Source organism: Triticum aestivum, chromosome 2A, assembly GCF_018294505.1.
Source record: "Triticum aestivum cultivar Chinese Spring chromosome 2A, IWGSC CS RefSeq v2.1, whole genome shotgun sequence".
Lineage (NCBI taxonomy): Eukaryota > Viridiplantae > Streptophyta > Magnoliopsida > Poales > Poaceae > Triticum > Triticum aestivum.
In genome coordinates, this window is record NC_057797.1 from 682,465,992 (window position 1) to 682,538,080 (window position 72,089).

Sequence of the window (72,089 nt, forward strand, 5' to 3'; positions counted from 1 at the left end):
ACGAGGTAGGGGGGCGCGCCCAGGGGGGTAGGGCGCCCCCCCACCCTCGTGGGCTGGGTGTGGCCCCCCTGGTGAAGTTCTTGCTCTCAATATTTTTATTTATTTGGAAAACATCTTCCGTCAAGTTTTAGGACTTTTGGAGCTGTGCAGAATAGGTCTCTAATATTTGCTCCTTTTCCAGCCTAGAATCCCAGCTGCCGGCATTCTCCCTCTTTATGTAAACCTTGTAAAATAAGAGAGAATAGGCATAAGTATTGTGACATAATGTGTAATAACAGCCCATAATGCAATAAATATTGATATAAAAGCATGATGCAAACTGGACGTATCAACTCCCCCAAGCTTAGACCTTGCTTGTCCTCAAGCGAAAAGCCGAAATCGAAAAATATGTCCACATGTTTAGAGATAGAGGTGTCGATAAAAATAAAATACGAACATGAGGGCATCATGATTATTCTTAGAACAACAACTCATATAATTCTTTGTCATATAATCTCTAATGCTAGAGTAATAATTCAATCACAATATCAAGTATGAATCGTAAACTTCATTGAAACTTAACAAACTACAATCTCAGTCATTGAAGCAATTGCAATTTATCATAACATAGGAAACAGTCAATGTATAAGAGCTTTCCAGCAAGTCCACATACTCAACTATCATATAATCTTTCACAATTGCTGACACTCACGCAATACTTATGGGTATGGAGTTTTAATCGGACACAGAGAAAGATAGAGGCTTATAGTTTTGCCTCCCAACGTTTTACCTCAAGGGTAATGTCAACAGTAATAGTTCATGAAAACTCACATCCAATTAGCCATATATACCAGGATCTTTCCAACATACTGTGCTTGCCAAAGGATAAAAGGTAAAAAGGAAGGGTGAAGATCACCATGACTCTTATGCAATGTAGGAGATAAAAGTAAAAGATAGGCCCTTCGCAGAGGGAAGCGGAGGTTGTCATGCGCTTTTATGGTTGGATGCACAAAATCTTAATGCGAAAGAACATCACTTTATATTGCCACTTGTGATATGGACCTTTATTATGCAGTCTGTCGCTTTTATTACTTCCATATCACACGATCGTATAAAGCTTATTTCCTTCACACCAATCAATCATACATATTTAGAGAGCAATTTTTATTGCTTGCATCGATGACAACTTACTTGATGTATCTTACTCAATCCATAGGTAGATATGGTGGACTCTTATGGCAAGACTGGTTTAAGGATATTTGGAAGCACAAGTAGTATCTCTACTTGGTGCAATGAATTTGGCTAGCATGAGGGGGAAAGGAAAGCTCATCATGTTGGAAGATCCAAGACAATATAATTCATCTCAGATGTAAGAAAACATAACCCATTATGTTGTCTTCCTTGTCCAATGTCAACTCTTTAGCATGTCATATTTTAATGAGTGCTCACAATCATGAAAGATGTCCAAGATAGTATATTTATATGTGAAGACCTCTCTTTCTTTATTACTTCCTATTAATTGCAATGATGACCAAAATTGTGTTTGTCAACCCTCAATAACTTTTATTCATCATACTCTTTCTATGTGAGCTCATTACTCTCCATAAGACTCACATGATCTCTTTGTTTCTTTTTACTTCTTTCTCTTTTCTTTTATTCCCTTAGGATCATGGCAAAATAATCAAGCCCTTGACTCAACACTAATCTTTATTATATAGCTCACAGACTCGATTACATAGAAGGATAATAAAGCAAAACTCACAGCTAGATTATACTAAGAACTTTTATTCTACTAGATCAAGATATTACCAAAAGGATCGAACTAAGAAAAACGGTAAAGATAAAAGTGATGGTGATACGATACCAGGGCACTTCCCCAAGCTTGGCAGTTGCCAAGTGGAGTGCCCATACCCATGTGATTATGTCTCTCTTTTCGGGGATGGTGATGTGATGTTCTTGGAGATGATGCCCCTCAAGATACGATTCTCCTCCTCAAGCTTGTTGACTTGCTGCTTGAGGTCCATTATTTCCTTTCGGAGTTTTCCTGTAACAGCCAAAGCTCCTTGCACCCAAGGGTGCTGCATAGCTGCGGGAGAACCAGTGACACTCCTTTTCATATTCTCATCAGATAGAAATCTAACATTGGAAGGGATAACCGAGTTTGGAATAGCTGAGCTCTACAATTCTCCCATTGTGAATCCAGCTTGGAGGCGGGAAGTGACTTCTTGATCCTCTTCCATGGCATCTATCCTCTTCAAATCAGCCTCCATCTCTTCCTCCGTTGCTGGCCCAAAGGGGTCAACATGATTGTTTGTCGTTGATCTCGGTGCCGGATGGGACACCCGGCTCTCCCCGACTGACTCTTGCGAAGACATCCTGCTCTAATCTGCAGCAGCAATAGCTCGAAACACAAACAAGAGATATTTGCATGATACGGGGGTCAAAACCTTTGGGAGATTATATAATGAATTTTTACCGACCAAAATACATGTCGTGTACGAAAACGGAGTCCGGAGAGCACACGAGGTGCCCACGAGGTAGGGGGGCGCGCCCTCCACCCTCGTGTCCTTCCCGGACTGCTACTTTTTTTTCTATTTTTCTAAATATTCCAAAATAGAGAAATATTGCCTTGAAAACTGTTTTGGAGTCGGTTTACTTACCGTACCACATACCTATTCCTTTTTGGAGTCTGAAGCGTTCCGGAAGGTGTCCCTTATGTATTCCTCTGGGGTAACGGTTTCAATAACATTGGTTTAAACATTTATGGGATTACCTGAGATATAATGTTTGATTCTTTGACCATTCACCACCTTCGGATTGGTGCCTTCAAAGTTGTTGATTTTTATGGCACCGGAACGGTAGACCTCCTCGATAACATAAGGACCTTACCATTTAGAGAGAAGTTTTCCTGCAAAAAATCTTAAACGAGAGTTGTATAGAAATACATAATCACCTACATTAAACTCACGCTTTTGTATCCTTTTGTCATGCCATCTTTTAACTTTTTCTTTAAACAACTTGGCATTTTCATAGGCTTGGGTTCTCCATTCATCAAGTGACACTACTAGGGAAAAGCCTAGCAGCAGCGCGGGTTTTGGGCCTATTAGCAGCGCGGGGGCCGGCGCTACAGCTAACGTATAGCAGCAGCGCGGGTGCCACCCGCGCTACTACTACGTCCATTAGTAGTAGCGTGGGTAAAAACCCACGCTACTACTAACCCGCAGAATTTTTTTTCGAATTTTTTGCGTGAATTTTCAAACTTTTGAATTATTTTAACCTCTAATCTCTAATCACCCTCATCGCTGCTCAATTTAATCTCTAATCACCCCTCATCATTCCAAATCATCTAACTTCCCGGACGATCACCCATCCTCTCACTACTCCAGCCTGAGCACGCTTAACTTCCGGGTTCTATTCTCCCTCGATTCCAAGTCTGCACTTGTTGTTTTCCTGACAATAGTAAGATGTCAATCCTATTAACCCTCGGGAGTTTAGCTTGAGCATGAAGTCACACATTTCGCTGTTTGAGTTTAAAACTATTGTTCTAAAAAACAATAATTATTTAGTAACACTAATATTTCTTGAATAAGGAGTTTGACCACATTTTGACCAAAGTTTGACCACAGTTTGACCAGATTTGACCAAAATTCCAAAAAACGGAAATAATTATTTAGTAACACTAATATTCTTGAATAATTATTTAGTAACACTAATACTTCTTGAATAAGTAGTTTGACCACAGTTTGACCAGATTTGACCAAAATTTAAAAAAACTGAAATTTGAGCATAACTTTTTTTCCTTTTAGAATTTGAGGATTCTAAAAATTTTCAAACAGGCCATAGGCGGTCTCCATCGTATGCGAATTTTCGTGCTGAACATTTTGATATATTATACGTTTTTTTCTGACATCGTATGCAAAAGTTATAGCCGTTTTACATTTTCCCTACACTTTTTGCAAAACATGTCCAAATTTAAGTTTTAAATTTTCCTAACTAGTAGATGTAGTAACATAACTACATCTTGAAGGATTTTAATTTTTGAAACATTTTGATATATTATACGTTTTTTTTCTAGCATCGTATGCAAAAGTTATAGCCGTTTTACATTTTCCCTACACTTTTTGCAAAACATGTCCAAATTTAAGTTTTTAAATTTTCCTAACTAGTAGATGTAGTAACATAACTACATCTCGAAGGATTTTAATTTTTGAAGTTTTTATCATTTTCTTTTGCTTTTTACAAAACCGAAAAGGCGATCCACATGGGGGGGGGGGGTAGAGTTTCAAAATGGGACCTTTAGTAGTAGCGAGGGATTTTACCCCTCGCTACTACTATGGCATGTCCCGGAGGGGCACGGTTGAGACCTCTTAGTAGTAACGAGGGGTAAAAACTTAGTAGTAGCGCGGGTTTTTATAACCCTCGCTACTACTATGGCATGGCCCAGGGGCACGGTAGAGACCGCTTAGTAGTAGCGAGGGGTAAAAACCAGCGCTACTGCTATCAACTTAGTAGTAGCGAGGGTTAAAAACCCGCGCTACTACTATGGCATGTCCCGGGGGGCACGGTAGAGACCGCTTAGTAGTAGTGAGGGTAAAAAAACCAGCGCTACTACTATCAACTTAGTAGTAGCGAGGGTCAAAAACCCGCGCTACTGCTACTTAGCAGCAGCGCCTGATTTAAAAGCACGCTGCTGGTAAGATTCTGTGTATAGGCTTTTCCCTAGTAGTGTGAGCTAATATCAAATAAACTCTCCTCACCGGCAAGTTTAAAATCATAATTAAGTTCTTTAATAGCCCAATAAGCCTTGTGTTCTAGTTCGAGAGGTAAGTGACATGCTTTTCCATAGACCATTTTATACGGAGACATACCCATAGGATTTCTATATGCAGTTCTATAGGCCCATAATGCATCATCAAGTTCCTTAGACCAATTCTTTCTAGACCTATTAACAGTCTTTTGCAAAATTAATTTGAGTTCTCTATTACTCAATTCTACTTGACCACTAGACTGAGGATGATAAGGAGATGCAATTCTATGATTAACATCATATTTAGAAAGCATTTTACGGAAAGCACCATGAATAAAATGTGAACCACCATCAGTCATTATTTTCTAGGGACTCCAAACCTTGGAAAAATAACTTCTTTAAGCATTTTAATAGAAGTGTTATGATCAACACTACTAGTTGGAATAGCTTCTACCCACTTAGTAACGTAATCAACAACAACTAAAATATGTGTATAACCATTAGAGGAAGGAAAAGGTCCCATATAGTCAAAGCCCCAAACATCAAATGGTTCAATAACAAGTGAATAATCCATAGGCATTTCTTGACGTCTACTAATATTACCAATTCTTTGACAGTCATCACAAGATAAGACAAACTTACAGGCATCCTTGAAGAGAGTAGGCCGATAAAAACCAGATTGCAGTAGCTTATGTGCAGTCCTATCTCCAGCATGGTGTCCCCCATAAGCTTCGGAGTGACACTTGCGTAGGATCTGTTCCTGTTCATGCTCAGGTACACAACATCTAATAACACCATCTACTCCTTCTTTATAAAGATGTGGGTCATCCCAAAAGTAATGCCTCAAATCATAGAAGAACTTTTTCTTTTGCTGGTATGTGAAACTAGGTGGTATAAACTTAGCAACAATGTAATTAGCATAATCGACATACCATGGAGAAGTATAAGAGACATTTATGACATTTAATTGCTCAGGAAAGCTATCATCAATAGGTAGTGGCTCATCAAGCACATTTTCTAATCTAGACAAGTTGTCTGCAACGGGGTTCTCAGCTCCTTTTCTATCAACAATATGCAAATCAAATTCTTGTAGCAAGAGAACCCATCTAATAAGTCTAGGTTCAGCATCTTTCTTTTCCATAAGATATTTAATAGTAGCATGATCTGTATGAATAGTTACTTTAGAATCAACAATATAAGGTCTAAACTTATCACAAGCAAATACAACTGCTAAGAATTCCTTTTCAGTGGTAGCATAATTTCTTTGAGCATTGTCTAGAGTTTTACTAGCATATTGAATAACATTTAGTTTCTTATCAACTCTTTGTCCTAGAACAACACCTACAGCATAATCACTAGCATCACACATAATTTCAAAGGGTAAATTCCAATCAGGTGGCTGAACAATAGGTGCAGAGATCAATGCTTTCTTAAGTATTTCCAGTGCTTCTACACAATCATCATCAAAGACAAATGGTATATCTTTTTGTAATAAATTAGTCAGAGGCCGAGAAATTTTTGAGAAGTCCTTAATGAACCTCCTATAAAAACCGGCATGACCAAGGAAACTTCTTATACCTTTGATGTCCTTGGGACATGGCATCTTTTCAATAGCATCAACCTTGGCTTTATCAACTTCAATACCTCTTTCAGAAACTTTATGCCCCAAGACAATACCTTCATTAACCATAAAGTGGCACTTTTCCCAATTCAAGACAAGATTAGTTTCTTCACATCTCTGCAAAACTCGATCAAGGTTGCTCAAGCAATCATCAAAAGAAGATCCATAGACGGAAAAGTCGTCCATGAAAACCTCACAAATCTTTTCACAAAAGTTAGAGAATATAGCCATCATGCATCTTTGAAAGGTAGCAGGTGCATTATATAAACCAAAAGGCATACGTCTATAAGCAAAAGAACCAAAAGGGCATGTAAAAGTAGTTTTTGATTGATCTTTAGCTGTCACAGGTATTTGAGAGAAACCAGAATAACCATCTAGAAAGCAAAAATGTGTATGTTTGTACAATCTTTCTAGCATTTGATCGATAAAAGGTAAGGGGTAATGATCTTTTTTAGTAGCCTTATTTAATTTGCAGAAATCAATTACCATCCTATAACCTATAATAATTCTTTGAGGAATCAATTCATCTTTATCATTAGGAACAACAGTAATACCTACCTTCTTAGGGACACAATGGACAGGGCTTACCCATTGACTATCAGCAACGGGATAAATTATACCTGCCTCAAGGATCTTTAGTATCTGCTTTCTTACTGGTACCTCTTGAGCACTGCGTTGGTTTTCCCCGAAGAGGAAGGGATGATGCAGCAAAGTAGCGTAAGTATTTCCCTTAGTTTTTGAGAACCAAGGTATCAATCCAGTAGCAGGCTACGCGCGAGTCCCTCGCACCTCCACAAAACAAATAAATCCTCGCAACCAACGCAAATAGGGGTTGTCAATCCCTATAGGGCCACTTACGAGAGTGAGATCTGATAGATATGATAAGATAATATTTTTGCTATTTTTATGATAAAGATGCAAAGTAAAATAAAGGCAAAGTAAATAGCAAAGGAAATAACTAGGTAGTAGGACATTAATATGATAAAGATAGACCCGGGGACCATAGGTTTCACTAGTGGCTTCTCTCAGAGCATAAGTATTCTACGGTGGGTGAACAAATTACTGTTGAGCAATTGACAGAATTGAGCACAGTTATGAGAATATCTAGGTATGATCATGTATATAGGCATCACGTCCGAGACAAGTAGACCGACTCCTGCCTGCATCTACTACTATTACTCCACTCATCGACCGCTATCCAGCATGCATCTAGAGTATTAAGTTAAAAACAGAGTAATGCCTTAAGCAAGATGACATGATGTAGAGGGATAGACTTATGCAATATGAAGAAAACCCCATCTTGTTATCCTCGGTGGCAACAATACAATACGTGCCTTGCTGCCCTTACTGTCACCGGGAAAGGACACTGCAAGATTGAACCCAAAGCTAAGCACTTCTCCCATTGCAAGAAAGATCAATCTAGTAGGCCAAACCAAACTGATAATTCGAAGAGACTTGCAAAGATAACCAATCATACATAAAAGAATTCAGAGAAGATTCAAATATTATTCATAGATAGACTTGATCATAAACCCACAATTCATCGGTCTCAACAAACACACCGCAAAAAGAAGATTACATCGAATAGATCTCCACAAGAGAGGGGGAGAACATTGTATTGAGATCCAAAAAGAGAGAAGAAGCTATCTAGCTACTAACTATGGACCCGTAGGTCTGAGGTAAACTACTCACACTTCATCGGAGAGGCTATGGTGTTGATGTAGAAGCCCTCCGTGATCGATGCCCCATCCGGCGGAGCTCCGGAACAAGCCCCAAGATGGGATCTCGTGGATACAGAAAGTTGCGGCGGTGGAATTAGGTTTTTGGCTCCGTATCTGATCATTTGGGGGTACGTAGGTATATATAGGAGGAAGGAGTACATCGGTGGAGCAACAGGGGGCCCACAAGGTTGAGGGCGCGCCTGGTGGTGGTGGGCGCGCTCCCCTACCTCGTGCCCTCCTGTTTCCTTTCTTGATGTAGGGTCCAAGTCTCCCGGATCATAATCTTCCTAAAAATCACGTTCCCGAAGGTTTCGTTCCGTTTGGACTCCGTTTGATATTCCTTTTCTTCGAAACCCTAAAACAGGCAAAAAACAGCAATTTTGGGCTGGGCCTCCTGTTAATAGGTTAGTCCCAAAAATAATATAAAAGTGGATAATAAAGCCCAATAATGTTCAAAACAGTAAATAATATAGCATGGAGCAATCAAAAATTATAGATACGTTGGAGATGTATCACTTACCACTTCTTTCATTTTAGGATTCAGTCGGCGTTGATGAGCACCAACTGGTTTAACATCTTCTTCCAAATTAATTTTATGTTGACATAGAGTGGGAGTAATGCCCTTAAGATCATCAAGAGTATACCCAATAGCAGCATGGTGCTTCTTCAGAGTTTTCAATAATCTCTCTTCTTCATGTTCTGAAAGGTTAGCACTAATAATAACAGGATATATCTTTTTCTCATCAAGATAAGCATATTTAGGAGTATCAGGTAACGGTTTAAGGTCAAACACGGGATCACCCTTGGGTGGAGGAGGATCCCCTAGGATTTCAACAGGTAAATTGTTTTTAAGAATAGGTTCCTGTTTAAAAATACTTCATCTAATTCCCTTCTTTCATTCATAAACATGTCATTTTCATGGTCTAGCAAATATTGTTCTAAAGGATCACTAGGAGGTACGGCAATAGAAGCAAGACCGATAATTTCTTACTAGGTAATTCTTCTTCACGGTGTTGTCTACTAAATTTAGAAAAATTAAATTCATGAATCATATCATCTAAACCGATAGTAACAACATCTCTTTTGCGATATATGGTAGCATTAACAGTATTTAAGAAGGGTCTACCAAATATAATGGGACAAAAGCTATCTTGTGGGGAACCAAGAACAAGAAAATCAGCAGGATATTTAGTTTTCCCACACAAGACTTCAACATCTCTAACAATTCCCATTGGTGAAATAGTATCTCCATTGGCAAGTTTAATTGTGACATCAATATCTTCCATCTCAGCAGGTGCAATATCATGCATAACTTCTTTGTATAAGGAATAAGGTATTGCACTAGCACTAGCACCCATATCACATAAGCCATGATAACAATGATCTCCTATTTTAACAGAAATAACAGGCATGCCTACCACAGGTCTAGGTTTATCTTTATCACAGGGTTTAGCAATTCTAGAAGTTTCATTACAGAAATAAATAACATGCCCATCTATATTATCAGACAAGAGATCTTTAACAATAGCAATATTAGGTTCAACTTTAACTTGCTCAGGAGGTGTATATGTTTTAATTTTGCTTTTATGAACCACAGTTGAAGCTTTAGCATGATCCTTTATCCTAATAGGGAAAGGTGGGTTCTCAACATAAGAAGTCGGAACAATAGGATCATTATAAGTAATAGTCTTTTCTTCAACTTTAATAGGTGCAACTACTTTTACTTCTATGGGAGGATGATATTTAAACCACTTATCCTTGGGGAGATCAACATAAGCAGCAAAATATTCACAGAAAGAAGCTACTATCTCAGAGTCAAGTCCATATTTAGTGCTAAATTTACGAAAAATATCGGTATCCATAAAAGATTTAACACAATCATAAGTGTCATACCTGACTCCTTACCATTGTCGAGGTCCCAATCTTCAGAGTTGCATTTAATTCTTTCCAATAAATCCCATTTGAATTCAATAGTCTTCATCATAAAAGAGCCAGCACAAGAAGTATCAAGCATGGTGCGATTGTTACCAGAAAGCCGAGCATAAAAATTTTGAATAATCATTTCTCTTGAGAGCTCATGATTGGGGCATGAATATAACATTGATTTAAGCCTCCCCCAAGCTTGAGCGATGCTTTCTCCTTCGCGAGGCCAAAAATTATATATATAATTGCAATCATGATGAACAAGATGCATAGGATAAAACTTCTGATGAAATTCCAATTTCAATCGTTTGTAATTCCAAGACCTCATATCATCACATAGCCTATACCATGTCGATGCATCTCCCCTCAAAGATAAAGGGAAGACCTTCTTCTTAACAACATCTCCGGGTACACCTGCAAGCTTAAATAATCCACAAACTTCATCTACATATATCAAATGTTCATCAGGATGTTTTGTTCCATCTCCTAAAAAAGGATTAGCTAGCAGTTTTTCTATCATACCTGAAGGAACTTCAAAGCAAGCATTTTCATTTTCATTTTCATTTTCAGTAGGTTCAGTAGGTTGAGGAGCAACTCTTTGCTCTACTGGTCGGGGTGAAGATACCCCGAACAAGCCCCTCAGAGGATTACCTTTCATGGTAACAAGTGACAGTAAATTTCAGCACACTATATAAATTTTTCCTTACCAAATTCCACCTACCAAAGGTGCTTCACTCCCTGGCAACGGCGCCAGAAAAGAGTCTTGATGACCCACAACTATAGGGGATCTATTGTAGTCCTTTCAATAAGTAAGAGTGTCGAACCCAACGAGGAGCAGAAGGAAATGATAAGCGGTTTCCAGCAAGGTATTCTCTGCAAGTACTGAAATAAGTGGTAACAGATAGTTTTGTGATAAGATAATTTGTAACGAGCAACAAGTAACAAAAGTAAATAAAGTGCAGCAAGGTGGCCCAATCCTTTTTGTAGCAAAGGACAAGCCTGGACAAACTCTTCTATGATGTAAAGCGCTCCCGAGGACACATGGGAATATCGTCAAGCTAGTTTTCATCACGTTCATATGATTCGCGTTCGGTACTTTGATAATTTGGTATGTGGGTGGACCGGTGCTTGGATACTATCCTTACTTGGACAAGCATCCCACTTATGATTAACCTCTATTGCAATCATCTGCAACCACAACAAAAGTATTAAGGTAAACCTAACCATAGCATGAAACATATGGATCCAAATCAGCCCCTTATGAAGCAACACATAAACTAGGGTTTAAGCTTCTGTCACTCTAGCAACCCATCATCTACTTATTACTTCCCAATGCCTTCCTCTAGGCCCAAATAATGGTGAAGTGGCATGTAGTCAACGTTCACATAACACCACTAGAGGAGAGACAACATACATCTCATCAAAATATCAAACGAATACCAAATTCACATGACTACTAATAGCAAGACTTCTCCCATGTCCTCAGGAACAAAAGTAACTACTCACAAAGCATAAACATGTTCATAATCAGAGGGGTATTAATATGCATATAGGATCTGAACATATGATCTTCCACCAATTGAACCAACTAGCATCAACTACAAGGAGTAATTAACACTACTAGCAACCTACTAGCACCAATCCCAGACTTGGAGACAAGAATTGGATACAAGAGATGAACTAGGGTTTTGAGATGAGATGGTGCTGATGAAGATGTTGATGGAGATTGCCCTCTCCCGATGAGAGGAGTGTTGGTGATGACGATGGCGATGATTTCTCCCTCCGGGAGGGAAGTTTCCCCGGCAGAACAGCTCCGCCAGAGCCCTAGATTGGTTCCACCAATGTTCCGCCTCGTGGCGGCGGAGTTTCGTCCGAGAAGATGGCTTGTGATTTTTCCCCATCGGAAGACTCCATATAGCAGAAGATTGCCACCGGAGGGCCACCAGGGGGCTCACGAGGTAGGGGGCGCGCCCAGGGGGTAGGGCGCGCCCCCACCCTCATGGGTAGGGTGTGGCTCCCCCTGGTGAAGTTCTTGCTCTCAATATTTTTATATATTTGGAAAACATATTCCGTGAAGTTTCAGGACTTTTGGAGCTGTGCAGAATAGGTCTCTAATATTTTCTCCTTTTCCAGCCCAGAATCCTAGCTGTCGGCATTCTCCCTCTTTATGTAAACCTTGTAAAATAAGAGAGAATAGGCATAAGTATTGTGGCATAATGTGTAATAACAACCCATAATGCAATAAATATTGATATAAAAGCATGATGCAAAATGGACGTATCATTTGGCACATACAAATTTACTTGGAACGGTAGGTAGATACCGCATATAGGAAGGTATTGTGGACTCATATGGAATAACTTTTGGGGTTTACGGAGTTGGATGCACAAGCAGTATTCCCGCTTAGTACAAGTGAAGGCTAGAAAAAGACTGGGAAGCGACCAGCTAGAGAGCAACAACAATCATGAACATGCATTAAAATTAATCAACATTGATATAATTCACCATGAACATAAATATCGTGGAGGCTATGTTGATTTTGTTTCAACTACATGCGTGAATATGTGCCTAGTCAAGCCACTCGAAACCTTCAAATGAGGATACCACCCTATCATACCACATCACCACCATTTTAATAGCATGTTGGCACGCAAGGTAAACCATTATAAACTCCTAGAAAATTAAGCATGGCATAGGAAACTATAATCTCTAATTGTCATTGCAAACATGTTTCATTCATAATAGGCTGAATCAAGAACGATGAACTAATCATATTTACAAAAACAAGAGAGGTCGGGTTCATACCAGCTTTTCTCATCTCAATCAGTTCATCATATATCATCATTATTGCCTTTCACTTGCATGACCGAATGGTGTGGATAACAATAATAGTGCACGTTTGCCACTCAACATTTTCATTATGGTCTTATCCTCTTGACCCCCAAAGAAAAAAGAAAAGAAACAAAACTATTTACACGGGAAAGCTCCCAACAAGCAAAAGAAGAACGATAAATCTTTTTGGGTTTTTTCTCTTTAATTACTACTACTACAAGCATGGAAAGTAAACTAGCTAAAAGCTTCAACTAATTTTTTGTTTTTTTCTTAAGGTTTTTCAAACACGCAAGAAGAATGCCAGAAAAGAAAATAAACTAGCATGGTTGATACAATGAAAAAGTATGAGCACCAACAACTGGCATGAGTATGTGAACGTGAATGTAATGTCGGTGGGAAATACGTACTCCCTCAAGCTTAGGCTTTTGGCCTAAGGTGGTCTATGCCCACAGATCAAAGCTGCCTTCTCCGGTGTACTGAGGAGGGTCCTCAGGTTGCCACTGGTTGGTGATCTCCTCCGGATCCCACTGATAAACAGACTGACGGTGAGGATCAGATAGTGGTTCCGGCTCTGGAGCTGATGTCAGGCTCTGGTATGCCTGAACGACCTCCGACAAAACAAGGTACGTGCCTGAAAATATGTTGAACAAAGAGGGAGTAGGCAAGGTAATAGTCTCAAAGTAATTCTTATCAAATATCAGTCTATAGTTAAGCATCTTCTTCTTCTTCTTAAAAATAAAATTATGTCCTACCATGCTCTTATAATCTAGAAAAACATGAGGCATCAACTTTTCCTCTTTCTCATAATGCCTAATAGGTATGTTAAATTGTGTAGCAAGGCGCGAGGCGAAGATGCCTCCCAAGACGGGACCTTTGTACGGTTTAGATTTAACCGTTTAGCAACAATGGCGCCTAAACTAAAAGTGGTATCACGAAACAAAGCATGGCGCAAAATAAAAATATTAGGGGCACTAAGATTTCCACAGTTCCCGCGACCAATTAAGCATCTACTGGCAAATATTGCGAAGTAATGTAGGACAGGAAAATGTATGCTAGTAATTCTTGCATCGAAAACCTTCATCGTTTCCCCTACAACAATCATATCAATGAATCCTTCCACATCATTACGATGTGGTTCCTCTATGCTGCCCTCAAAGGGTATCCTACAAACCCGGCAAAAATCATAAAGTGACATCTCCTTATGCTCATCATATAAATAGATTTCCACCGAAGGTGGCGATCTCCTAGCATGGAAATGAAAATTTTGCACAAAAATATTGGTGAGTAGGAGATACTGTCCATGTCGGTCGTGGACGAAGTCGGTGAGGCCTGCATTCTCAGCCAAACAATAAAAATCTTCATAAATCTCGGCTTCTCTCAAGAACTCATCACAAGGCCATTCACATGGCCGAACCTCCGCAGTATGAGGGAGATTATACTTGGGCTTCTTATTTTCTTCACTTTGCTTATCCTTCGAGCTTCGGCTCGATGAGCCCCTCAAAAATCTCTTCATCTTTTTCTGAAAATTTTAGTAACTTAAAATAAAAGTGAACCAAACTCAACAAAATTGATAGCAACTACTAATACAAGTGTCTAGAGGCTATATCATGCATTAAAACTACTTTCGACCACATAAATTTGACATGCAAGCTCAAGAATAGGGTCACCTAAGAAGCAAAAATTTGCTATAAATAAAGCACTAGAACAAAAACTAATTGGGCCATTGGAGGAGTCACATACCGAAGAACAATCCCCCAAAGCAGTTTTGTGAATGGAGCTTTGAGCAAGGAGATCGAAAATGGCAGCAAGATGAGCTAAAACACGGGTTTGAGCTGGTGGATCATTTTTTTCTAGAGGAAGACGAAGTGTGTGGGTGCAAGAATAATTGGAGGGGACCCACATGGGGTCCATGAGGCAGGAGTGCGCCTAGGGGGGTGGGCGCGCCCTCCACCCTCGTGGGCATATGGTAGGCCCCCTGGTGTGTTCTTAGTGCCAATAATTCTCAAATATTCTGGAAAAAATCATATTAAATTTTCAGGGCATTTGGAGAACTTTTACTTTCAGGGTATTTTTTATTGCAAGGATAATTCAGAAAACAAAGAGAAAATACTATTTTTTACTTTATTCAATATAAATAACAGAAAGTAAAAAGAGCGTACAGAAGGTTGTGCTTTCTAACTTCATCCATCTCATGCTCATCAAAACGAATCCACTAACAAGGTTGATCAAGTCTTGTTAACAAACTCATTCCGAATCGCATGAAACCGGAGAATTTTCGAGTAACACTAGGTTACCTCAATGGGGATATGCACATCCTCAATAATAAGAATATCATATTTCTTCTTCACGGTAGGAAGAGGAAATTCAAAACCTCCTATAATAATCGTTGAATTTTTTTTCCAATAGAATTGATACTATGGACTTGAGGTTGTTTCCTCAGAAAGTGTACCGTATGCTCATTACCATTAACATGAAAAGTGACATTGCCTTTGTTGCAATCAATAACAGCCCCTGCAGTATTCAAGAAGGGTCTTCCAAGGATAATCGACATACTATCGTCCTCGGGAATATCAAGAATAACAAAGTCCGTTAAAATAGTAACGTTTGCAACCACAACAGGCACATTCTCACAAATACCGACAGGTATAGCAGTTGATTTATCAGCCATTTGCAAAGATATTTCAGTAGGTGTCAACTTATTCAAATCAAGTCTATGATATAAAGAGAGAGGCATAACACTAACACCGACTCCAAGGTCACATAAAGCAGTTTGAACATAGTTTCTTTTAATGGAGCATGGTATAGTTGGTACTCCTGGATCTCCTAGTTTCTTTGGTATTCCACCTTTAAAAGTGTAATTAGCAAGTATGGTGGAAGTTTCAGCTTCCACTATCTTTCTTTTATTAGTAACAATATCTTTCATTTACTTAGCATAAGGGTTCATTTTAAGCATATCATTCAAACGCATACGCAAAAAGATATGTCTAATCATTTCAGCAAAGCGCTCAAAATCTTCATCATCCTTTTTCTTGGATGGTTTAGGAGGAAAAGGCATGGGTTTCTGAACCCATGGTTCTCTTTCTTTACCGTGCTTCCTAGCAACGAAGTCTCTCTTATCATCATGTTGATTCTTTGATTGTGGGTTATCAAGATCAACAGCAGGTTCAATCTCTACATCATTGTTATTGCTAGGTTGAGCATCAACATGAACATCATCATTATCATTATCACTAGGTTCATGTTCATTACCAGATTGTGTTTCAGCATCATAAATAGAAATATCATTGGGATTCTCAGGTGTGTCTACAACAGGTTCACTAGAAACATGCAAAGTCCTATCATTTTTCTTTTTCTTCCTTTTAGAAGAACTAGGTGCATCAACATTAGTTCTCTGAGAATCTTGCTCAATTCTCTTAGGATGGCCCTTGGGATACAAAGGTTCCTGAGTCATTTTACCCTCTCTAGTCATAACTCTAACAACATTATCATTTTTCTTATTATTTAATTCATTGAGCAAATCATTTTGAGCCTTAAGTACTTGTTCTACTTGAGTGGTGACCATAGAAGCATGTTTACTAATAAGTTTAAGTTCACCTTTAACTCTAGACATATAATAACTCAAGTGTTCAATCATATAGCCATTGCGTTTCAATTATCTACCAACATAAGCATTGAAGTTTTCTTGTTTAACAATAAAATTATCAAACTCATCCAAGCATTGGCTAGCAGACTTATAACGACGAATATCACCTTCATCAAATCTATAGAGAGAATTTACCTTTACTACCTGTATCGGGTTATCAAGACCATGTATCTCTTCAATAGGTGGTAAATTCTTAACATCTTCAGCTTTAATACCTTTTTCTTTCATAGATTTCTTTGCCTCTTGTGTATGTTCAGGACTGAGAAATAGAATACCCCTTTTCTTCAGAGTTGGTTCAGGAAGTGTCCAATTATTTTTCATTAGTCAACATATTATTCAATAGCAATTCAGCTTGATCAACAGTTCTTTCTCTGAAAACACAACCAGCACAACTATCCAGCTAGTCTCTGGAAGCATCAGTTAGTCCATTATAAAAGATATCAAGTATTTCATTTTTCTTGAGAGGATGATCAGGCAAAGCATTAAGTAATCGGAGAAGCCTCCCCCAAGCTTGTGGGAGACTCTCTTCTTCAATTTGCACAAAATTATATTTCCCTTAAGGCAGCTTATTTCTTATGAGCGGGGAAATATTTAGCAGAGAAGTAATAAATCATATCCTGGGGACTACGCACACAACCAGGATCAAGAGAATTAAACCATGTTTTAGCATCACCCTTTAATGAGAACGTATATAACTTAAGGATGAAGTAATAGCGAGTTTTCTCATCATTAGTGAAAAGGGTGGCTATATCATTTAATTTAGTAAGATGTGCCACAACAGTTTCAGATTCATAGCCATAAAAGGATCAGGTTCAACCAAAGTAATTAACTCAGGATCAACAGAGATCATAATCCTTATCAGTAATAATGATAGTTGAAGTAGCAAAAGCAGGGTCATGTTTCATTCTAGCATTCAAATATTTTTCTTTCATCTTAGCTAATAATTTCTTAAGATCATATCTATCATTGCAAGCAAGAAAGTCTCTAGCAGTTTCTTCATCCATAACATAGCCCTCAGGCACAACATGTAATTCATATCTAGGGGGAGAATCTTCATCATCACTTTCATCAATATTATCAGTTTCAATAATTTCACTCTCTCTAACCCTAGCAAGTTGTTCATCAAGAAATTCACCTAGTGGCACAATATTATCAAGCATAGAAGTAGTTTCATCATAAGTATCATGCAAAGCAGAAGTGGCATCATCAATAACATGCGACATATCAGAATGAATAGCAAGAGTAGGTGTCGCAAGTTTACTCAAAACAGAAGATGAATCAAGTGCAGAGCTAGATGGCAGTTCCTTACCTCCCCTCGTAGTTGAGGGAAAAATCTTGGTTCTTTCATCTTTCAAGTTTCTCAAAGTGATCAGCAGATATAAATCCCAAGTGACTCAAAGAATAGAGCTATGCTCCCCGGCAACGGCACTCGAAAATAGTCTTGATAACCCACAAGTATAGGGGATCGCAACAGTTTTCGAGGGTAGAGTATTCAACCCAAATTTAATGATTTGACACAAGGGAAGCCAAAGAATATTCTCAAGTATGAGCAGCTGAGTTGTCAATTCAACCACACCTGGAAAACTTAATATCTGCAGCAAAGTGTTTAGTAGTAAAGTAATATGATAGTAGCGGTAACTTTAGCAAAAGTAACAGTAGCAGTTTTGTAGTAATTGTAACAGTGGCAACGGAAAAGTAACTAAGCAAAGATCAATATGTGAAAAGATTGTAGGCAATGGATCAGTGATGGATAATTATGTCGGGTGTGATTCCTCATGCAATAGTTATTGTTGGGGAATGTAGTAATTTCAAAAAAAATCCTACATACTCAGGATCATGGTGATGCATAGCAACGAAAGGGGATAGTGTATATACATACCCTCGTATACCAAAAGCGGAAGCGTTAGCACAACGCGGTTGATGTAGTCGTACATCTTCACGATCCGACCGATCCAAGTATCGAACGTACGACACCTCCGAGTTCAGCACACGTTAAGCTCGATGACGTCGCGCGAACTCCGATCCAGCAGAGCTTCACGGGAGAGATCCGTCAGCACGGCGGCGTGATGACGGTGATGATATTGCTACCGACGCAGGGCTTCGCCTAAGCACCGCTACGATATAACCAAGGTGGAATATAGTGGAGGGGGGCACCGCACACGGCTGGAATAGATCAACAGATCAACTTGTGTGTCCTAGGGTGCCCCTGCCCCCGTACATAAAGGAGCAAGGGGGAAGGCCGGCCGGCCCCTGTAGGGCGCGCCAGGAGGAGTCCTCATCCTAGTAGGAGTAGGACTCCCCTTTCCTACTCCTACTAGGAGGAGGAAACGAAGGAGGAGAAGGAGAAGGAAGGAGAGGGAGGAAAAGGAGGAGGGGGGGGGCTAGTCCAATTTGGTTTGGGCTAGGGGGGGCGCACGCCCTGCCTCCTCTCTTCCACCACTTGGCCCATGAGGCCCATTACTTCCTCCTCGTATTCCCGTAACTCCCTGGTACCTCCGAAAAATACCTGAATCACTCGGAACCTTTCCGATGTCCGAATATAGTCATCCAATATATCGATCTTTACGTCTCGACCATTTCGAGACTCCTCGCCATGTCCCCGATGTCATCCGGGACTCCGAACTACCTTCGGTACATCAAATCACATAAACTCATAATACCGATCGTCACAGAACTTTAAGCGTGCGGACCCTACGGGTTTGAGAACTATGTAGACATGACCGAGACACGTTTCCGGTCAATAACCAATAGAGGAACCTGGATGCTCATATTGGCACCCACATATTCTACGAAGATCTTTATCGGTTAAACTGCATAACAACATATGTTATTCCATTTGTCATCGGTATGTTACTTGCCTGAGATTCGATCGTCGGTATCTCAATACCTAGTTCAATCTCGTTACCGGCAAGTCTCTTTTCTCATTCTGTAATGCATCATCCCGCAACTAACTCATTAGTCACAATGCTTGCAAGGCTTATAGTGATGTGCATTACCGGGAGGGCCCAGAGATACCTCTGGGACAATCAGAGTGACAAATCCTAATCTCGGAATACGCCAACTCAACAAGTACCTTTGGAGACACCTGTAGAGCACCTTTATAATCACCCAGTTACGTTGTGACGTTTGGTAGCACACAAAGTGTTCCTCCGGCAAACGGGAGTTGCATAATCTCATAGTCATAGGAACATGTATAAGTCATGAAGAAAGAAATAACAACATACTAAACGATCCAGTGCTAAGCTAACGGAATGGGTCAAGTCAATCACATCATTCTCTAATGATGTGATCCCGTTAATCAAATGACAACTCATGTCTATGGCTAGGAAACTTAACCATCTTTGATCCAACGAGCTAGTCAAGTAGATGCATACTAGTGACATTTTGTTTGTCTATGTGTTCACACATGTATCAAGTTTCCGGTTAATACAATTCTATCATGAATAATAAACATTTATCATGGAATAAGGAAATAAATAATAACTTTATTATTGCTTCTAGGGCATATTTCCTTCAGTTCCCACTTGCACTAGAGTCAATAATCTAGTTCACATCGCCATGTGATGTAACACCAATAGTTATCACCATGTGATTAACACCCACAGATCACATCGTCATGTGACCAACACCCAAAGGGTTTACTAGAGTCAATAATCTAGTTCACATCGCTATGTGATTAACACCCAAAGAGTACTAAGGTGTGATCATGTTTTGCTTGAGAGAGAAGTTTAGTCAACGGGTCTGCCACATTCAGATCCGTATGTATTTTGCAAATTTCTATGTCAACAATGCTCTGCACGGAGCTACTCTAGCTAATTGCTCCCACTTTCAATATGCATCCAGATTGAGACTTAGAGTCATCTGGATCAGTGTCAAAATTTGCATCGACGTAACCCTTTATGACGAACCTTTTGTCACCTCCATAACCGAGAAACATATCCTTATTCCACTAAGGATAATTTTGACGGATGTCCAGTGATCTACTCCTAGATCACTATTGTACTCCCTTGCCAAAATCAGTGTAGGGTATACAATAGATCTGGTACACAGCATGGCATATTTTATAGAACCTATGGCTGAGGCATAGGGAATGACTTTTATTCTCTCTATTTTCTGTCGTGGTCGGGCTTTGAGTCGTACTAAATTTCACACCTTGCAACATAGGCAAAAACTCTTTCTTTGACTATTCCATTTTGAACTACTTCAAAATCTTATCAAGGTATGTACTTATTGAAAAACTTATCAAGCGTCTTGATCTATCTCTATAGATCTTTGATGCTCAATATGTAAGCAGCTTCACCAAGATCTTTCTTTGAAAAAACTCCTGTCAAATACTCCTTTATGCTTTTTAGAAAATTCTACATTATTTCCAATCAACAATATGTCATTCACATATATTTATCAGAAATGTTGTAGTGCTCCCACTCTTTGGTCAACTCATCAAAGCGTATATTCCAACTCCGAGATGCTTGCACCAGTCCATAGATGGATCACAGGAGCTTGCATACTTTTTTAGCACCTTTAGGATCGACAAAAACCTTCTGGTTGCATCATATACAACTCTTCTTTAAGAAATCCATTAAGGAATGTAGTTTTGACATCCATTTTCCAGATTTCATAAAATGTGGCAATTTGCTAACATGATCCGGGCAGACTTAAGCATTGCTACGAATGAGAAAATCTCATCGTAGTCAACACCTTGAACTTTGTCAAAACCATTTTCGACAAGTCTAGCTTTGTAGATAGTAACGCTACTATCAGCGTCTGTCTTCCTCTTAAAGATCCATTTATTATCTATGGCTTGCTGATCATCGGGCAAGTCAACCAAAGTCCACACTTTGTTCTCATACATGGATTCCATCTCAGATTTCATGGCATCAAGCCATTTCGTGGAATCTGGGCCCATCATCCCTTCCTCATAGTTCGTAGGTTCGTCATGGTCAAGCAACATGACCTCCAGAACAGGATTACCGTACCACTCTGGTGCAGATCTCACTCTGGTTGACCAACGAGGTTCGGTAGTAACTTGATTTGAAGTTACATGATCGTCATCATTAGCTTCCTCACTAATTGATGTAGGAGTCACAGTAACGGATTTCTGTGATGAACTACTTTCCAATAAGGGAGCAGGTACAATTACCTCATCAAGTTCTACTTTCCTCCCACTCACTTCTTTCGAGAGAAACTCCTTCTCTAGAAAGGATCCATTCTCAGCAACAAATATCTTGCCTTCGGATTTGTGATAGAAGGTGTACCCAACAGTTACTTTTGGGTATCCTATGAAGACGCACTCCTCCGACTTGGGTTTGAGCTTATCAAGATGAAACTTTTTCACATAAGCATCGCAACCCCAAACTTTAAGAAACGACAGCTTAGGTTTCTTGCTAAACCACTGTTCAATCGGTGTCGTCTCAACGGATTTAGATGATGCCCTTTTTAATGTGAATGCAGCTATCTCTAATGCATAACCCCAAAACGATAGTGGTAAATCGGTAAGAGGCATCATAGATTGCACTATATCAAATAAAGTACGCTTATGACATTCGGACACACCATTACGCTGTGGTGTTCCAGGTGGCATGAGTTTGTGAAACTATTCCACATTGTTTTAATTGAAGACCAATCTCGTAACTCAAATATTCCCCTCTACGATTAGATCGTAGAAACTTTATTTTCTTGTTACGATGATTTTCCACTTCACTCTGAACTTCTTTGAACTTTTCAAATGTTTCAGACTTATGTTTCTTCAAGTAGATATACCCATATCTGCTCAAATCATCGGTGGAGGTCAGAAAATAACGATACCCGCCGCGAGCCTCAACACTCATCGGACCTCATACATCAGTATGTATTATATCCAATAAGTCAGTTGCTCGCTCCATTGTTCCGAAGAACGGAGTCTTAGTCATCTTGCCCATGAGGCATGGTTCGCAAGCATCAAGTGATTCATAATCAAGTGATTCCAAAAGCCCATCAGCATGGACTTTCTTCATGCGCTTTACACCAATATGACCTAAACGGCAGTGCCACAAATAAGTTGCACTATCATTATTAATTTTGCATCTTTTGGCTTCAATATTATGAATATGTGTATCATTACGATCGAGATTTAGTAAACCATTTACATTGAATGTATGACCATAGAAGGTTTTATTCATGTAAACTGAACAACAATTATTCTGACTTAAATGAATAACTGTATTGCAATAAACATGATCAAATCATATTCATGCTCATCGCAAACACCAAATAACATTTATTTTAGGTTCAACACTAATCCCGAAAGTATAGGGAGTGTGCGATAATGATCATATCATTCTTGAAACTACTTCCAACACACATCGTCACTTCACCATTAACTAGTCTCTGTTCATTCTGCAACTCCCGTTTGAAGTTACTACTCTTAGCAACTGAATTAGTATCAAATACCGAGGGGTTGCTATAAACACTAGTAAAGTGCACATCAATAACATGTATATCCAATATACCTTTGTTCACGTTGCCATCCTTCTTATCCGCCAAACACTTGGGGTAGTTCTGCTTCCAGTGACTAGTCTCTTTGTAGTAAATGCATTTAGTCTCAGGCTCAGGTCCAGAATTGGGCTTCTTCACTTGAGCAGCAACTTGCTTGCCATTCTTCTTGAAGTTCCCCTTCTTCCCTTTGCCTTTTTCTTGAATCTAGTGGTCTTGTTAACCATCAACACTTGATGTTTTTCTTGATTTCTACCTTCGCCAATTTCAGCATTACGAAGAGCTCGGGAATTACTTTCGTCACCCCTTGCATATTATAGTTCATCACGAAGTTCTAGTAACTTGGTGATAGTGACTAGAGAACTTTGTCAATTACTATCTTATCTGGAAGATTAACTCTAACTTGATTCAAGCAATTGTAGTACCCAGACAATCTGAGTATATGCTCACTTGTTGAGCTATTCTCCTCCATCTTTGTAGGCAAAGTACTGTCAGAGGTCTCATACGTCTCGACACGGGTACGAGTATGAAATACCAATTTCAACTCTTGGAACATCTTACATGCTCCGTGGCGTTCAAAACATTTTTGAAGTCCCGGTTCTAAGCCGTAAAACATGGTGCACTAAACTATCAAATAGTCATCATACCGAGCTTTGTAAAACGTTCATAACGTTTGCTTTTGCTCCTGCAATCGGTCTGTCACCTAGCGATGCATCAAGGATATAATTCTTCTGTCCAGCAATGAGGATAAACCTCAGATCACGGAGCTAGTCCGCATCATTGCTACTAACATTTTTCAACATAGTTTTTCTGTAGGAACATATCAAAAATAAACGGGGAGCAACATCGCGATCTATTGATCTACAACATAGTTATGCAAATACTATCAGGACTAAGTTCATGATAAATTAAAGTTCAATTAATCATATTACTTAAGAACTCCCACTTAGATAGGCATCCCTCTAGTCATCTAAATGATCACGTGATCCAAATCAACTAAACCATGTCCGATCGTCACGTGAGGTGGAGTAGTTTTCAATGGTGAACATCACTATGTTGATCATATCTACTATATGATTCATGCTTGACCTTTTGGTCTCCAGTGTTCCGAGGCCATATCTGCATATGCTAGGCTCGTCAAGTTTAACCCGAGTATTCTGTGTGTGCAAAACTGGCTTGCACCCGTTGTAGATGAAAGTAGAGCTTATCACACCCGATCATCACGCGGTGTCTCGGCACGACGAACTTTGGCAACGGTGCATACTCAGGGAGAACACTTTTACCTTGAAATTTAGTGAGAGATCATCTTATAATGCTACCGCCGAACTAAGCAAAATAAGATGTATAAAAGATAAACATCACATGCAATCAAAATATGTGACATGATATGGCCATCATCATCTTGTGCTTTTGATCTTCATCTCCAAAGTACTATCATGATCTCCATTATTATCGGCATGACACCATGATCTCCATCATCTTGATCTTTTATCAACGTGTCGTCACATGGTCATCTCACCAGCTATTGCTTTTGTAACTATTGCTATCGCATAGCGATAAAGTAAAGCAATTACATGGCACTTGCATCTTATGCAATAAAGAGACAACCATAAAGCTCATGCCAGTTGTCAATAACTTTAACAAAACATGATCATCTTATACAATAATTTATATCTCATCACGTCTTGACCATATCACATCACAACATGCCCTGCAAAAACAAGTTAGACGTCCTCTACTTTGTTGTTGCAAATTTTACATGGCTGCTACGGGCTGAGCAAGAACCGTTCTTACCTATGCATCAAAACCAGAACGATAGTTCGTCAAGTTAGTGCTGTTTTAACCTTCTCAAGGATTGGGCGTAGCCACACTCGGTTCAACTAAAGTTGGAGAAACTGACACCCGCCAGCCACCTATGTGCAAAGCAAGTCGGTAGAACCAGTCTCGCGTAAGCGTACGCGAATGTCGGTCCGGGCCGCTTCATCCAACAATACCGCCGAACCAAAGTATGACATGCTGGCAAGCAATATGACTTGTATCGCCCACAACTCACTTGTGTTCTATTCGTGCATATAACATCTACACATAAAACCTGGCTCAGATGCCACTGTTGGGGAACATAGTAATTTCAAAAAAATTCCTACGCACACTCAGGATCATGGTGATGCATAGCAACGAAAGGGGAGAGTGTATACACGTACCCTCGTAGACCGAAAGCGGAAGCGTTAGCACAACGCGGTTGATGTAGTCGTACGTCTTCACGATCCGATTGATCCATGTACCGAACATACGGCACCTCCGAGTTCAGCACACGTTAAGTTCGATGATGCCCCACGAACTCCGATCCAGCAGAGCTTCACGGGAGAGTTCCGTCAGCACGATGGCGTGATGACGGTGATCATGTTGCTACCCACGCAGGGCTTCGCCTAAGCACCGCTACGATATAACCGAGGTGGAATATGGTGAAGGGGGCACCGCACATGGCTGGAATAGATCAACATATCAACTTGTGTGTCCTACGGTGCCCCTGCCCCCGTATATAAAGGAGCAAGGGGGAAGGCCGGCCGACACCTGTAGGGCGCGCCTGGAGGAGGAGTCCTCCACCTAGTAGGAGTAGGACTCCCCTTTCCTACTCCTACTAGGAGGAGGAAACAAAGGAGGAGAAGGAGAAGGAAGGAGAGGGAGGAAAAGGAGGAAAGGGGGGCCGGCCCCCTAGTCCAATTCGGTTTGGGCTAGGGGGGCGCCATGCCTCCTCTCTTCCACCGCTTGGTCCATGAGGCCCATTACATCTTCCTCGTATTCCCGTAACTCCTCGGTACCCCGAAAATACCCGAATCACTCGGAACCTTTCCGATTTCCGAATATAGTCGTCCAATATATCGATCTTTATGTCTCAACCATTTCGAGACTCTTCGTCATGTCCCCGATCTCATCAGGGACTCCGAACTACCTTCGGTACATCAAATCACATAAACTCATAATACCGATCGTCACAGAACTTTAAGCGTGCGGACCCTACGGGTTCGAGAACTATGTAGACATGACCGAGACACGTTTCCGGTCAATAACCAATATCGGAAACTAGATGCTCATATTGGCTCCCACATATTCTACGAAGATCTTTATCGGTTAAACCACATAACAACATACGTTGTTCCCTTTGTCATCGGTATGTTAGTTGCCCGATATTCGATCATCGGTATCTCAATACCTAGTTCAATCTCGTTACCAGCAAGTCTCTTTACTCGTTCTGTAATGCATCATCCCGCAACTAACTCATTAGTCACAATGCTTGCAAGGCTTATAGTGATGTGCATTGCCGAGAGGGCCCAGAGATACCTCTCCGACAATCGGAGTGACAAATCCTAATCTCGAAATACGCCAACTCAACAAGTACCTTTGGAGACACCTGTAGAGCACCTTTATAATCACCCATTTACGTTGTGACGTTTGGTAGCACATAAAGTGTTCCTCCGGTAAACGAGAGTTGCATAATCTCATAGTCATAGGAACATGTATAAGTCATGAAGAAAGCAATAACAACATACTAAATGATCCAGTATTAAGCTAACGGAATGGGTCAAATCAATCACATCATTCTCTAATGATGTGATCCCATTAATCAAATGACAACACATGTCTATGGCTAGGAAACTTAACCATCTTTGATTCAACGAGCTAGTCAAGTAGAGGCATACTAGTGACATTTTGTTTGTCTATGTATTCACACATGTATCAAGTTTCCGATTAATACAATTCTAGCATGAATAATAAACATTTATCATGGAATAAGGAAATAAATAATAACTTTATTATTGCCTCTAGGGCATATTTCCTTCAGTCTCCCACTTGCACTAGAGTCAATAATCTAGTTCACATCGCTATGTGATGTAACACCAATAGTTATCACCATGTGATTAACACCCATAGTTCACATCGTCATGTGACCAACACCCGAAGGGTTTACTAGAGTCAATAATCTAGTTCACATCTCTATGTGATTAACACCCAAAGAGTACTAAGGTGTGATCATGTTTTGCTTGTGAGAGAAGTTTAGTCAACGGGTCTGCCACATTCAAATCCGTATGTATTTTGCAAATTTCTATGTCAACAATGCTCTGCGCGGAGCTACTCTAGCTAATTGCTCCCACTTTCAATATGCATCCAGATTGAGACTTAGAGTCATCTGGATCAGTGTCAAAATTTGCATCGACTTAACCCTTTACGATGAACCTTTTGTCACCTCCATAATCGAGAAACATATCCTTATTCCACTAAGGATAATTTTGACCGATGTCCAGTGATCTACTCCTAGATCACTATTGTACTCCCTTGCCAAAATCAGTGTAGGTATACAATAGATCTGGTACACAGCATGGCATATTTTATAGAACCTATGGCTGAGGCATAGGGAATGACTTTCATTCTCTCTCTATTTTCTGTCGTGGTCGGGCTTTGAGTCTTACTCAATTTCACACCTTGCCACACAGGCAAGAACTCTTTCTTTGACTGTTCCATTCTGAACTACTTCAAAATCTTGTCAAGGTATGTACTTATTGAAAAACTTATCAAGCGTCTTGATCTATCTCTATAGATCTTTGATGCTCAATTTGTAAGCAGCTTCACCGAGGTCTTTCTTTGAAAAAACTCCTTTCAAATACTCCTTTATGCTTTCCAGAAAATTCTACATTATTTCCGATCAACATTATGTCATTCACATATATTTATTAGAAATGATGTAGTGCTTTACCATAAGTCTGTATAAAACTATATGCTTTGATCAACTCATCAAAGCATATATTCCAACTCCGAGATGCTAGCACCAGTCCATAGATGGATCGTTGGAGCTTGAAAATTTTGATAGCACCTTTAGGATCGACAAAAACCTTCTGGTTGCATCATATACAACTCTTCTTTAAGAAATCCATTAAGGAATGTAGTTTTGACATCCATTTGACAGATTTCATAAAATGTGGCAATTTGCTAACATGATTCGGAGACTTAAGCATTGATACGAATGAGAAAATCTCATCATAGTGAACACCTTGAACTTTGTCAAAACCATTTTCGACAAGTCTAGCTTTCTAGATAGTAACACTACTATCAGCGTCCGTCTTCCTCTTGAAGATCCATTTATTATCTATGGCTTGCTGATCATCGGGCAAGTCAACCAAAGTCCACACTTTGTTCTCATACATGGATCCCATCTCAGATTTCATGGTATCAAGCCATTTCGTGGAATCTGGGCTCATCATCGCTTCCTCACGGTTTGTAGGTTCATCATGGTCAAGCAACATGACCTCCAGAACAGGATTACCGTACCACTCTGGTGCGTATCTCACTCTGGTTGACCTACGAGGTTCGGTAGTAACTTGATCTGAAGTTACATGATCATCATCATTAGCTTCCTCACTAATTGGTGTAGGAGTCACAGGAATAGATTTCTGTGATGAACTACTTTCCAATAAGGGAGCAGGTACAGTTACCTCATCAAGTTCTGCTTTCGTCCCACTCACTTCTTTCGAGAGAAACTCCTTATCTAGAAAGGATCCATTGCCAGCAACAAATATCTTGCCTTCCGATTTGTGATAGAAGGTGTACCCAACAGTTACTTTTGGGTATCCTATGAAGACGCGCTTCTCCGACTTCGGTTTGAGCTTATCAACATGAAACTTTTTCACATAAGCATCGCAACCCCAAACTTTAAAAAATGACAGCTTAGGTTTCTTGCTAAACCACAGTTCATACAGTGTCATCTCAACGGTTTTAGATGGTGCCCTTTTTAATGTGAATGCAGCTGTCTCTAATGCATAACCCCAAAACGATAGTGGTAAATCGGTAAGGGGCATCATAGATTGCACTATATCAAATAAAGTACAGTTATGACGTTCGGACACACCATTACGCTGTGGTGTTCCAGGTGGCATAAGTTTGTGAAACTATTCCACATTGTTTTAATTGAAGACCAAACTCGTAACTCAAATATTCGCCTCTGCGATCAGATCATAGAAACTTTATTTTCTTGTTACGATGATTTTCCACTTCACTCTGAAATTCTTTGAACTTTTCAAATGTTTCAGACTTATGTTTCTTCAAGTAGATATACCCATATCTGCTCAAATCATCTGTGAAGGTCAGAAAATAACGATACCCGCCGCGAGCCTCAACACTCATCGGACCTCATATATCAGTATGTATTATATCCAATAAGTTAGTTTCTCGCTCCATTGTTCCGAAGAACGGAGTCTTAGTCATCTTGCCCATGAGGCATGGTTCGCAAGCATCAAGTGATTCATAATAAAGTGATTCCAAAAGCCCATCAGCATGGACTTTCTTCATGCGCTTTACACCAATATGACCTAAACGGCAGTGCCACAAATAAGTTGCATTATCATTATTAACTTTGCATCTTTTGGCTTCAATATTATGAATATGTGTATCATTATGATCGAGATTTAGTAAACCATTTACATTGGATGTATGACCATAGAAGGTTTTATTCTTGTAAACAGAACAACAATTATTCTCTGACTTAAATGAATAACCGTATTGTAATAAATATGATTAAATCATATTCATGCTCAACGCAAACACCAAATAACATTTATTTTAGGTTAAACACTAATCCCGAAATTATAGGGAATGTGCGATAATGATCATATCATTCTGTGAACTACTTCCAACACACATCATTACTTCACCCTTAACTAGTCTCTGTTCATTCTGCAACTCCCGTTTCAAGTTACTACTCTTAGCAACTGAACTAGTATCAAATACCGAGGGGTTGCTATAAACACTAGTAAAATACACATCAATAACATGTATATCCAATATACCTCTGTTCACTTTGCCATCCTTCTTATCCGCCAAATACTTGGGGCAGTTCCGCTTCCAGTGACTAGTCCCTTTGCAGTAAAAGCACTTAGTCTCAGGCTTAGGTCCAGACTTCGGCTTCTTCACTTGAACAGCAACTTGCTTGTCGTTCTTCTTGAAGTTCCCCTTCTTCCCTTTGCCCTTTTCTTGAAACTAATGGTCTTGTTAACCATCAACACTTGATGTTTTTCTTGATTTCTACCTTCGCCAATTTCAGCATTGCGAAGAGCTCGGGAATTACTTTCGTCATCCCTTGCATATTATAGTTCATCACGAAGTTCTAGTAACTTGGTGATAATGACTAGAGAACTTTGTCAATTACTATCTTATCTGGAAGATTAACTCCAACTTGATTCAAGCAATTGTAGTACCTAGACAATCTGAGTATATGCTCACTGGTTGAGCTATTCTCCTCCATCTTTGTAGGCAAAGTACTGTCAGAGGTCTCATACGTCTCGACACGGGCATGAGTATGAAATACCAATTTCAACTCTAGGAACATCTTACATGCTCCGTGGCGTTCAAAACATTTTTGAAGTCCTGGTTCTAAGCCGTAAAGCATGGTGCACTAAACTATCAAGTAGTCATCATACCGAGCTTTGTCAAACATTCATAACGTTTGCTTTTTCTCCTGCAATCGGTCTGTCACCTAGCGGTGCATAAGGACATAATTCTTCTGTGCAGCAATGAGGATAAACCTCTGATTACAGAGCTAGTCCACATCATTGCTACTAACATTTTTCAACATAGTTTTTCTCTAGGAACATATCAAAAATAAACGGGGAGCAACATTGCGAGCTATTGATCTACAACATAGTTATGCAAATACTATCACGACTAAGTTCATGATAAATTAAAGTTCAATTAATCATATTACTTAAGAACTCCCACTTAGATAGGCATCCCTCTAGTCATCTAAATGATCACGTGATCCAAATCATCTAAATCATCACGTGAGATGGAGTAGTTTTCAATGGTCAACATCACTATGTTGTTCATATCTACTATATGATTCACGCTCGACCTTTCTGTCTCCAGTGTTCTGAGGCCATATCTGCATATGCTAGGCTTGTCAAGTTTAACCCGAGTATTCTGCGTGTGCAAAACTGGCTTGCACCCGTTGTAGATGAACGTAGAGCTTATCACACCCGATCATCATGTGGTGTCTCGGCACGACGAACTTTGGCAACGGTGCATACTCAGGGAGAACACTTTTACCTTGAAATTTAGTGAGAGGTCATCTTATAATGCTACCGCCGAACTAAGCAAAATAAGATGTATAAAAGATTAATATCACATGCAATCAAAATATGTGACATGATATGGCCATCATCATCTTGTGCTTTTGATCTCCATCTCTAAAGTACTAGCATGATCTCCATTGTTACCGGCATGACACCATGATCTCCATCATCTTGATCTTTTATCAACGTGTCATCACATGGTCGTCAAACCAGCTATTGCTTTTGCAACTATTGCTATTGCATAGCGATAAAGTAAAGCAATTACATGGCACTTGCATCTTATGCAATAAAGAGACAACCATAAGGCTCCTGCCAGTTGCCGATAACTTTTACAAAACATGATCATCTTATACAACAATTTATATCTCATCACGTCTTGACCATATCACATCACAACATGCCCTGCAAAAACAAGTTAGACGTCCTCTACTTTGTTGTTGCAAATTTTACGTGGCTGCTATGGGCTGAGCAAGAACCGTTCTTACCTAAGCATCAAAACCACAATGATAGTTCGTCAAGTTAGTGTTGTTTTAACCTTCTCAAGGACCAGGCGTAGCCACACTCAGTTCAACTAAAGTTGGATAAACTGACACCCGCCAGCCACCTATGTGCAAAGCACGTCGGTAGAACCAGTCTCGCGTAATGTCGGTCCGGGCCGCTTCATCCAACAATACCGCCGAACCAAAGTATGACATGCTAGTAAGCAGTATGACTTGTATCGCCCACAACTCACTTGTGTTCTACTCGTGCATATAACATCTATGCATAAAACCTGGCTCGGATGCCACTGTTGGGGAACGCAGTAATTTCGAAAAAATTCCTACGCACACTCAGGATCATGGTGATAGATAGCAACGAAAGGGGAGAGTGTGTCCACATACCCTCGTAGACCGAAAGCAGAAGTGTTAGCACAACGCGGTTGATGTAGTCATACATCTTCACGATCCGACAGATCCAAGTACAGAACATACGACACCTTTGAGTTCAGCACACGTTCAGCTCGATGACGTCCCGTGAACTCCGATCCAGCAGAGCTTCACGGGAGAGTTCAGTCAGCACGAGGGCGTGATGACGGTGATGATGTTGGTACCGACGCAGGGCTTCGCCTAAGCACCGCTACGATATAACCAAGGTGGAATATGGTGGAGGGGGGCACCGCACACGGCTGGAATAGATCAACAGATCAACTTGTGTGTCCTAGGGTGCCCCCTGCCCCGTATATAAGGGAGGAAGGGGGAAGGCCGGCCGACCCCTGTAGGGCGCGCCAGGAGGATGAGTATTCCTCCTAGTAGGAGTAGGACTCCCCTTTCCTACTCCTACTAGGAGGAGGAAAGGAAGGAGGAGAAGGAGAAGGAAGGAGAGGGAGGAAAGGAGGAAAGGGGGCCGGCCCCCTAGTCCAATTCGGTTTGGGCTAGGGGGGCCGCGCGCCCTGCCTCCTCTCTTCCACCACTTGGCCCATGAGGCCCATTACTCCTTTCTCGTATTCCCGTAACTCCTCGGTACCCCGAAAAATACCCGAATCACTCGGAACCTTTCCGATGTCCGAATATAGTCATCCAATATATCGATCTTTGCGTCTCGACCATTTCGAGACTCCTCGTCATGTCCCCGATCTCATCCGGGACTCCTTACTACCTTTGGTACATCAAATCACATAAATTCATAATACCGATCGTCACAGAACTTTGAGCGTGCGGACCCTACGGGTTCGAGAACTATGTAGACATGACCGAGACATGTTTCCGGTCAATAACCAATAGCGAAACCTGGATGCTCATATTGGCTTCCACATATTCTACGAAGATCTTTATCGGTTAAACCGCATAACAACATACGTTGTTCCCTTTGTCATCGGTATGTTACTTGCCCGAGATTCGATCGTCGGTATCTCAATACCTAGTTCAATATCGTTACCGGCAAGTCTCTTTACTCGTTCTGTAATGCATCATCCCGCAACTAACTCATTAGTCACAATGCTTGCAAGGCTTATAGTGATGTGCATTACCGATAGGTCCCAGAGATACCTCTCCGACAATCGGAGTGACAAATCCTAATCTCAAAATACGCCAACTCAACAAGTACCTTTAAAGACACCTGTAGAGCACCTTTATAATCACTCAGTTACGTCGTGACGTTTGGTAGCACACAAAGTGTTCCTCCGGTAAACGGGAGTTGCATAATCTCATAGTCATAGGAACATGTATAAGTCATGAAAAAAAGAAATAGCAACATACTAAACGATCAAGTGCTAAGCTAATGGAATGGGTCAAGTCAATCACATCATTCTCTAATGATGTGATCCCGTTAATCAAATGACAACTCATGTCTATGGCTAGGAAACTTAACCATCTTTGATTCAACGAGCTAGTCAAGTAGAGGCATACTAGTGACATTCTGTTTGTCTATGTATTCACACATGTATCACGTTTCCGGTTAATACAATTCTGGCATGAATAATAAACATTTATCATGAAATAAGGAAATAAATAATAGCTTTATTATAGCAAAATGGTAAAGTTTATACTCTCCCACCACCAACAAGCATCAATCTATGGCTTGCCTGAAACAACGGGTGCCTCAAACTAACAACAATCCTGGGGGAGTTTTGTTTGCAATTATTTTGATTTGGTTTGAGCATGGGACTAGGCATCCCGGTGACCAGCTATTTTTTTGTAAGTGAGGAGCGGAGTCTACTCCTCTTGAGAATAACCCGCCTAGCATGGAAGATACAGACATACCTAGTTGATACATTAGCTATTCGAGCATACAAAACAGAATTTTTATTTGAAGGTTTACAGTTTAGCACATACAAATTTACTTGGAACAGCAGGTAGATACCGCATATATAAAGGTATTGTGGACTCATATGAATTAACTTTTGGGGTTTATGGAGTTGGATGCACAAGCAGTATTCCCGCTTAGTACAAGTGAAGGCTAGAAAAAGACTGGTAAGCGACCAGCTAGAGAGCGACAACAATCATGAACATGCATTAAAATTAATCAACACTGAATGCAAGCATGAGTAAGATATAATTCACCATGAACATAAATATCGTGGAGGCTATGTTGATTTTGTTTCAACTACATACGTGAACATGTGCCAAGTCAAGCCACTCGAATCGTTCAAAGGAGGATACCACCCTATCAATACCACATCACCACCATTTTAATAGCACGTCGGCACGCAAGGTAAACCATTATAAACTCCTGGCAAATTAAGCACGGCATGGGCAACTATAATCTCTAATTGTCATTGCAAACATGTTTCATTCATAATAAGCTGAACCAAAAACGATAAATTAATCATATTTACAAAAACAAAAGAGGTCGGGTTCATACCAGTTCTTTCTCATCTCAGTCAGTTCATCATATATCGTCATTATTGTCTTTCACTTGCACGATCGAATGGTGTGGATAATAATAATAATGCATATGTATAGGATTTGAATCTGTATTTATACCGTTGTATCTCTCTTTCCCCTCATATATTTATACATCTTGAAAGACAAGTAGAGGTCGGTCCATCTTGTATCTATATATGTGCACCATGCACACGATCAATCATCGTTGATGCATGCAATCCCCTTCTTTCCAAGTAACAAGCTTCACCAGGGATGTCGAATGTGATGCCTCATCGGCAAGCGAGGAGAAGCTAAAAGTCAAGCTAGCCCCGTCCGGGTGTCGATCATACTTGGTCTGCATGCATGTACATGCACATGCACATGTACTGCGTCGGCAAGCCAGCTGGCCGTGAGAACGGACGAGACCGGTAAGCCGATTATTTTTTTGAGAGACGACCGGTCAGCCGATTAGCCGAAGGCAGCCAGTCCAGTCTTTTTTTTTTCTCGAGGGGTCAGTTCAGGAAGTCAGTTTCCAGATTCGGCCTGCGGTCCAGCCAGCCCAGCAGCAGCCCACAAAGTCCCGAAGCCCAAGAAAAAAAAAACCTGTTGGACGAGTCGCTCGCATCCAGCCTGCCCAGCAGCGTGGAACGGAACCACGACCGCACATGCTGCCTCCCCAGCTCTCCCGTCAACCGCCGCCTCCGCCTGTGCTGCACAGCTACACCGCCGCAGCGCCGACATCCCCCGCCTGACCCCTCTGCTCGGGTACTCCACCTTCCCCTGCCGGCCCGCCCAGTCCGACTCCGCGGCTCCGCGCGACCGTTCTTCTGTCGTGCTCTGCCGCCGTTCCCTCCGGCAGTCCGGCCTCGGGCCTCCGCCCCGTCCAGCCTCCTGCCGCGGTGCGCGGGCCTCTCCCTGTGTCACTGGGTAACTCCTGATCCTTTGTATTTTTGTTACTTATCAATTTGTTGAACTGATATCGGTTTAGGAACCCAGTGTGTGGCATCTCGTCTCATCTCCTGATCCTTTGTATTGCTGCAATCCATATTTTTTGTCCGTTTAGACCATATGGATTTGGAGCATACTATCAACTTGTTGATAAGAATCAAATGAAAGTGAATCTTTGGGGTTGATATTTTTCCCCAACACAGAAACAAGGCATGCATACATGTGAAAAAGTTCATTTTACACAGTGCAAAACATTTTATTTAAAGGAAAAAACACACTACAAACCAATGGAAGACCACAGTTGATAAAACGTTACACGGTTACTATTTGATAGACAATTACACTAACAAAATGCATGCATGTTCCACAGCTCCACATCACAAGTAGTTAGAGCTGCACATGCATGTAGATATTATTACATAAGTGACTCCCAAGAGATTTAATGGCTGTATTGCATGCAGATGCAGGTGATACTCATAGCACTATAGTACTTGATGGAGCTTAACTAGGGCACTGGAAGTCGTCGGGCACTGTCTTGCCACATTGGTTGACGAGCACCTCGATGGCGATGGGCAGCACGAGGTTGATGTTGAGCGCCTTGAGCTTGATGGTGGTGCAGAGGCATAGGGCTGCGTCGAGGTCAGCCACACCGGATAACAGCGGGCAACATTTGTCGCTGGCACTGCTGCCGATTAGTGCGTGCACCAGCCCGTTGAGTGCGTCCACGCACCCCAACAGTTTCAGCGTGTCGATGGGGCACTTGCCCGTTGATGACGATGGCGGTGGCGTCGCTGGGACTGGGGCCGGGGCCACAGGGGATGGTGGCGTTGGTGGTGTAATTGGTGTCGGCGATGGCGGAGTAACCGGTGTAATAGGTGGTGTAATTGGTGTCGGCGATGGCGGAGTAACCGGTGTAACAGGGGTGGGCGGCATTACTGGTGGGGATGGCGGCATCACCGGTGTCGGCGATGGTGGAGTCGCAGGGCATTGGAAGTCGCTGGGCACTGTCTTGCCGCATTGGTTCACGAGCACTTGGATGGCAATTGGCAGCACGAGGTTGATGTTGAGCGCCTTGAGCTCGATGGTGGTGCAGAGGCAGAGCGCGGCGTCGAGGCCGGCCACACCGGACAAGAGTGGGCAACATGTGTCGCTGGCACTGCTGCCGATCACCGTGTGCACCAGTCCATTGAGTGCGTCCACACACCCTAGCAACTTCAGTGTGTCAACTGGGCATTTGCCCATCGGCGGTGATGGTGGAGTAACCGGAGTCGGTGGTGGAGTGATAGGAGATGGTGGTGTAGGCGAAGGAGTGATAGGAGTCGGCGGTGTTGCAGGCGGTGATGGAGATGGCGGGGTTTTCGGTGTAGGCGAAGGAGTAACAGGGGTCGGTGGTGGGGTGACAGGCGACGGTGGCGTTTTCGGTGTAGGAGAAGGAGTAACAGGGGTCGGTGGTGGGGTGACAGGGGATGGCGGCGTTTTTGGTGTAGGCGAAGGAGTAACAGGGGTCGGTGGTGGGGTGACAGGCGATGGCGGCGTCATAGGGCATTGGAAATCGCTAGGCACTGTCTTGCCGCACTGGTTAACAAGCACCTGAATGGCGATCGGCAGCACGAGGTTGATGTTGAGCGCCTTGAGCTCGATGGTGGTGCAGAGGCAGAGTGCGGCGTCAACACCGGACACGCCGGCCAGTAGAGGGCAACAAGTGTCGCTTGCACTGCTACCTATCACAGCATGCACCAACCCGTTGAGCGCATCCACACATCCCAGTAGCTTCAGCGTGTCCACTGGGCACTTGCCTGATGGCGGTGACGGTGTCGGGGATGGAACAGGTGATGGCGGGGTTACCGGGGTTGGTGTAGGAGGGATTGGGGAGGGTGGCGTTGGCGTGTATGGCGGTGTGGGCACAGGGGTTGGCGTGTGCGGCGGTGTGGGCATAGGGGTTGGCGTGTGCGGCGGTGTTGGCGCGGGGGTTGGGGTGTGCGGCGGCGTGGGCGTGTGAGGCGGTGTTGGCGCCGGGGTTGGAGTGTGTGGTGGCATGGGCGTGTGAGGCGGTGTTGGCGTGGGGGTAGGCGTGTGTGGCGGGGTAGGCATGGGGGTTGGGGTGTGAGGTGGTGTTGGCTTTGGGGTAGGCGTGTGCGGTGGTGTAGGCTTGGGAGAGTGTGGCGGCGGAGGGCAGGGCACGGACGGCGGAGGCGTCAGCTTACGCGGCGGTGGCGGCGGAGGCTTTGGTTTGGGGCAGGATGGGCAAGCCGCGGACGGCGGGAGCTGCACGGCTAGGGAGAGCAGCGCCACCAGCAGGAGCGGGGCAATCCGGGCCATGCTCTTGGAGCTTGAGGCCTCAGAGTACGTGGTAGCCACCGCTCGATCTATCCAATTTTCCAATTTCTTGCTCTTGGCTAACCCAATACGTTAGCTGGTTTGAGGAAGAAGAAGAAAGTGGGCGTGCTTATATAGGCGAGCGTGAGGTGGTGGAGCAACGAGACGGGCTGCTCCTGCGCTGTCTTGGTCGACATGACCACGTTCCCTGGAATATCGGGCGTGAATTAATAATGAGATGTGCATGTGAAGAGAAGATCGTGTGGTATATACATATGTGGAATAAATCGACATATGTTAGTACGTACTCCACTTGCTCTTAGCCTCTGGTTTGACGAGTGAAAGTAGTTGGCAGGACTAAACATGCTCTTAGCCTCTGGTAATCAATTTTGAGATGGAGACATATACATGGATAGCGACATGTATATGCTCTTATACTATACGTAGCCTCAAATGGGCAAGTTCATGATTGCGGCTTGAAATCTTAATCCATGCAAAAAATCTTAATCGGGAGAATTAGATCACGTACGCACGTATGATTGCCACCATGAGAGTTGCATTACGTACGTAGGCACGTGCATCCGGACGTGGAACGAAAAAATATATATGCATGCACCAAAGCTATGAAATCTTAGCCAGCTGTAGAAGATATCATCCCTAGCCAGATATTCTACTCCACGGATTACGTTTGACAATACAACTTGCATGTGTGCTAGTTCCATCCACAGATAAACCCATGGATTACATTTTACAGAAACTAGCTAGCTCGGCATGATATGATTGCTGGAGGCCAGCAGCAGAGCTGCTCACAGTACGTGCAACTTGCTAACTAATCCTGCAACCAGCCTAGCTAAGCGCTAGGCAACGACTACCGCTGTCGTTGGCAACACCGAAACCACGAGCAAGGTTCCCAACATGTACACTCAGGAAGGAATACTCCAAACCACATTGGCCAGGACATAGCTTTTCACCCAGGAGAGTGAATGAATTGACTTGTTCAAATCTTAGCCAGCTATGGCAGATATTTCTGGCCGACACAGATAATGTTTGACAAGACAATTCCATCCACATATTGATCTTCGATCCATGGATCACATTTTACAGACACTAGCAAGGCATGATGATTGCTAGAGGCCAGCAGAGTTGCCCGTATACCTGCAACTTGCCTACTAATCCTGCAAGCAGCCTAGCTACGCTAGCGGTAGCCCGTGTAGATGCAAGCTGCAGATGCTTTGTCCCCGTTCAAATCAAGATGCCGCCATACACGGGAAGGCTTGGCGCCTTCCCGTGCCGACCTAGGCGTAGCTATCTGCCCGTCTGTCAACCTTCACACCCTGCAGCTAGCCGGATGGATCGGTCCTTGGATCGTAGCATGGAGGCCACTACATGCCAGGGATCGATCAGGAAACTAGCGGGCGCCCTGTTCGGGAGGGCTCATGAGTACCCTGCCGGGGACTTCTTGTTATGGAAAATATTTGGCGCATCAGCACCATCGATGCCGATGCATTGACACGAAATTTTAAATATAAATTTGATTTTATATAGTGAAGTGAAAGAAAAGGTGAATACATCTGCTTCAAACAGGAAATCCATGCGAAATAAAGGAGGGGGGCATCAGCTTTGTTGCTGAAGTGATGAGCAAATTTTTGGATTGAGTTTGGTTAAGAATAATATCATCGCAAGTGTGCTAGCAGAACTAGTCGTACATTGAGAACATAGTGCATGAAAAAGTCACACAAAAATCCAAGAGAAATTAAGTGCATAGATACATTCGGTATCAATCACATCATAAAGTTCATATCTGAAGTTAAAAGATCACTCATGAAATGAAAAGTACAAATGAATTGTGAATGGCAGTCACTTCAAATTGGGCTGTGAATTTGGCCCATTAAATCTACCGATGCTGAATTTGTCTTTTTTTCGTTTCTCGACTTAAATGTATATTGGTTTGGGTTTGGAATTTTGTGCACGGCAGATACATGTATTATTAGTTGTTGTGAATTCATTTCGCAATATGTAGTAACTTTTAAAAATGCCAAACTATGTGGTGCACCGAGGTACTCCTACGTGGAGTACTGGATACGTCCTCCTCATGCATGCAAGTTTGCGACAAGGAATAAACTAGTGTATCTATCATTTGTTGCATACAAAGCAAAACAAATACTAACAATGAGATGATAGCTCATAAAGTGTTGGCCGCAAAGATAGCAGAGGTGCCCAGATATTCCCGGAAAATCTTATCGTCCCACGCCGATGCAGGTTCTCCAGGACACGGTTTCAGATGCTTGCTCTTTCATACCGCCATAATGAGATAGACCTTGAAGCTTCACAGTAAAATGAATTGGGCGATCTGAGGGAAATAGTAGACATAGTTGGGCTCTGTGTGAAGGTGCAAGTTTCTCTCGGCCTATGCCCCCCCCCCCCCCTCCCAAGGTCATGAAGCCGCACGGGAGACAATTAAATAATATTCCCTCCTGTCCATATTCAGCTAGATACATCTGTTTGAGCGATAAATAATACTATGAAATATTTACTCATGGGTGGGGCAAGCTCTTCTGCTTTGGTTTACGGTTTCTCTTGGCTATATGGTTCATCTTGAGGGGAGGGGGGAGGGGGGATCGAACTTTAAAAAATTGTGAACGGTCTTATCAATACACAAATGTTTAACTCCCCACGAATTTCAAAAGATTTCCCCGGCCCCTTTTAATCAGTGGACTATAATTCTCAATGTGACCACTCACTAAACTAGCTCAGATCGATCATGAAACATGGTGAACGGACGAGTTTGGTGTGGTGAGGCAAGCAGGGGAGGTCACATGTTTCCCTTTTTTCCCATGTTACAAGGAGAAATATAACAAGACACGTTGTATGTTGGTGTCTTTTTCTCCTTCACTCGCGATGCATGACTAAACTTTCTGCGCATGCCATACAAGATTTTCTAGATATTTATGAAGTTAAATGGCTTTACACTCATTAGACACAACGTTTATTCCCCTACTGAATTTTGCAAAGTTTTCATTAGAAGAATGTGTAGATTTTTTTTATTCTGTTCATCATACGACTCATTCTTTTTTTTTATTGACTAGAAGTGCGGGAATGTTTTGCATTATATTTCACTTAGATTAGATTGTATGAAACATTAATATTTGAAGTAATAATATGAGAACTAAAACTGAAAATACATATAATTTATTGGGTCTGATTATTGTATACTTGTAAAACATTATAAATAGCATTATAAAATAAAAATTTGTATGCATGTTTCTATGTTCAGATGAGTTTTTCCATATGTTTAATTGCATGTTGAGGCGTGCTTTTCCCATGCATGTTGCATGATGAGATGACATGCCTATATGTTGAGAGAAATAGATTAATAGGGCTAACTATTTAGATATAAAAGATTTATGGCTAAATCAATGTCATCTGGTTAGGTTTTCAAGGTTGCTTGATTGCATGCATGCACATAGTTGAAATATACTCCCTCCGTTCCTAAATATTTGTCTTTTTATAGATTTCAACAAATGACTACATACGGAGCAAAATGAGTGAATCTACACTCTAATATATGTCTATATACATCTGTATGTGGTAGTTCATTTAAAATCTCTAAAAAGATAAATATTTAGTAACGGAGAGAGTATGATTGCAGTCGGAGCCTCACCTGCTGTTTCGGGGTCAAGGAAAATTGGAAAGAAATGGCCAAAACTTGTATATGTGTCAGCTAGTGGCTGGAAACAGTACCTGTGAAACTTCTCTCGATCGGGTATGCACGGCCCGCCCCATGTTCAGCCTGCTTCTGGCGTGCAAGAATAGCAATGGCGGGGTGCTACTGTATTGCACGCGGCCGGCCGGCCGGCCTGACACGCAACGCCATGCACGGGTGTGTGCGTACGAGTGGACCAGCCAGCAGGGAGGAGTTCGATATTTCTCGTTCACTGTCCGGGGTATGCACACATTCACGCATACTTGCATGCATGCATCACGCATCACGATGTGATGCTTCAACGGCCGGCCAGCTGCACCCATTTGCCTGCCATGCATGCATGGATTTTGTCCGATCTGCTACATGCCCAAAGAACCCGCTGTGCGTGTGCAAGTGCGCGCGAGGATTGCCATGTGCCGTGTGCAAATGCCAAACTTCTATGCCGACTACAATGTATTAGGAAATTTCTACGATGCCCGTATCTTTTTCACGAGGATACACAAACCGGACCGCAAGGGCGACCATGTTTTTGCCATCTAACACAGTTCTGCATCGTCCGCAAGCCAGTACAGACGTTTTCTTTTTTGCAAACCGAAGACAAAGTGGAGAGGGGGAAGGGGCTTTGAGGGCGTCCGGACCACTGCCATGCCCGTTCCTGACTATGCTGACGGCCCACCAAAAACCCTTCTCTCTGAGGAGCAGAAGCACGAGATGGCCGCCCTTGCAGCCGCCTAGCAGACCCGCCGCGTCTGGCGAATCGAGCACGACATGGCGGCCAGCTCGTCGGAAGTCTCCAACGATGACCCTACGATGGAGACGGGCTCCGACGATGACATCACGCCTGTGCATGCCGGTTTGACCATGAAGCAGGCGTAGGTGAAGTACTACGGTGTCGCCATGGTGGAGGAGAGCCTGGACACACTTATGTCGGTGTTTCAGCAGGCACAGAAAGAGCAATGGATAATATGTTCCTCCTCGAGCAGCACCGGTTGGCGTAGGGCCAAATCTATGGCGAGCGCGCAAGCGAGGAGGCCGTGGCCGCCATGACCGTGGGAACCCCGAATTTCGTTGCGGAGCAGCGAGCGCTCTACAAGGCCACGCATGCTCAAGACGCTGCTCGCAATGCACATGCGGTGCAGCTAGACGCGGATGTGGCCGCACACGCGCTAGCGACGCAGGCGGTCGAGGACGAGAATGTTGCCGTCCAATTTTCGGGGGTGCATGTGGTAGCTAGACAGTGACGGATTGTCCACGTCCATCATCGAACTCACGGCCACCGACACTGACGACAGACAGGTCGTAGACTCATCCGAGGATGAGTAAGGCATGGGAGGCGACAGGGCATTGTGTCCTAAATGGGTCGGTCCATCTCCCATATTCTACTCCTCCTCGCCGAAGACCACATGTTCACTTCACGGATCTTGAACCCCACCGCCACTCATGGAGACGACAGATGGAGGCCTGGGCTAGCTCCTGCCGTGGCCATGGTAGTACCGCGGCTCGTTGCGGTAGTACCGTGAGCCCTTGCGGTAGTACCGCTTGGTTGGTGCGGTAGTACCGCATGTCGCGGGCTGGTTAAGTGGATAACGGTTGAATTTGTCACTCCACTATATAAGGGGTGTCTTCTTCTCCGAGTTGACTACCTCTTCCAACCCTAAGCTCCATTGTTGCTCCAAGCTCCATTTTCACCCGATCTCTCTTCCTAGACAATCAAACTTGTTGATTTCCTAGGGATTGGTTGAGAAGGCCTCGATCTACACTTCCACCAAGAGAAATTCGATTCCCCCCACTAATCCCTTGCGGATCTTGTTACTCTTGGGTGTTTGAGCACCCTAGACGGTTGAGGTCACCGCGGAGCCATATTCCATTGTGGTGTCGTGGTGTTGTTGGGAGCCTCCGATTAAGTTGTGGAGATTGCGCCAACCTTGTTTGTAAAGGTCCGGTCGCCGCCTCCAAGGGCACCAATAGTGGAATCACGGCATCTTGCATTGTGTGAGGGCGTGAGGAGAATACGGTGGCCCCAGTGGCTTCTTGGGGAGCATTGTGCCTCCACACCGCTTCAACAGAGACGTACTTCCCCTCAAAAAGAAGGAACTTCGGTAACACATCCTCGTCTTCACCGGCTCCACTCTTGGTTATCTCGTACCTTTACTTGTGCAAGCTTATTTGTGTTATTTCCCTTGCTTGCTTATGTGCTTGTTGTTGCTGCATCATATATGTTGCTCACCTAGTTGCACATCTAGACAACCTACTTTGATGCAAAGTTTAATTTGGTAAAGAAAAGTTAAAAATTGTTAGTTGCCTATTCACCCCCCCTCTAGTCAACTATATTGATCCTTTCACTCTCGACTCAACAAAATGGGTTGTTCAGACCAGCACAAGTAACGGGGCACCACCGGTTCAACGGAGTTTACTGCCCTTTTATGAAGCTTCTGATTGCGCTTACATAAGCTAGTGGTGAAGACATGGTACTGCCCGCTATTCAACTGCTTCGGATTACTCTGATAACCCGATTGTTGCTGCTGCTGACCCCCCTGATGATTATAACCTCCCTGGTTGCCCTGGTTGCCATGTCCGGTTTGGTTGCCCTGGAATCCTGAACCGAAGCTGCCTCCACCATAACCCGGCCCATGAGAACCGCCTCCTGAACCGCCGGGCGGTCCATGGTCGTATTGGAAAAGATTCGAATTTTTAAACTCCCGCATGATAAAGCAATCCTTCCAAAGGTGCGTTGCTAGCCTTTCTTTTGACCCGTGCTTTGGGCAAGGCTGGTTGAACAGGCGCTCAAGATTGGGACTTGATCTTCCACCCCGCTGGGGTGGTTTACCCTTACGGCACTGACCATTATCCTGGGTGTTGGTGTTCGCCACAAAATCCAAACTGCTATCCGCCTTACGCTTACCGTTGTTTCCATGACCCACCGGGTTATGCTGCTGCCCCTTGGTATTGCCATTCTTCTTTCCCTTCCCCGGCCTTTCATCCTCAGACTCTGGGTCTTTGGTACTATCCGAATCAGCATACTTAACTAGAGCTGCCATAAGTGTTGCCATGTCATTGCAGTGGCGCTTGAGCCTTCCCAACTTCAGTTTCAAAGGCGTAAACCGGCAATTGCCTTCCAACGTCAAAACTGTTGTATCCACATTGATGCGGTCTAATGAATGCAAAATAGCTGATACTCGCTTTACCCAATTGGTTGTAGACCCCCCCCCCTCCTCTTGAACACAGGCGGCTAAGTCCACGATTGACATGGGCTGCTTGCACGTATCTTTGAAATTCTGGATAAACCGGCTTTTTAACTCAGCCCATGACCCAACGGAGTTAGCTGGTAAACTTTTCAACCAGGTACGAGCCGTTCCTTCTAGCATCATGGTGAAGTACTTAGCACATGCCGCGTCATCCACATCCAGCATCTCCATCACCATCTCATAGCTCTCGACCCAGGATTTGGGGGGTAAATCGGCAGTGTAATTGGGCACCTTACGAGGACCCTTGAAATCCTTGGGCAGCCGCACATTACGTAAGGCCGGGGTGAGACATGGCACCCTCAAAGAACTGAAACCACACCTGGCTCCACTGAAGTGGTCGGACGAACCGGAGTAAGCCGACGAGCCGCGTATTACGCTGCTAACTCGGCTTCTCGACGTGCTCAACCGTGATCCACCACATCCTGGGCATTAGCACCGCCACCCACCGGGTTATGCCCTCACGGCGGGTTACGGTTTCGCGCACTGCTTGATACAGCCGGTTCATCAATATGCCCGCTGTAGCTTCGACTTGGGCGGGGGGTTGAATGAATCCTCTCGCGACTGTATGAATAAGCCTGCTGTTGGGTCAAAGCTGTCTTAAGGAGCTCTCTAGCCCGTCGTGTTTCCACTGCTACTGGAGACTCGCCTTTGATCGGGAGAGCTGCCAATCGTGAAGCGGCGGCTACGATGTTATCCAACGGGTTAGAGTAATGACCCGGAGGAGTTGAGACGTGCTGTGATGGGACATTGTTTTGACGAGGTGGATCCGTCGTGCGCGGCTGAACCGGTGCCCCTGTTCCAGGTGCCTCCACCCAGTTTACCACTGGCTGGTTGCTGGTTCCTGCTCCTGGCGTTTTGAAGAGATTCCTTCCCTCGTAAACCAGAGGCAGGTGAGACCGGTACCTTCTCCTCATGACATCATTTGATGCATTCTGATCCAGCATAAGCCGATAAGCCTGTGCCTCTAACTCGGCCCACTCTGCGGCCATCCTGGTGTTCTCTACTGCCAGATCTACCTTAGCTTGAGCTATCTGATCCTTCACCTTTGCAATTTCCGCGTTATGCTAATCTTGATTCACTGCATTAACCTCAGCCGCCAGCAACGTTGCCAAAGTGTCAAATAAATCGGACAAAACCTGAACCGGCGCTGGCGCGGAGCCTCCTGCCCCAGCGGGTATTGCAGCTACTGAACTGGAAATCATTGCCGCTGTGGTAGAAGAATGATGCACCAACTGCGTACCAGCCATAAAAATCGCAACTCGGCTCGGCGGATCAGAGAGGTCCGAAATACTGTCACCATCGGAACCGCCACTAATCCGGCCATCATGCAGCTGATACAGCGATTCGGTCTCTCCGGTTGAAGACTCGTCATCAGAGTAAACAACGGTTTCGCCACCAAATACCGATCTATCCTCAAATTCCGCTCCGTGGATGACTCCCACGAAGGCACGCTTTACGGCAGGCTGAACTCGGGCAGGTCTTGCACGCTGAGCCGTCTCGACGATGTCGGTGCAGATGTCCGGCTCAGGGTCCGGTTCGCTGATTTTTCCAATGAAGACGTGTATTCCATCAAAGGGGACACGATACCCATACTCAATCGAGCCGGCATCGGGGCCCCATCCTGCGTCGTTGATGTAGAGCTTGCCGCGACGACTCTTGGTCATCCGGCCCACAATGTATCCCTTGAGTCCTTCGAAGCTGCCCTTCAAGAATTCGAAACCATTGTGTGATAGCCCCACGGTGGGCGCCAACTGTCGTGGTTTTGTCACGGTAGATGTCCTAGTGAAAGGACTTAGTCGTGGAGCCATCGTGACGGGTTAGCTTAAAGGGGTTAAAGAGGACAAGGGACGCAAGGAATTATACTGGTTCGGCCCCTTACGATGAAGGTAAAAGCCTACTCCAGTTGTGATGGATTTGCTAGGGTTTCGATGACCAGGGAGCGAATCCGCTTTTCCTGGCTCTCGAGTTATTGTTTGTTGTCCCTAAACCGCCGCCGGGTCGTCCCTTTATATACATGGGTTCACACCCGGCGGTTTACAGAATCCCGAGGCCGGCTCATAAACGTGTCCAGCTCGATTTCTACCTTTCCTTGCCTAACAACATAAGCTACATATCATATGGCGGTTTATGTCTACGGGCCCTAATCCGCCTTTGGGCCCTGGGCCTTCGTGTTAGATCTCCTCTGTAAAGCACCATAATGGGCTTCAAACATGACTAACTCATTGTGGGCAGAACCCGGCCCCTCATTGCCGGTTTATACTTAGTAGTAATATCCCCAACACATGGTATTTTGAAAAAAAATGTTAATCATGAGTTTAATAAATGTTAAACATTTACAAAAATTATTTGTGATGTATACAAAAAATTTACTACGTGTATGAAAGAAAGTAGACATATGTCGAACAAGAAGAACAAGACAAGCGATGACAATTAAAGAAACAAGAAAAAGAAAGAACAAATAAAACCGGTAAAGAAACATAAAAACAAAAAATATCTGATGAAAACCAAAAAGTAAATAACAAAAAAAACAACGAAACATAAAAACAAAGAAATGGGTGGAAACCAAAACAAGAAAAAAAAAGATAAACAGTGAAAACCGAACAAAGCGTAGATCCTTTTATTCAAAATGTTTTATCTTTTAAGCTGTGCGTCCATGTGACGCCCCCGATTCAATCATACACTAATCATACACGCAAACATGTACGACCAAGATCAGGGACTCACGGGAAGATAACACAACACAACTCTACAAATAAAAAAGTCATACAAGCATCATATTACAAGCCAGGGGCCTCGAGGGCTCGAATACAAGAGCTCGATCATAAATGAGTCAGCGGAAGCAACAATATCTGAGTACAGACATAAGTTAAACAAGTTTGCCTTAAGAAGGCTAGCACAAATTGGGATACAGATCGAAAGAGGCGCAGGCCTCCTGCCTGGGATCCTCCTAAACTACTCCTGGTCGTTGTCAGCGAGCTGCACGTAGTAGTAGGCACCTCCCGAGTAGTAGTAGTCATCATCGACGGTGGTGTCTGGCTCCTGGGCTCCAGCGTCTAGTCGCAACAAACGGGTATAGAAAGGGGAAAAAGAGGGACCAAAGCAACCGTGAGTACTCATCCAAAGTACTCGCAAGCAAAGAGCTACACTACATATGTATGCATTGGTATCAAATGGAATAAGGGTATCATATGTGGACTGAACTGCAGAAAGCCGGAATAAGAGGGGATAGCTAGTCCTATCGAAGACTACGCTTTTGGTAACCTCCATCTTGCAGCAGGATAAGAGAGTAGATGGTAAGTTCACCAAGTAGCATCGTGTAGCATAATCCTAACCGATGATCCTCCCCTTGTTGCCCTGTGGGAAAGCAATCATCGGTTGTATCTGGCACTTGGAAGGGTGTGTTTTATTAAGTATCCGGTTCTAGTTGTCATAAGGTCAAGGTACAACTCCAAGTCGTCCTGTTACCGAAGATCACGGCTATTCGAATAGATTAACTTCCCTGCAGGGGTGCACCACATTTCCCAACATGCTCGATCCCCTTTGTCCGGACACACTTTTCTGGGTCATGCCCAGCCTCGGAAGATCAACACGTCGCAGCCCTACCTAGGCACAACAGAGAGGTCAGCACGCCGGTCTAAATCCTATGGCGCAGGGGTCTGGGCCCATCGCCCATTGCACACCTGCACATAGCGTACACGGCCGGTGAGCAGACCTAGCAACCTCCATTACAAAGGAAGTAGCGTTACGCGGTCCAACCCGGCGCGCGCCGCTCAGTCACTGACATCACGAAGGCTTCGGCTGATACCATGACATCGAGTGCCCATAACTGTCCTCGCGTAGATGGTTAGTGCGTATAAGCTAGTGGCCAGACTCAGATCAAATACCAAGATCTTGTTAAACGTGTTAAGTATCCGCGAACACCAACCAGGGCCAGGCCCACCTCTCTCCTAGGTGGTCTCAACCTGCCCTATCGCTCCGCCACAAAGTAGCGGTCGGGGGCCGTCGGGAACCCAGGCCCACCTCTACCGGGATGGAGCCACCTGCCCCTTCAGCCCCCATCTCCGAACGGTAACATAAGTATGTAAAAGTATATAGTATTTGTACCCGTGATCACCTCCCGAAGTGATCACGGCCCAGTAGTATAGCATGGCAGACGGACAAGTGTGTAAGGCCACTAATGATAAACTAGCATCCTATACTAAGCATTTAGGATTGCAGGTAAGGTATCAACAACTGTAGCAACAATGACAGGCTATGCAGCAGAATAGGATTAACGGAAAGCAGTAACATGCTACACTACTCTAATGCAAGAAGTAGAGAGAAGAATAGGCGATATCTCGTGATCAAATGGGGGCTTGCCTAGTTGCTCTGGCAAGAGAGAGGGGTCATCAACACCGTAGTCGACAACAGGGGTATCGGCAACGGTCTCGGGGTCTACCGGAAAGAAGTAACAGAGGGGAACACAATAAATAACAGTGCAATCAAAGCATCACAAGGCATAACATGACAATATGCGGTGCTAGGGTGACCTAACGCGGTATGAGGTGATACCGGTGAAGGGGGGAACATCCGGGAAAATTTTCCCGGTGTTTTGCGTTTTCGGACAATTGAACTGGAGGGGGAAAGTTGCGTGTTTGCTATGCTAGGGACGCGTGGTGAACGAACGGACTACGTATTTGGATTCGTCTCGTCGTTCTGAGCAACTTTCATGTACAAAGTTTTTTCATCCGAGCTACGGTTTATTTTATATTATTTTTAAAAGAGTTAAATCATTTTCAAGATTTATTTAATTATTTTAATTCAATATTATCCAGAATAGTGTTTGCTGACGTCATCATGGCGTTAGCATGACATCAGCAGCTGACTAGGTCAAACTGACATGTGGGCCCCACTGTCATACTCTGTTTTAATTTACTAATAGTTAATCAAGTTAATTAGTGATTAGATTAATCTAATTACGATTAATTAAGTAAATTATTTCTTTAATTAATTAATTAATTAAATTATTATTTATTTGTTTATTTTGTTTTTTAATTAATTTTTTTTATTATTAAACGTTCTGGGGTTTGGGGCCCCACATGTCATAGGGCCATCGGGCCTTAACAGGCATCGGGTCACGGGCGCCGGGCGGATCGGGCGACGAGCGCCAGGCGCCGGATGTGGCAGCAACGAGGCCACGGCGGGGCGAAGCCGTGGCGATGCGGGTGCTTCAGCGGGAGGCGTGACTGGTTGGGCCAGCGCGCACGCAGCGGGATGGAGGTGGGCCGACGTGAGTCCAAGCGAAGAAGATGCGGGGAGGGGAACAGGGCGCCGCCCTAGCCGTGGCCGGCAGCAGCAGGCAAGTGTGGCGCGCGGCAAGTCAGCAACGGCGCAAGCAACAGCCGGGGTAGTGGGCACGGTGGCGCGCACGCGCGGGAGGGGTGGGCACTTTTGAACCGAAAACCGAAAAACCAAACCGAACCGAACCATATTAACCGATTTATCTATTAGTTCGGTGATTCGATTTTTTGTTCGGTGGGAAATTTTAAGGTTGTTTGGTGTTTGGTTTTTGTTCGGTTTCCAGTGCCCAAAAACCGAATACACCGAAAAAACCGATATGTATGATACCCCATGCAATACCTTGTTTTCGAAAGTTCAGCGGGGGCGCGTCCTCTGACAAATACTTGTTGGTTGTGGCAGACGTCAGGCCAGCCCCTAGATGAGTTTCTAATCTCACAATCTAACTAGTACTCCTATGTAACGCCATACTAGCATGGCTAACTGAATTTGTTTAGATTATTTTACTATTGTTTGCATGCAACATAGTCAATGGCCGTATCCTTCTAGCAAGTACTTATTAAGATTTCTTTTTTTTGTTTGAAAACTTATTAAGATTTCTATCCATGCAATATCGCGTAGGAGTATGTATGCATGCCCGGCGCTTGCTTATCGAATACTAGCAATTAGTGTATCAATTAATGCATGAGTTGCTTAGTTTACACGCATCACACATATTCTTCCGTACATAATACATGTAACGCCCCATGTGATTTTACACTTAGTTATGTTCACTAGTTTGCTTGACCAAATAAAGCACTGACTAATGTTAAGGTTGCTAGCTTTTGTGATATATACTGATGAGTGCATGTATTTTGGTTTTTCGGTTAACCGAATAAACCAAACCGATATATTATGGTTAATATGGTTCGGTTTCTAAATATTGTGTGATTAATTCGGTTTCCATTTCTTCAAAACCGAAATTATAAAACACCGAATAAACCGAACCATATTAACCATATAAACCGAATGCCCAGCCCTACGCGCGGCATGGAGGTGGTGCGGCCAGGGAGACCCACGTGACCAAGGGGCTCACGGGCGTGATGATGGCGTCACGAGCTCACCGGAGCTCGCGGGGCACTAGACGGTGGTTACGGCGGAGGCGTGGGCGAGAGGAGCTTGGCGCGGGCATGGCCTGGTTGGTGTTCAGCGTGAGTGTGGCCGGAGTGAGCATGGCGACCGCGGCGACGGGCAGGGGAAAGGGGAGGACGATCGGGTTCTCACCGGCGTTGGTGAGCAGGGGGGGCATCGAGGCGCATGGAGGCCATTCGGGAAGGAGGACGGGGACGACATGGCGACGGGGAGACGAGCGGTTGCGGCGAGGGGCGGCTCCGACGTGGCCATAGGCGACGACGGCAGCGGTGCGGCGTCAGGGATCAGCTCGGGTGCCGATCCAGGTCGGGATGAGGGGGAATCTAGCGGAGGGGGTCGGTACGGCGACGCCGGAGGAGCTACAAGGCGGAGGCGACCGTCCTCGGGCGGGGTGCGGCGCTCGCTGTCGTGGTTCTAACTCTGACAGTGATGTAGGGGGGTATGTATGGAGAGGCTAGATCTTAGCTATGGAGGAGTTGTAAGCACACGAGGATTACGAGTTCAGGCCCTTCTCGGAGGAAGTAACAACCCTACGTCTCGGTGCCCGGAGGCGGTCGACTGAATTATGTGTGTATGAATAACAGGGGTGCCAACCCTTGATACTGAGGAGGGGGGTGGCTTATATAGAGTTCGCCAGGCCCCTCCAGCCCTTAGTAATGCAAGGTTTAAAGTACATTAAGACTGGGGGTTACTGGTAACGCCCCTAATAAAGTGCTATGATGACCATAAAAGCTACTTAATGACTGACCGTTTGCGTGCAGGGTGACTTTAGATCTCCTGGCAGTCGAGTGGTTGGAATTTGGTCGAGTGATTGCTTCGTGGTCGAGTGTCTTGAATCCGTCGAGTGGGATACCTCCAAGTCGATTGAAAGGTGACTTCTTCTAGGGATGTCCTTGGATAGGGTACTTAGGACAGGTCCATGCCCCTATCCTAGGTACAAAGCTTCATCATTAGCCCCCGAATGGATCGAGGTTCGAGTGGGGAAGGAGTCGGGGATCTTTCCGACTGGTTCTTCATGTTATATGAACGTCTTGTTTTGGATCAATTGTCACGGATGACGTCGTCAACTTCTTTCAGTCGCCTTGATCCATTCTTGGCCTCTTGTCGAGTGAATTTCTTTACTTGTGAAGTTCCGAGTGACGGTGTGAAAGGGATCTTCTGTTTGACGAGTTGTTCTGCGCCCCGCGGAATTTGCGGGATTTGAATTTCGGGAAGTGCGCAGGACGGGGGCGGCCGCAGTAATCGGATGGGATAGGACGGAAGCTCCTCGATCCCCGCGCCACCTTTTTCCCCACGTACCACGCGCGCGCCTGTTGCGGGATTTGACGGGATTGCCTGGGCCTACCATTCAGCCACTCGGAAGCGACCTCTTATAAGCTGCCGGCTCGGGACCCCCCAAACAGTGCGCCTTCACTTTTCCCCCTTCCTTCACAAGATCCTCCGCCACCTCCGCTCCCACCTTGGTGCCGTAGGTCTGTTCGAGCTTCGCCGGCGACGATGGTGAAGGAGAAGACGTCGGCTCTGGAGCGCGCGAAGAAGGCGGCGGTGCAGGGGAAGGGGAAGAAGTCCGCTCGGGGCAGATCTTCCTCGAGGACTGCTCTGCCCAAGGATTGGATCCTGGGCGACTGGATGCCGTCGGTGATTCGGCAGGATGATCTCGATGATCTGGTCGAGGGGGGATTCATTCCCCACGAATCTGCGCGCCTCCCGGGGAAAGAAGTCGAACCCCAGCCTCTTGATGGTGAGTGCGTCCTCCTCGCCACCCATATCGATCGTGGATTCTCTCTACCTCCTCATCCTTTTTTCCGGAGCTTCTTGAACTTCTTCGGAGCGCAGCTCCATCACTTTACTCCCAATTCTATTGTGTATCTTGCTGCTTTCGTTTCCTTGTGTGAAAACTTCTTGGGTTGCCGCCCCCATTGGGGACTCTTCAAGCACATCTTCACTTGCCGCTCTCAGTCAGTCAAGAAGGCCAAGTCGAGTGACGAACGGACGCAGGTGATCCAGCTGTGCGGGGGCCTGGCGATCCAGATGAGGGGGAAAGTTCCTTTCCGTCTATCACTTTTCCCGAGTCAGTCCGTGGGTGGCAGTCGACTTGGTTTTACTATAAAGACCAGGTGACCCCAGGACAGTCGACTGGGCTTCCCCCTTTTTCTCTGAATTGAGCACAAAAACCTGCCTCTCTGAAAGTGACGCCGGAGGAAAAGGCGCAAGTCAAGGTGCTGGTCGGTCGAGTGGTTCAGCTTGTCCGCGAGGGTGTGACTGGCATGGACTTGTTGGAAGTCTTCCTTCGGAGGCGCATCCAACCGCTTCAGGCTCGTGACCACCCGATGTGGCTGTACTCGGGTCTCGAAGACACCACTCGGATTCACCCAGAGGAGGTCACTGACGAGATGTTGGAAGGGTGGCTGTCGAGTATCACTGGGAACAAGGACAACCCCCGAGGAGCCAGGAGGATTCCTCCACTCGACCAAACATACGAAGTGGATAAGGTCTGACCTTGCGTTTCTGACTGTGATCTTGCTTTCTTTATTTGTTCTTTTTGGATCAGTCGATTGACTTTTGTCTCGTTTGTTGTCCTCTAGGCCACTACTGAGATGTACTCGACACCCAATGGAGCATAGGAGCAGGCCGAGGAAGGAGAGGCGAGTGGAGGCGAAAGTGGAGACGAGGGAGAAGAGTGGGAATCTGACGACGAAGGAGAGGGGGATGACGATGACGACTCCAGTGAAAAGGAGGAGGAAGAAGTCGAACCTCCCCGCTCGGAACGGCGATCCAAGCTTACACACGACCCTGCGCGGGAACGTGGTAAGGCGACTATTCCTGTTGGGCAGTCGTCGAAGCGCCCTCAGACCTCATCTCCAGCGCCGACAGAAAAAGCTCCCAAGCACCCACGCGCGACGCCGTCCAAGCCGCCCAAGGCTCTGCCCAAGATGAAGATGACTGTCCCCACCATTTCTGGGTAATAGTAGAATTTGTTTTCCTTTGTCGAACGTGACGGACTCTTGGTCGACTCATTGAATAAGCTGACTGACTTTCGAAATTTGCAGTGCTGCCACCTCGGAGATCTCCGCCAAGGACGATGATCAAGAGATGGAAGACGCTGTTACCTCCAACCCCGGTATGATTACTGATGCTCTCCTTTTAGTCGACTGATGATTTCTTATAATTCCGGTCGATTGGATTTTTCTTGTAGCTCCTCCTCATGTCATTGACCTCCCTGATGATGACGACGAAGTGCCGCTGAGGGCGCGAAGGAACAGGAGGGCGCCGGCTGGCAAGACCCCACAAACTACTTCGGCGCCTGAGGCCGCAGTCCAGGAGGGTGGTGATACCACTCGGGTTTCTGTGACCTTCGCTGAACCTCTGACGAGTGTCCGGCCTTCGACGTCGACTGCAAATCCGCCTTCGCTTTTTGCCACACACCACATCCCTGAGGACCAAGTGGGTGCCGCTAAAGAGGCTATACGCCAGGCGGGGATCATGATGGAGCAAGTGAAGGTGGTTCGGGAAGCCAGCCAAGCAGCTTATGACGCGAGCTCAGCTCTTTAGAGCAACGTCCAGGTCAGTCGATTCACCGCTTGTTCTGTTAGGATATGCTATCTGAAGAATCTCTTTTCTGAAGATCTTTATATCTGTACGCCCACTGGGTATGTCTATTAATCTTTTTGACGAGTGGGGGCACGCTAAGTGCACCCACTGGGTGTAGTCCCCGAGACTACGGTGGACTGGTGGCAGTCGACTGTAGTCTTTATATTGTGTTGCTTTAGCTGAACTTCTTCACTCGGTCTGGTCAGGCCTTGATTTTTTTTGGTCGAACCAGTGGGGGCACGCTGAGTGCACCCACTGGGTGTAGTCCCCGAGACTACTGTCGAATGTTTTTGATTCAGATGTAGTCTTAGAAACGCCATCATTGTCTCTTGGTTGCTCGGAAGCAACTTATCTTGGATGTCTGTCGACTGATTGTTTGCAGAAATCCTGCGAACTTGTGGCTCGCTACACTGAGTTGGAGAACAAACAGATCCAGCTGAACCTTGACTTGAAGCTTGCTCAGGAGAACTTGCAGAAGGCGAGGGACGAAGCAAAAGGTATGGCTGGTGAGCTTTTGTCGACTGTCCTTTCTTTCTGGCCGTCCTCGATGTTGATCTCACTTGCTGTTTCGCAGACAAAATGGAGGAGGCTCTGAAGAAGAAGGATCAAGACCTTGCCGAAGTGCAGAAGGAGGCCCTGAACAAAACGAAGCTTGCTGAAGAAAAACTGGCTTCAGTCGGTACTCTTGAAAAGGAAAACTCCAGGATGGAAACTGCTCTCGACGCGGCTAATCGAGAGGTCAGTCGTCTGAAGAATGGCAATATAGCTCTGAATGACAAGGCAAGTGAACTGGCGGGGAAGAGGAACAATCTGGAGGCTTATCTCGGTGGACTCGCCAAGAAGCTGTTCGTCATGCTCGAGGGTAATTACTCCGGCCCGACTGACTTGCAGTTACCAAATCTGCATAGAGCCACTCACTTATCCTTGAATTGTGTTTACAGAATTCTGCCAGAACTTCGAAGAGGAGACCAGTCGAGTGGAGACAGACTTGGACCCCATCAATTCTCCAGTGAAGGATGAGGCTGCTATGAACATGCTCCGACTGGAATCTCGTGTTGCCGGCGTTGTTGACTATCTTGCTCGGTTGAAGGTTGCGATGTCATGGATCGACACGTCACTCTGGCCTAGGACGATGCTTCAGAATGACCTCGAGTCCCTGATGACTCGACTGAATGAAGTCCCAGGTCGAGTGGCGGAATGGAAGAAATCTTCTGCTAGATGTGGCGCTGACGTCGCTCTGTCTCTGGTCTGCGTCCACTGCAAGGAGGCGCGAGAAGAAAAGTTGACCGTCATCCAAGTTGCCAATACCAGGAAGCACAACTTTCAAGACTTCATGGAGACTTTCATTGCTGCTGCCACTCGCATTGCAGACGGGATCGATTTGGACGAGTTCGTCGCCCCTTCAAGTCCTCCGCATGAGGAATAAAAACTTTTATGCTTCACTTTAAATTTGCCTCGTAATGCCGAGTGGATTTGTAACCGTTAAACTCTGTCGAGCTGGAGGCTCGAGTACTTTGATCTGCGGTCTAGAACCTTTGGATCTTATCTGAACTTGATTTATCGTTGAATATCTTCATGAATTATCTGTCGAGTGGAACTTGTTCTTCACTCGAAATAACTTTGTATTTGTGGTGCAACTCCGAAGGAGAAGGTAGCAGTCGATTTGCACCTCGTCGTCCTTGCGGATTGGGATGTGTTCCGTACTTAGGCGAGCACTGGGCTGCAGCTAAGCCTCCGAGTGGAAGGTCTGCTCTCCACTCGGTAGGATTTTAAAAACTTAGGCGAGTACTGAACTGCAGCTAAGCCCCCGAGTGGGAGGTCTGCTCTCCACTCGGTAGGATTTTTTCAAAATTAGGCGAGTACTGGACTGCAGCTAAGCCCCCGAGTGGGAGGTCTGCTCTCCACTCGGTAGGATTTTTTCAAACTTAGGCGAGTACTGGACTGCAGCTAAGCCCCCGTGTCGGTGTCAAAACCGGCGGATCTCGGGTACGGGGTCCCGAACTGTGCGTCTAGGCCGGATGGTAATAGGAGGTGGGGAACACGATGTTTTACCCAGGTTCGGGCCCTCTTGATGGAGGTAAAACCCTACATCCTGCTTGATTAATATTGATGATATGTGTAGTACAAGAGTAGATCTACCACGAGATCAAGGAGGCTAAACCCTAGAAGCTAGCCTATGGTATGATTGTTGTATACGGAGTTGATTGCCTACGGACTACAACCCTCCGGTTTATATAGACACCGGATAGGGTTAGGGTTACATAGAGTCGGTTACAATGATAGGAGATCTTGAATATCCGCATCGCCAAACTTGCCTTCCACGCCAAGGAAATTCCCATCCGGACACGGGACGAAGTCTTCAATGTTGTATCTTCATAGTCCTGGAGTCCGGCTGAAGGTATAGTCCGGCTACGCGAACACCCCCTAATCCAGGACTCCCTCAGTAGCCCCCGAACCAGGCTTCAATGACGACGAGTCTGGCGCGCAGATTGTTCGGCATTGCATGGCGGGTTCTTCTCCAAATCTTGTGTACCTGTAGGAATAATGTTCGATTTTTGTAATATAGTGCTCCTCGGCTTCCACGCCCAATAATGGCCGTCTTCCACGTGTCAAACGAATGCGAAAAGCAGGGGCGTTTTTACATCCACACCCCTAGCCGTATAAACGAGCCGCCTATTTAACGGGATGGGGATTTAGGACCAAACCACATCTTCTCCTTTCCGCGAGTTATCATCAGAGCGCTTCCAGCAAAGGTCCATTCCAACATGACCAGCCGTCGCAGCTCCTCCCCTCGCCCCTCCGGTCCCAAACCCGGGGACTGGGAGAGTTGCACCATCCCGCATAGCGAGTTAGTGTCGCTTCAGGCCAAGGGATTTCTCCCTCAGGCATACATGGTCCCGGTCCGAGCCGGTCTCGCCACCTACAATGGCGGAAAACAAGCGGAGAGCACCCCCAATCCTTCTAAAGGAGAGCGGGTGTGCCTCGTCCCCTATCTAATAAGGGGACTGGGATTTCCAATTCATCCATTTCTCCGCGGGCTTCTGGAGTTCTACGGCCTCCAGCTGCACAATCTCACGCCCGCCTCCGTATTGCATATTGCGGGTTTCGTCGCCCTTTGCAAGCTATTTTTAGGCGTTGAGGCTCATTTCGCACTGTGGAAGAGGTTATTTTGCCTGGTGCCCCGTTCTCGAGAGGGGTCTATATACCAAGTGGGTGGAGCCGAAGTATGGCGCATCGCCGGGACCGGATACCTATCCGGAACCCCAAAGAAGGCGTCCGAGGACTGGCCTTCGGAATGGTTTTATCTAGATGACATCCCGCTACCGGACCCTATCCGGGTCGGTCTCCCTGAGTTCAACAGTGCTCCATTGAAGAAACGCTTGAGCTGGCGTCCGTGGAGCTCTCAGAGAGAAAGCGACAGAAACGTCCTTTACCTGATGGGCCGGATAAGACTGTTGGCTCATTCCGGACTAACCATGATTGGATTCATGGCCGCATGCATTATGCGGGGGGTGCAGCCGCTTCAATATAGAGGCCACCCCATGTGGGATTTCAACGGGGAGGATGATGCCACACGTTACGGTCGTAAGGGGCTGGCCTCAGCCGCCGCCTTAGTAAAGATCTTATCCTCTTTGTACAAGGGAGAAAAGGAGGAATTCCTCCGCGTCAACCCGCGGGCCGGATTCAGTATGTACGATCCTCCAAGTTGGGTAAGTGAACAATTGCACTTGACCGTTTGTTTTATACTCCCATGGTTAGATAGGTAGTCTAACGACTTCAATGCAGGAACTGTGACAGGAGGTAAAGGATATAAGCAGCCGCCCTCCACAGCCCGAGGACCCAGAACGGTCCCTCAATCCGGACTCCGAAGAGGATCCGGACATATCGGTGGAGCTTATCGACGGGGTGTTCCATCAGCTAAGCAAGGACAATACCTTGGTAGCCATTACGACATATTACCCAGGGTTAATCCCGGCCTCCCAGGTGACAAAAACCGGGGTCTTATTCCCTTGAAAGAGATTCCACCCTCACGTAGCCCGGTGTTTCTGACAACATCCATGTTTTGCAGGGGAGATTTCCGAGGCAGGAGGCCGAACCTACGGCGGCTAGTCAACGAGGGGCCGCAGGGCCCCGTGGGGCAAAAAGGAATGAAGTCCGGACTGAGATGCCGGCGCAAAGGTATAGTGCACCCTTTGTTTCCCTGGAGTTTTTCTGTCAGGGCATATTAACGTTCGTGCTATCTTCAGAACAAAGAGACCTCGCCGGACTACATCCGGAGAGGTTGCCAATCGCGCCTCCACCAGCCAGGCTCCAACGTCTGGCCAGGAAGCGGAGGCGAGCACAAGGCGCGCACCGGACGCTCCTCCGACAGAGGATGCGGACAGGCTGTCTGCCACAAATTCTGAAGTGGAGAGTGCCATGAACCACAGGCGTCGTCGGACAATTCTATGCAACGCTTGTTTCTCCCAAGAGGCTTTAGATGCCTTTAATTCGGGGGATGCGTACCTCCGTGCCGCTCAAAATGGTTTAGCCAGAGCCATGAAGTAGTATGTAAAAGACATACGGGTAAGAAAATTTTGGTTAAATATATATATATGCCAGTAGCCCCCGAGACTTGAAGCAGTTAGAGCAACTGATTTAAGGATCATTTAATATGCAGCTTCTTACAGAGAAGAATACCGTACTGTCCCAGGAGCTGGAAAAGTGCAAGGCCCAACTAGAGGCCGCACTAGCCGCAGCAGGGGAGCCCAAAGAGACCCCCTCAGGTAAGATACACTTCGAAAGATTAGTATTGTGCGGTGTGGGTGCAAATCTGACAAACCATATTGCAGATGGCGCCGGACTCGATCCGGACAAGCAACAACTCTTACGCCGGCTAAAGGCCAGTGAGAGTACGTTGACAAAGGTGAGGCGAGAGAAGAATGATCTTCAGGATGCCAACACCAAGCTGGACGTTGAACTTAAAGATGTTCGTGGCCAGCTGTCGGACTCCACGAAGGAGAATCGGCGGCTTTGACGCGGCATTTTTAGTAAGTGCTTGAATGAACTTTGAAAAAAGAGTTCGGCAAGGAAGTCGACTAATAGAGTAATGTCTGTAGGTATGCTCACAGGTCGTCCTGCAGAGGAGATGCCCGGTTCTACGGGTGACCTTCTTCCCGGACTCTTGCAACTGCACGAGCGAATTCGGCAGGCGATGCGGGATATTGCCCAAGCCTTATGGCCTGCCCACTCCGTGCCCGAGGACCTTGGAGAGCTTGCGGAGAAGCTGAAGGGAGCTCGGCGGCACTTCCGGTTGTGGAAGATATCGGCCTGCTGACAAGGCGCTAGGGAGGCCTGGGCCATGGTGAAGACCCGTTTTACGAAGTCTGACCCAAACCACATGGCCGAGGTCGGACCAGTGGGGCCTGACGGGAAGGAGATCCCTGTAAGCTTAGTATACGGCCAAGTAGAGTTGGCCGCGAAGTATTCCCAGCAGGACTGTAAATTAGACAGCCTGTTAGATGGTATAGAAGAGGAATACAATTAGTCAGAATGACTGTGTAATTTTGAATTGACATGTGTAATGCCTTCTAGCCGGATTGTAGATCGTTTGTCGTTGCCGACCTTTCCGCTTCAACCTCGGGACCTGATGGTTCGGATGTGTCCGAATAGCCTAGCGGTTATATAAGAACCGGGGTATGCGTGGAGACCAGGCGTAGGGGTCATCAGTGCTTTATCAGACAAGTGCCCAACTAGTTATGTTATATTACATGGTTAGTAAGAAACATCTTCCAGAGAGAATAGTACCGTTAAGGGTTCCTTTCGCTGGGAGGCATGCCCTAAGGTGCATGTCCGGACTGCATGCAGAGGCAGAAAAAAAGGCATCTGGGGGCACATAAAATGAGTAAAAAGATCATCTTTTATTTCACCGACCGAATATTCCCTTAAGAACGCTAGCTTTCGGCTTCACCCAGTCTGAGGTACACATCCGGCTGACCCGACAGTAACAATCGCAGAGGTGCTCCCTTTACCGCCTAGCCGAACAATCGGGAACGTAGGGGTAACCACAAGAGCCAGGCAACCCAGCTTGGCCAAAACTTAAGTCATATCGATGCATATAATGGTGAAGAAAAAAGGTACATGCGGAAGTTTGACGCATGTGTTGGGCGTGAAGCCCATATAAATAAGCTTCTGTTAAAGAAGCCCCCAGGTTTGATGAGCGCGAGTGGCGCGTCACTAGATGAGCCTTTAAGGGCTATGAAAGAAAAAAATGGGAAGGAGAGAAATGTAAGACAAAAAAATACAAAAAGGGATGGACAGAGGAAGGAGACGAACACAGAGTCCGGCGCTAGGCATAGAATCTTCGGAGACGGGTGGCGTTCCACGGGTTCGGCTCGAGTCGGTTGTTCGACACATCTCGCAGGCGGTACGCCCCACCAGTCAGGACTTGGTCGATTATGAATGGACCTTACCACTTGGGCTTGAGTTTGTCCTTTTTCTTATCCGGCAGGCGTAGAACTAGTTCACCAACATTGTAATTTTTGGCCCGTACTTCTCTGCTTTGATATCTTCGGGCCTGCTGTTGATAAAATGCGGAACGAGCTTTTGCCACATCGCGCTCCTCCTCCAAGGCGTCCAAGTTGTCCTGCGGATCGAGCTTGGCTTCTCTTTCTTTGTACATGCGCACTCTAGGTGAGTCATGAATTATGTCGCAGGGCAGAACTACTTCTGTGCCGTACACAATAAAAAATGGTGTGTACCCTGTGGTGCGATTTGGCGTGGTCCGCAACCCCCATAGCACGGAGTCGAGCTCCTCTACCCAATGCATGTTAGATTCCTTGAGGGACCGCACCAGTCTGGGTTTGATGCCGCTCATGATAAGACCATTTGCACGTTCGACCTGGCCGTTGGTTTGTGGGTGATAGACGGAAGCATAATCGAGCTTGATGCCCATGTTTTTGCACCAGAGTTTTACCTCATCGGCGGTAAAATTTGTACCGTTGTCAGTTATGATGCTGTGGGGGACGCCATAACGGTGTACAACCCCGGATATGAAGTCTATCACAGGTCCGGATTCGGCCGTTTTGACAGGCTTGGCTTCTATCCATTTGGTGAACTTATCCACCATGACCGGTAAGTATTTTTTCCTATGGGTTCCACCTTTAAGGGGTCCGACCATGTCAAGCCCCCAGACCACAAAAGGCCAGGTGATGGATATAGTTTGGAGTGCGGTGGGTGGCATATGGCTTTGGTTGGCAAAAAGTTGGCAACCAGCACATCGTTGGACTAGGTCCTGAGCGTCTGCTCGGGCCGTCGGCCAGTAAAAGCCTATACGGAAAGCCTTGCTAACGAGGGACCGAGCAGCGGTGTTGTGACCACCGAGTCTGGCATGAATTTCAGCCAGGAGGTTCTGCCCTTCCTCTTCAGATATGCACCTTTGAAGGACTCCGGTAGTGCTTTTCTTATAAAGTTCTCCCTCACGGACTCTGTAGGCCTTAGATCGCCGCACTATGCTGCGGGCCTCGTTTTGGTCCTCCGGGAGTTCCTGCCTAGTAAGGTAGGCGAGGAATGGTTCTGTCCACGGGGCGATAACCGCCATTATTACGTGGGCTGAAGGTGTAATTTCGTTGGTAGAGCCTCCAATTGTGTCAGATTGTTCGGCGTCGAGTGGTGCGGCTGGGTTCGGGCTGTTATTTGCGGGTTCCCCCTCCCATGCTACGGATGGCTTGAACGATCTTTCCAAAAAGACGTTGGGGGGGTTGCATCGCGTTTTGCTCCGATGCATGCTAGGACGTCCGCTGCTTGATTGTTTTCTCGGGCTATATGGTGAAACTCCAGCCCTTCGAACCGAGCTGACATTTTTTGGACGGCGTCGCGGTAAGCTGCCATTTTTGGGTCCTTGGCGTCGAAGTCTCCATTTATTTGGGATATTGCGAGGTTTGAATCCCCGCGTACCTCTAGGCGCTGGATACCCATGGATACTGCTATCCGGAGGCCATGTAGGAGGGCCTCATATTCGGCTGCATTGTTGGAATCCGTGTACATGATTTGGAGCACATATTGGACTGTGTCTCCTGTGGGGGACGTCAGGACGACGCCGGCCCCCAGTCCGGCCAACATTTTGGAGCCATCGAAATGCATAATCCAATTTGAATATGTGCCGTACTCTTTAGGGAGCTCGGCCTCCGTCCATTCTGCGATGAAGTCGGCCAAAACTTGCGATTTAATAGCTCGTCGTGGCTTATAGGTTATATCGAACAGGAGAAGCTCGATGGCCCATTTTGCAATCCGGCCTGTTGCATCGCGGTTGTTGATAATATCGTTTAGTGGCACTTCCGAGGCTACTATTATGGAACACTCTTGAAAGTAGTGTCGTAGCTTCCGGGATGCTATGAATACCGCGTATGCAATCTTTTGATAATGCGGGTACCATGATTTGCATGGAGTGAGGACAGTGGACACGTAGTAGACCGGCCTTTGAAGGGGGAATTTGTGTCCGTCCGTTTCCCGCTCGACAACGAGCACTGCGCTGATAACTTGGTGTGTTGCTGCAATGTACAAAATCATTGGTTCGCCCGTGATTGGCGCTGCCAGGACTGGGTTTGTTGCCAATATGGCTTTTATTTCATCAAGTCCGGCCGTGGCGGCATCCGTCCACTCGAAGTGTTCGGTGCGCCGAAGGAGGCGATAAAGGGGTAGTGCCTTTTCTCCCAAGCAGGAGATGAAGCGGCTTAAAGCCGCCACGCACCCGGTTAATTTTTGTATTTGTTTAAGGTCCTTTGGGACATCCAATTGTGACAAAGCTCGGATCTTGGCTGGGTTTGCTTCAATTCCTCTACCGGATACAATGAAGCCCAAGAGCTTTCCAGCTGGAACGCCGAAGACGCATTTTTCTGGGTTGAGCTTGATGTCATATTGTCGGAGGTTATCGAATGTAAGCCTCAAGTCGTTTACTAGGGATTCGACATGTCTTGATTTGACGACCACATCATCCACATATGCCTCCACTGTTTTGCCGATCTGGTTTGCCAGACATGTCTGGATCATGCGCTGATATGTTGCGCCGGCGTTTTTCAGCCCAAAGGGCATTGTGTTGAAGCAGAATGGGCCGTATGGTGTGATGAATGATGTTGCAGCTTGGTCTGATTCTGCCATCTTGATTTGATGGTAACCGGAGTGTGTGTCGAGGAAACACAACAAATCGTGTCCTGCGGTGGCATCGATAATTTGATCGATGCGGGGGAGGGGGAAGGGATCCTTTGGGCAAGCCTTGTTAAGGTCTTTAAAATCGACACACAGGCGCCAGGATTTGTCCTTCTTTGGTACCATCACCAGGTTTGCTAGCCAGTTCGGATGTTTTATGTCTCTGATGAATCCAGCCTCCCGTAGCTTGGCTAGATCCTCTCCCATAGATGTGTTGAATTTCCTGATAAAGAGAGAGACTTAAGAGTTTCCGAACTCTGAAGTTCGGATTCTTGGATGTTGTCCAGTGAATCTGGCCCGTTGCCTGATCCTAAGCTCAGGTCTTGAGTTATATATCCCCCTCCGCGGGTATCCGGCTTGGAGGGGTCGGGAATTCAGACGTAGCTAGTCCTTAAAATAGATGAAGGGTCGCCGCACAGCGTCTCTACCACGGCAACGTGGTGGGTGACTTGGGGAGAGTTAATTTCTCTTAGATCGGGTTTAAGCCCAAGCTGGTCGTAATCCGTAGCGACCCCCAGGGTGGCGATGCGATCCAAGAGCTCGTTTACGGAAGAGAGCTCCATTGGATCTAGCTGCTCGACGAGCTCCGAGCTGACGTGTAGGTTTCTTTTGATGACCCGAGAGGTCACCGTCGGCATAACAGCCGAACAGGCGGTCATGAGGAAACCACCTAGCCGGAGGGTTTGGACGACAGCCAAGGCTCCCTTAGCAACGGCGCCGTCTTTAAAGACGGGAGGAGGCATCCTTCCTGATTGTGACGGCATAGAGGAACTCTCAATGAAAGCACCAATGTCGGTGTCAAAACCGGCGGATCTCGGGTTGGGGGTCCCGAACTGTGCGTCTAGGCCGGATGGTAACAGGAGGCGGGGAACACGATGTTTTACCCAGGTTCGGGCCCTCTTGATGGAGGTAAAACCCTACGTCTTGCTTGATTAATATTGATGATATGGGTAGTACAAGAGTAGATCTACCACGAGATCAAGGAGGCTAAACCCTAGAAGCTAGCCTATGGTATGATTGTTGTATACGGAGTTGATTGCCTACGGACTACAACCCTCCGGTTTATATAGACACTGGATAAGGTTAGGGTTACATAGAGTCGGTTACAATGATAGGAGATCTTGAATATCCGCATCGCCAAACTTGCCTTCCATGCCAAGGAAAGTCCCATCCGGACACGGGACGAAGTCTTCAATCTTGTATCTTCATAGTCCTGGAGTCCGGCTGAAGGTATAGTCTGGCTACCCGAACACCCCCTAATCCAGGACTCCCTCACCCCGAGTGGGAGGTCTGCTCTCCACTCGGTAGGATTTTTTCAAACTTAGGCGAGTACTAGACTGCAGCTAAGCCCCCCCAAGTGGGAGGTCTGCTCACCACTCGGTAGGATTTTTAAATACTTAGGCGAGCACTGGACTGCAGCTAAGCCCCCGAGTGGGAGGTCTGCTCTCCACTCGGTAGGATTTTTTCAAACTTAGGCGAGTACTGGACTGCAGCTAAGCCCCCGAGTGGGAGGTCTGCTCTCCACTCGGTAGGATTTTTTCAAACTTAGGCGAGTACTGGACTGCAGCTAAGCCCCCCGAGTGGGAGGTCTGCTTACCACTCGGTAGGATTTTTAAATACTTAGGCGAGCACTGGGCTGCAGCTAAGCCTCCAAGTGGGAGGTTTGCTCTCCACTCGGTAGGATTTTTAAACACTTAGGCGAGCACTGGGCTGCAGCTAAGCCTCCGAGTGGGAGTCTGGCTCACCACTCGGTAGGATTTTTAAACACTTAGGCGAGCACTGGGCTGCAACTAAGCCTCCGAGTGGGAGTCTGGCTCACCACTCTTTAGGATTTTTAAACACTTAGGCGAGCACTGGGCTGCAGCTAAGCCTCCGAGTGGGAGTCTGGCTCACCACTCGGTAGGATTTTTTTTACAAACTTAGGCGAAACGGATTCGCAGCTAAGCCACCCACTGGGGAATTTCACACGCAAACAAAAGCAACAACAATTATAGGAAAATTTGTAACACTCTTGTCTTTGATAAATAGACTACAGAAGTTTTTCTTATTACATCTCATCCGAGTGAGAATTCAAGTGTGAAAGGGGCGGAGCAGTTCTGCATTCCAAGCTCGTGGCTCATCGATCTGGCGATCGACATTGTAAAGGTGATACGCTCCATTGTGGAGGACTCTGGTGACGATGAAGGGACCTTCCCAAGTAGGAGCGAGCTTGTGTGGTTTCTGTTGATCCACTCGGAGGACCAAATCTCCTTCTTGGAAGGCTCGACTCTTCACATTTCTGGCATGGAATCGACGCAAGTCTTGATGATAAATGGTCGATCGGATCATAGCCATTTCTCTTTCTTCTTCCAGGAGGTCGACTGCGTCTTGCCGGGCTTGTTATGCTTCATCTTCGGTATAAAGCTCGACTCGGGGTGCATTGTGAAGTAGATCACTCGGCAGGACTGCTTCCGCTCCGTAAACCAGAAAGAACGGAGTTCTTCCAGTCGACCGACTCAGGGTGGTCCTAAATCCCAACAGAACTGACGGAAGCTCGTCGACCCAAGCGCCTGCTGCGTGCTTGAGATCACGCATCAGCCAAGGCTTTAGTCCTTTGAGAATCAGACCATTTGCCCTTTCTGCTTGTCCATTCGACTGGGGGTGGGCGACCGATGCGTAGTCGACTCATGTGCCTTGAGAGGCGCAAAAAGCTCTATACTTGTCTGAATCAAAGTTTGACCCATTGTCGGTGATGATGCTATGCGGGACTCCATATCTGAATGTTAACTCTCTGACGAAACTGATAGCAGTGCAAGCATCAAGATTCTTGATAGGCTTAGCTTCAATCCATTTGGTAAACTTGTCGACTGCCACAAGCACATGTGTGAAACCACTCCTGCCTGTTCTCAATGGGCCAACCATGTCTAGTCCCCAAACAGCAAAGGGCCAGACGAGTGGAATGGTCTTCAGGGCTGATGCAGGCTTATGGACATGTTGGAGTAGAACTGGCACCCTTCACACTTGTCGACTATATCTTTTGCCATTTCATTCGCTCTTGGCCAGTAAAATCCCGCTCGGTATGCTTTAGCCACAATGGTTCGAGAGGACGCATGATGACCACAGGTCCCCGAGTGGATATCATCTAGGATTATCTGACCTTCTTCTGGTGTTATACACTTCTGACAGACTCCAGTCGCGCTTTCTCTATACAACTGTCCCTTTATGACTGTAAAGGCCTTGGATCGACGGACGATCTGTCGAGCCTCTTCTTCGTCCTCCGGGAGTTCCTTTCTCAGGATATATGCGATGTACGGTATCGTCCAGTCAGGGGTGATTGCCAAAACTTCCATGATTAGGTTGACCACTGCCGGAATTTCAACTTCAGTCGGAACTGTGGCACTCTTTGGCTGCGGGGCTTCATCTGTAAAAGGATCTTCTTGGACTGATGGCGAGTGGATGTGTTCCAAAAACACATTGCTGGGGATGGCTTCTCTCTTGGAGCCTATCTTTGCCAAATCATCAGCCGCTTGATTTTTCAGTCGGGGGATGTGATGAAGCTCTAACCCCTCGAATTTCTTCTCTAACTTTCTCACTGCATTGCAATAACCAGTCATAGCTGGACTTCTGACGTCCCATTCTTTCATCACCTGATTAACCACCAAATCTGAGTCGCCATAGACCATGAGGCGACGGACGCCGAGTGAAATGGCCATGCGCAACCCATACAAAAGTGCTTCATATTCTGCTTCGTTATTGGAGGAATCGAAGTGAATCTGGAGAACACATCTGAGCTTATCTCCTCGGGGGAACCAATACTACCCCAGCACCGGAACCATTCAGCATCTTAGATCCATCGAAGAACATGGTCCAGTGCTCCGAGTGAACTTGAGTCGGAAGTTGCTGTTCGGTCCACTCGGCGACGAAATCTGCAATTGCTTGGGACTTGATAGCTTTCTTTGCCTCAAACTTGATATCTAGGGGAAGAAGTTCAATCGCCCATTTGGCCACTCGACCAGTTGCATCTCTGTTGTGCAAAATCTCTGATAGTGGAGCGTCGCTGACGACTGTAATGGAATGATCAGAGAAGTAATGTGCAACCTTCTTCGTGGTCATATAAATCCCATATACAAGCTTCTGGTAATGAGGATATCTTTGCTTTGAAGGAGTCAAAACTTCAGAAACATAATATACTGGGTGTTGAACTTTGAAGGCCTTTCCTTCTTCTTCCCGCTCGACCGTAAGTACTGTACTGACAACTTGTCCTGTGGCTGCAATGTAAATCAGCAAAGGCTCCTTGCTGATTGGGGCAGCAAGCACCGGCTGGGTGGAGAGCAGAGCTTTGAGCTCTGTAAATGCTGCATCAGCTTCTGGAGTCCACTCGAACTTGTCGGACTTCTTCATCAGTCGGTAAAGAGGCAATGCCTTTTGACCGAGGCGAGAGATGAATCGACTTAAAGCGGCCAAGCATCCTGTAAGCTTCTGGACGTCATGCACACGCACATGACGTTTCATCCGGAGTATAGTACCAATTTTTTCAGGATTGGCGTCGATTCCCCGTTCGGAAACGAGAAAACCGAGTAACTTCCCACCTGGAACTCCGAACGTACACTTTGACGAATTGAGCTTGATATCATACCTCCTGAGGTTGGCAAAGGTTTCAGCATGGTCAGTCAGCAGGTCGGAACCCTTCCGTGACTTGACCACAATATCATCCATGTATGCCTCCACATTCTGACTGATTTGAGTGAGCAAACACTTCTGAATCATCCTCATGGATGTGGCCCCGGCATTCTTGAGGCCGAACGGCATGGTGACATAACAGAAGCACCCGAATGGAGTGATGAAAGCTGTTTTGATCTCGTCGGGCCCGTACAGACGGATCTGATGGTACCCAGAATAGGCGTCTAGGAAAGACAAACGCTCACATCCCGCAGTCGAGTCGACTATCTGGTCGATGCGAGGGAGAGGAAAATGATCTTTCGGGCAGGCCCGATTGATATGCTTGAAATCAATGCACATGCGAAGTGACTTGTCCTTCTTGGGGACCATGACAACATTGGCGAGCCACTCGGAGTGGTAAATTTCTCGGATGAACTCCGCTGCTAAGAGCCGAGCCACCTCCTCGCTAGTGGCCTTCCTCTTCTGGATGGCGGACCATCGAAGATGTTCTTTCACAGGTTTAAATTTTGGGTCGACTCGTAGACGGTGCTCAGCCAGCCCCCTGGGAACTCCAGGCATGTCAGCAGGCTTCCATGCGAAGATGTCCCAGTTCTCACAGAGAGCGCTTCTTCCTATTTGGAGTCGACCGTTGTTGAGATGTGAGTCGGAGCAGCGTTTGGATCGGTCGGGTGAATGTGAACTGCCTTCGTTTCACCGGACGACTGAAAAGTTGATTCTGAAGCAGGCATCTTAGCTCGTAGCAACTCACTCGGATCTGCAGTCTTCTGGTACTCTTGCAGCTTGACCACCGCCATCTGAGTGTCAGCAATCTTTGAGCCTTTCTGAAAACACTCTTCTGCTTTCTTCCGATTGCCTGTAACAATGATCACACCTTTGGGACCAGGCATCTTCAATTTGAGATACACATAACATGGTCGAGCCATGAAGCGTGCATAAGCAGGCCTGCCCAAAATAGCGTGATAAGCACTTTGGAAATCCACAACTTGGAATGTCAACTTTTCCTTGCGGTAATTCTTGGAATCACCGAAAACCACATCAAGAGCAATTTGGCTGAGTGACTCGGCTTTCTTCCCAGGAATGACTCCATGGAAACTCATGTTACTGGTGCTGAGCTTGGACATCGGAATGCCCATCCCTTTCAATGTTTCTGCATACAGTATGTTCAAACCGCTGCCTCCATCCATCAGGACTTTGGTCAGTCGAGTGCCTTCGACAACTGGGTCGACCACCAGAGCTTGCCTCCCAGGGGTGGCAATGTGCGTAGGGTGATCAGACTGGTCGAATGTGATGGCACTCTAGGACCACTTTAGATAATTGGGTGTTGCCGAAGCAACCATATTTACCTCATGGTTAATAACCTTCAGTCGACTTTTGCTCTCAACATCAGCAAAAATCATCAGGGTGGAATTGACCTGGGGGTACCCATCGTCACTATCTTCCTTGTCCTCAACTTTGTCCGAGTCCTATTCCTTATCTTTGGACTGCTTTCCCTGAAACTGCTGGATCAGAAGCCGACACTGTCGAGTGGTATGCTTTGGGTAAATGAGTTTACCCTCTTCATCTTTCTTGGTGTGGATGTGACACGATAGATCCAAAACATCATTTCCATCTTGGTCTTTAACTTTCTTGGGGTTTCAAGGTCCTTTGGTTTTTCCCTTAAATTTTCCCTGGGTTATGGCCAGGGCCTCCCCAGGAGCGGCTGGCTCGGATTTCCGCTTCTGTTTCCAACTAGAATTTCCTCCGATTTCCTGGGCGACTGCTTTATGCTTGCCACTCCGGAGTCGATCCTCATCTTTACCATTAGCGTATTTGGTAGCCATCTCCATCATCCGATTCAGAGACATCTCTCCGGTTTGACCGAACTTCAGATTCAATTCTCTGTACTTAACGCCTTCTTTAAAGGCACAAACTGCTTGATGATCTGGTACATTTTCAACTGTGTGATGCAATGTGATCCACCTCTGGATGTAATCCCTCAGAGTTTCATTCGGTTTCTGCATGCAAGACCGCAATTCCGTAAGGCCTGCAGGTCGCTTGCATGTTCCTTCAAATGTGGTGACAAACACTCGGGAGAGATCCTCCCAAGTGTAAATGTTGCTGGGTGCTAACTGATTCAGCCACGCTCTGGCCGAGCATTCTAACATGAGAGGCAGGTGCTTCATGGCTACCTCATCGTTCCCACCGCCAATCTGGACAGCCACTCGGTAATCTTCGAGCCAAGTATCGGGCTTGGACTCACTGGTGAACTTACTAACTCCAGTCGCCAACCTGAAGTTGGGAGGAATTATAGCGGCTCTGATGGCTCGACTGAAACACTCCGGCCCTGAAACATGTACTCTGCTATTGGTAGGTGCATCTCTGTCGTGGCCTTCTCGGTGAGCTCTATTCCTGTCGACCAACCTTGAACAAGAATGAATCTCGCATCAAAGCCTGGTTCCCTGGGGTCGACTGGAATTCTCCGCCCAACACTATGAGGGCGTCTGTCAACCTGCTGTCGAGGCACATATGATCCACTCCTCGGGGGAGGGGTTGGCACTCGACGTCGATCATCACGATCGAATCGGTGATCATACTGCTCATTCCTTCTGTACTGATCACGCCGGTCTCCACGTCCCTCATGCCTCGGAGGCGATCTTGGGCTGTGAGCCGACTGGACTGTATCCGCTGCAACGGATCGACTGTGGATCCTGTTCCGCGACTGAGAAACAGTGGAATTCTGGTCTCCCGCTGCCCGGAGCAACGCTCTGATTTGCAACAAGCCTCTGCCAGCCTCTAACTGGGTGGGCTGAATCGACTCTGCTATACGGGCCGCAGCCGCCAAATTCTGAATCGGAGTACGATATACCTGCGGGGGCGGAAAGAGTTGACATCGACTGGATTCTGAAGCCCGTTGACACGCTCGCTCGTCGAGTATTCGCTGGAGATTCTCCAGTCGAGTGCGCTCAGCCAAGTTAGCCAAGCGCGCGTCCTCCAAGGCTCGGGCCTCGGGGGTTTCTCCAATGATAGGAGTGTGGAGTGCATCCATGTTCCAGCGGCGAAGCTCCTCCCGCTGCAACGACGTGAGAGGCTCGGGGAGATACTCCTCGTGAGGACGCGACGGGTCGCCCCCATCCGCGCCTCCGTCAGCGTGGGGAAACCGGGAGGACTGTGTGGCCCATCGATCACCAGAACCTCTGCAGTTGGGTCACTGCTGTCGCATTCGGATGCGGTCTCTGCGGAGCCAGTCGATAGGTCAAACATGCCGTAGAGGGATTCGTCGAGCTCGATTGCCGCGACTTGTGGTGTGGCCGACTGGCGGGCCACCGCATGCCTCTCCCACCTCTGAAGCCTCGACCGACTGGAGCGCTTGTGCGGCGAGAAATAGGGCGGGGAGATGCCACGGGAGCCGACCGATACTGGGTCGATGGCTGCCACAGGAGGACACCACGGACGCATGCGCGAAAGTGCGTCGCCCCGCGGACGGGGAGCGCGTCGACGTCGAGTGGAGCCTCCTGAAGCCAAGCGGAGTCGTCAGCGATGAACGTGAGCGCGCCGAGACGGATCTCGCGGCCCTCCACCAAAGCTCCGCCCGAAACCATGATCAAGGAGATCGGAAAAAATCGCAACTTCTCAAACTAGACGCTAAGACTCCTGGCCCCAAG

The 72,089-nt window shown here is 45.7% G+C and overlaps 1 protein-coding gene across 1 annotated transcript; it reads right to left on the reverse strand.

Annotated features, from left to right (window-relative positions):
• Nucleotides 1–35,644: 35,644 nt before the first annotated feature.
• Nucleotides 35,645–37,779, reverse strand: LOC123190204 (36.4 kDa proline-rich protein). Its single transcript, XM_044602800.1, has one exon. The coding sequence runs from the start codon at nt 37,660–37,662 to the stop codon at nt 35,845–35,847; it is 1,818 nt and encodes a 605-aa protein (XP_044458735.1). The 5' UTR covers nt 37,663–37,779; the 3' UTR covers nt 35,645–35,844.
• Nucleotides 37,780–72,089: the final 34,310 nt, after the last annotated feature.

What these genes read in the sequence shown, in the direction of transcription:
- LOC123190204 (XM_044602800.1), bottom strand. Translation starts at nt 37,662, where the DNA reads ATGGCCCGGATTGCCCCGCTCCTGCTGGTGGCGCTGCTCTCCCTAGCC.